This window comes from Carettochelys insculpta, chromosome 7 (assembly GCF_033958435.1).
Source record: "Carettochelys insculpta isolate YL-2023 chromosome 7, ASM3395843v1, whole genome shotgun sequence".
Classification (NCBI taxonomy): domain Eukaryota; kingdom Metazoa; phylum Chordata; order Testudines; family Carettochelyidae; genus Carettochelys; species Carettochelys insculpta.
This window is the reverse complement of record NC_134143.1, coordinates 2012326-2082185: the sequence shown is the minus strand read 5'-3', so window position 1 is coordinate 2082185 and position 69860 is coordinate 2012326. Positions and strand designations below refer to the sequence as shown.

At 53.1% G+C, this 69860-nt stretch overlaps 8 non-coding genes and 2 pseudogenes across 8 annotated transcripts; 5 read left to right on the top strand and 5 right to left on the bottom strand.

Annotated features, from left to right (window-relative positions):
* The first annotated feature begins 5225 nt into the window (after positions 1–5225).
* TRNAT-AGU (transfer RNA threonine (anticodon AGU)) lies at positions 5226–5299 on the top strand. The gene has a single exon. It is a non-coding gene; the product is annotated as a tRNA-Thr (tRNA).
* A 14376-nt stretch (positions 5300–19675) lies between these two features.
* LOC142016241 (small nucleolar RNA U3) lies at positions 19676–19875 on the top strand (annotated as a pseudogene).
* A 4109-nt stretch (positions 19876–23984) lies between these two features.
* Positions 23985–24066, top strand: TRNAS-AGA (transfer RNA serine (anticodon AGA)). Its single transcript has one exon. It is a non-coding gene; the product is annotated as a tRNA-Ser (tRNA).
* A 9703-nt stretch (positions 24067–33769) lies between these two features.
* TRNAS-UGA (transfer RNA serine (anticodon UGA)) lies at positions 33770–33851 on the top strand. Its single transcript has one exon. It is a non-coding gene; the product is annotated as a tRNA-Ser (tRNA).
* Positions 33852–35243: 1392 nt separating this feature from the next.
* On the bottom strand, positions 35244–35315 carry TRNAH-GUG (transfer RNA histidin (anticodon GUG)). The gene has a single exon. It is a non-coding gene; the product is annotated as a tRNA-His (tRNA).
* A 2077-nt stretch (positions 35316–37392) lies between these two features.
* TRNAH-GUG (transfer RNA histidin (anticodon GUG)) lies at positions 37393–37464 on the top strand. The gene has a single exon. It is a non-coding gene; the product is annotated as a tRNA-His (tRNA).
* A 1392-nt stretch (positions 37465–38856) lies between these two features.
* On the bottom strand, positions 38857–38938 carry TRNAS-UGA (transfer RNA serine (anticodon UGA)). Its single transcript has one exon. It is a non-coding gene; the product is annotated as a tRNA-Ser (tRNA).
* A 9731-nt stretch (positions 38939–48669) lies between these two features.
* Positions 48670–48751, bottom strand: TRNAS-AGA (transfer RNA serine (anticodon AGA)). Its single transcript has one exon. It is a non-coding gene; the product is annotated as a tRNA-Ser (tRNA).
* Positions 48752–52858: 4107 nt separating this feature from the next.
* On the bottom strand, positions 52859–53058 carry LOC142016232 (small nucleolar RNA U3; annotated as a pseudogene).
* A 14324-nt stretch (positions 53059–67382) lies between these two features.
* On the bottom strand, positions 67383–67456 carry TRNAT-AGU (transfer RNA threonine (anticodon AGU)). The gene has a single exon. It is a non-coding gene; the product is annotated as a tRNA-Thr (tRNA).
* Positions 67457–69860: the final 2404 nt, after the last annotated feature.

Here is a 69860-nt window from a genome sequence, read left to right as displayed (position 1 = left end):
GGTCTCTCTTGCAGACATCTTTGCAGTGCAACTGGGGGCATCCGGGAGGTCTTTTGCCAGAGGCTAGCTCACCATACAGGATGTCTTTTGGAATCCTTCCATCATTCATCCTGTGGACGTGGCCAAGCCAGCGGAGCCGACGCTGCCTGAGGAGGGTGTGCATGGCTGGGATTCCAGCTTGCTCGAGGACGGCTGTGTTGGTCACTCTGTCCTTCCGTGATATTCCAAGGATGTGCCTGAGACAGCGCAAGTGGAAGACGTTCAGCCTCTTTTCCTGGCGGGCATACAGGGTCCAAGTCTCGCTGCCATAAAGGAGGGTGCTGAGGATGCAGGCTCTGTAGACTTGCATTTTGGTGTGAGTGTACAGCTTGTTGTTATTCCACACTCTCTTGCTGAGTCTGGACAGAGTGGTGGCCGCTTTTCCGATCCTCCTATTTAGCTCAGTGTCCAACGACAGGGTGTCAGTGATGGTAGACCCGAGGTAAAAGAACTCGTGGACGACCGCTAAAGTATAGTTGTCAATGCTGATTGATGGGGATTCAGCAACATCCTGACCGAGTACGTTTGTCTTCTTTAGGCTAATGGTAAGCCCAAAGTCTTTCAAAAACTGCTGGATCAGTTCTTCCCAAGCTAAAGGGCTTATATTATCCACATACCATTGGGCATCTGACAACTCCCTTCTTTTTTGTCTAAAATTACAGAGGTGATTTTGCGGGAGGGATTGAAGCACACGGAATTGCGGGAAAAGCTGAGCAGGATAACAGATACCCTACCAGAAAGCTGGTAACGTGCAAAAAGCTTTTGTCCCACACACCCAATGATGCCCTATTAAAGCCGGGAATGGCTGGCTGCACCTATCTGACATATAGGCATCTATAAAAGACAAGTAGTATCCCTCAAAGGGCACTGGATAATCTTCCTTGTGGGGAGCGGCAACATTTACATGGCATTGAAAGATTGTCCTGTTTTTCTCAGGGAGGCTGTAAGGGGAGCAAGAAACTGATTTTCCTGTTTGATCCCAGGTTGAGAAAAAAATCATATCCCCATACCCGGTTCGCCATTCGCCAATCTTAATTGAATTGTGCCATACACCATGGGTCACAATCTATTGGAGACAGCTGCTTCCCCCTAAATTCAGCCCTGTCCCATTACAAACCCAGCCCCAGTGGCCCTTTCCCTCCACCACACTTAGCCATTGAGAAGCATTTGTTCTCACCATTCCCCAAGTGTCATTTCTTTTCCACGTCCTTTCAAGTGGATGAGGTCCTCCGGTTAGGTCTGAGGAATTAAGAGGAATTGCCATGAGGGGGATGCTAGCTCGTGAGTGAGCTGGGATGTGGCTGCAGACCCAACAATTAGAGACCTTGAGAGTCTGAGCTATCCACACTTGCTGCTGAATAAAAGAATTGTCATTGTCACTTCAGATTCCCCAGACACCTGTAGCCGAGGATTAGGCTCCACCACGGACACATTTTGGAGGCAAGACCCTTTCTGGTTGTGACAACCTCTCTCGAGGGAACCGCAGTCACGGTTTTATGTCCACCAGGCAGCTGGCGCTAGGCTCGCTACTGCTTCTTCTCAGGTCCTGCTAGCTGCTTACTGTCTGCTTCTGGCAACCCTTATGGGGGCGTAGGTTGTAAGGTATTGCAGGCTGTTCCTCTGCGTCTTCTTCTGGAGCCAAAATTGGCTCTGCGGGGTCTCGAGGTGGTGCTTGGTCCGCTGGTGACGGTGCTTTCTGACACTGTGAAGCGTGAATCCATGCTGCCATGCCGGATAGCTTTACAGCTGTCTGGGTAATGAGCAGTTCCTGGCCTGGACCCTTCCAGCGGGGTTCCAAGGTGTGCTTTCAAAAGTGGTGTCGCACGTACACCCAATCACCTGGCTCAAGGGTGTGACAGGTGTCAGAGGTGGGTTTCCTTGGCCAGGCTGCTCGTACCTGTGAATGGAGGTGACTCAGCTTGCATCAGCCCCTTGCAATACTGTAGGAGCGTGCTGTGAGTCAAGTTTAGGTCTGAGACTGGGGTAATGGTAGCCATTGTTCACATAGGGCGTCCCGTAACGATTTCAAAGGGACTTAATTTGTGCCTTTGAGATGGGGATGATCGAATTTCCAGAAGGGCCAGAGGAAAGGCTATCTCGACGATGTGGCTGTATTTTCTGATTCATGGGCAGAGCACCTAGAACATCTCCAAGCTGTTTTCCAATGCATAAAGGAGGCAGGGATAACAGTTAAGGCAAAAAAATGTCAAATTGGCTTGAACAGGGTGACCTACCTTGGGCACCAGGTGGGTCAAGGCACTATCAACCCTCTGCAGGCCAAGATAGAGGCTATAATAAACTGGCCTGTCCCAAAGTCAAAAAAACAGGTTCAGTCCTTCTTAGGGTTGGCCGGGTATTACAGGCAATTGGTACCACATCACAGTGAGGTCGCCGCACCTCTAAGAGATCTAACCAAGAAAAACCCACCCAATGGGGTCAAGTGGACTGACCAGTGCCAGGAAGCTTTTAACCAGCTCAAGACGGCTCTTATGACTGAGCCTATGCTGAGGACCCCAGACTACGACAAGCCTTTCCTCGTCACCACAGATGCTTCTGAGTGGGGCGTAGGAGCAGTTCTGATGCCGGAAGGACCAAATCAACAACTTCACCCTGTTGTATTTCTCAGCAAAAAAAATGTCTGAAAGAGAGAGCCACTGGTCTGTCTCAGAGAGAGAGTGCTATGCGATTGTATGTGCTCCGGAGAAGCTAAGACCATATGTGTGGGGGCGACGCTTCCACCTTCACACTGACCACTCTGCTCTTCGATGGCTTCATTCAGTCAAAAGAACCAACAAGAAACTGCTTCGGTGGAGTATGGCACTCCCAGACTTTGACTTAGATGTGCAGCACATTTCAGGAGCCTCTAACAAGGCAGCTGACACCCCCTCCAAAAAGGAATTTCTGGACTCAAGTTCACAGGACATTCCCTATATCTGTGTTGGTACTTGGAGCATTTTGTTATTTCTCATGGAGTTGCTAAGAACGTAATGTGTGCATGTATTTATTTTCTATGTCTTATCTCAGACCTCCAGGTAGAAATCACAGCCAGTGTGGCCAGAGGCTTTCCAGCAATGTCTGTGATTTGGGGGGCGCGTCATGATCATGAGGGTTCGCCAGCAGCCTGGGAGTAAAAGGGTTAACCTCCTCAGCCAGGTGGGGTTGGCCTGTAGGAATGGGGGGTAAGAGTTGAATTTTGGCTCCTCCCTCTTCTGTTCTCTGTCTTTTCTTGTTTCTTCTTCCCAGCCATGAGGGAGAGACACAGAATATCTCCCTCCAAGAACAGCCCCTCCCATCTTCTGTGAGTGGGGAAAGTTCAGACAGATCCGTTCAGCTTTATTGTTTGCTGGTGTGGGAAGTGGGATCTGATGTCTGGGCACTTGTTAGAAATGGTCTTTTCCTCTCCTTGTAACTCAGTTCCAGGCCCATGGTGGAGACTTCCCATGTGTTTTACTTTGTGACTCTTCCATCTAGTCATGAGGCTCGCAGCACGAATATTGTTGGAACAAAATAAAAGTTATCTCTTTTTCTTCTTGTTACCCTGGTATTGGTTATGCTGCTGCTGCCTTTAGGTAGCTTGGACCAAAGCTCCAGGCAAGTGGGCCTGCCCAGGGCTGGCAGGGAGTCAGGTGTGGGTCCTTGGTATCCTCCGCTCTGCAGAGGCAATGGGCAGCATCTCAGCGTGGGGATTTCTCCGGCGGGATAAAGGCACAACAGAAAGTTCCTCACTGGATGGGAACTCTGATCTAAAGCCCAAGTGAATTGCAGGCAGACAAAATCTGCCGGCCCTGCCCAACACAGCGCTGGAGGCTGGAGTGGCAGCAGTCGGATGGGGAACAAGGGGAATAAACCGAGGGACAGGGATTTTGTGCAAGTAGCAAACCCACGCAGCAGTCAAGCCCTGCTGGGTGTGCCCTGTACCTTGCTGCAGCGATAGGAGATGATTTGGACCATGTAACAGCCACAGACATTCTGGATGGAGCCAGCCATGCTGGACATGTTGACGACGGCCACCTTGCTGCAGCGCAGCCCTCTCTGGGGGCTTCCCTGGGCAGCCTGCTCCAGCAAGGGCAGGAAGGCCTGGGCAGAGGGGAGAGCAGAGCAGCCGTGGGGTCAGAAAAGGAACCAGAGTTCTGCTTGTGAGGCCGGCACCAGAATGGGGGGGGTCTCTGCTCTTCCCACTGATGCCCAGCCCCCGGCCAGGACAGAAGCAGGAGCCTCACCCAGGAAGGTGTTTGGAGCCATGGATCCTACTCATACCCTGGAGAGGCCAACAATGATCCCCAGTTCAGCTCCCTGCATTCACAGTCTTCATCCAAGGCAGATGGGGGGGGGGTCTGTAGCTCCCCACTGATGCCCACATGGGTCTTCCCATGGTGCACCTGCAGCTCTTCAGCAAGGAGGATTTGCCCAGGCAAGGGTACCCCCGACCGCGGCACTGGATGGTCAGGTACACACCCCACACGGCACAAACATCCGTGACATGGGGAGGGGCACCAGACACGAGCAGGAGCCCCACGACCCCAGCGGACCCTGACCTGCAACTGGCCAGTCACAGCCCCAGGCCCTGCTCAAAGGTTTCACACAGGGAAAGCTGTAAAGTCAGCCCCACCCCCAGGGCACAGGGATTTGCACTGGGCTGGTAATAGAGCAAAGGGGTTGTGTGGAGGGTCACAAGTGGGACTGAAGGGCAGAAGGAGACAGAAAGGCAAAATGTTCTTCTCGTTACGCTGCATCAAACACTCCCCCTGACGAGCTCCAGCTGGGGCAGCGCAGCCCATCCCCCCTCCGTGAGAGACAGGAGATAACTGTGCCCCACAGCTGGGCCCTCCTCGCCCCACCCCTGGGGTGTGAACAGGGAGAAAGGAGGGAGTGGGGAGCACAGAGTGAAAGTGAGGGGGGGACTCAGGCTTAGGGAGCAGAGGACGGGCAGGACTCCAGGCTCTGCTGGTGGGATCCTGCACTGGGGCAGGTGGGGAGAGAGGAGGCTTCCCTCAGGCACAATGTCTGTGCTGGGGAGTGGGAAGGGCTGGTTGTGGGCAGTTCATCACAGTGGTTCAGCCCCACAAAAGCTCAGCACTTGATAAATTGGGTTAATAACCTTTAAAGGGCTCCAGGGCTGCTTTCTGGTTGAAGACACACACTAACACAGGCACCTCTTTGTCAGGACCCACACCTCAAACAAGGGGGGCACCAGGGCTTAGGTGGCTAAAGCACCTGTCTAGTAAACAGGAGATCCTGGGTTCAACTCCCAGTGGTGCCTTGGGGAATGTCTTCAACAACATTTTCCTACCTGTGTCTGGGGAACAGAAGAGCCCTCCCTTGGCAATCCCAGCCATTGCTGGGGAAGGTAAAGGCTGATGAGAGAGGGGCATTAGGAAAGCATCCAGTCGCAGAGCAGAGCTCAGGCAAAGGGAGCTGGGACTGGTGTTGGGAAGGTGACTCCTCTGGCTGCAAGAGCAGAGTCTGATCCTCCCAGCCCTGGGCCTCTCTGGGGCTGTCTGTGCACACAAAAGGTGGCAGTGGGGCAGGGCAGGAGAGGGAGAGTTACTCTCCTCTCACATCCCTTTGTTTGTCACTGACAAAACCCAAACGAGTGAGGAGAAAAGTCCCAGAGAGGCTCTGTGGCTCCCCTGGCCATGAACCTCCCAGGTACATGGGGATGAGGAAAGCAGCACCCAGTGGTGTCTGACCAAATATTTCTGGCTCCCTCTCACCTGCTTTGCAGCACCCCTGGGCTGTGCTGGGAAGTTCAGAGCTGCAGGAGGCGGCTGCCGTCCTTCTGGAGGAAGAAGTAACAGACACTGACAGGTGGACGGCTGAGGTGGCTGCAGAGGGGCCTGGGGAGCATGGGAGGAACCCCAAAGCCCTCTGTCTGTTACTAAGGCAGGGAGGTGACACCCTTGATTCTTGTTATTCACCACCAGGTCTGTGCAGCCCAGTGCTCAGCACTAAGTCCTGGGCCACTGAGCACGAGGGAATCCCGGTCACAGTGTGTGCTGCCTCCTGGCCCTCTCCAGACAGGTCAGTGCTAACCAGCTCCTGCAGCACTTTTGTGACACAGACACAATTGCCTGAGACGGCAGGAGCTACGTTCTGCCCTGTCTGCGGGAGCAGATCCTGCCCCAGCCCTGCCACTGCAGAGACACCCCACGCTAGTGAGCGACAGGGAGAGTCTCACTCCCAGGTGCTCACACCCAGCTCTGCCCCCCCCAGTGGTAATTCCCCCTCCCCCAGCTCCCCCAGTGCTGAACTGATGCACCAGCACTGCCGGGGAGCAGCCTGGGACCCCTCCTGTGGCTTCCCTTTGCTTCCCCTCGAAATGTCCTTGTCCTGCTGGGAGCAAAACCCCTGCAGGGACATGAATGGTGCAGGTGGGAGCGGGGCAGGATCCCCCCAGGCAGGGGCTGCACCCACAGGCTGTCTCTGTTCTCACCCAGCCCCTGGGCAGGCCCCAAGGTTTCAGTGTGTGACGGTGCAGGGCAGAGGGAGGGGGAGGGCGGCTGCCAGTGGGGAGGGGTGGCAGGTGTGGGGGGAACCCAGCCAGGGGTTATGGCTGAGGGAGGAGGGGAAAAGGGCAGTGGGGGGGGGTCGGCAGAGTCTGAGGGGACAAGGGGATCAGGGCAGTGGGGAGGGGTGGGAGCGACAGGGTCTGAGGGACACACTGCAGGGCCCAGGACAGCTGGCGAGGGGCAGCCGGGGCTGAGGGGACCCCCCTAGCTGGGCTCAGAGCAGTGGGGGATGGGTGACAGAGGGAGAAAGGGGAGGCCAGGCTGGTGGGGGAGGGGAGAAAATCTCATTCAGGGGCCAGGGGCCCTGCAGCTGCCTGTTGCTCATTTCCAGAAGGCCCCTTGGGAGGCCCTTCTCTGCAGGCTGGAGAGCTCAGCTGGGCAGAGCCTGGTACTCAGAGCACCAAACTCGTGAGTCCCAGCCCCATGCCGGCCACTGAAGGGTGTTTCCTGTTGTCCTTCCCCTGACCCCTCTGGGCAGGAGAGCAACAGAGCTGAGGGAAACAGGCTGAGTGGCTGGCAGGGAGCAGGCCAGAGTCACCACCCCCGGCTAAGGGAGGGGCTGCAGCTGGGGTGTGGGCCAGGAGAGGATTCCCCAATTCTTCAACACGGCAACACCCACCTCACACAGGAAGAGACACCAGGAACCCAAGGCCAAGGGCACCAGCCGTCCCCACAGTGGCACAGGCTTTCTCTGCTCTGCATCACCTCCCCAGGCCTTCCAGCCTCACATCAGACTGTCAGGCAAAGCCTGAGAAAGGAAAGTGCTCCCTATAGCGCTCCTGTAGCTGCCTGCGATCACACAACGGTTAGTGCTCTGCATTGTGGCTATTACGATTTTGGTTCCAATCCAATCCAAAGCAGTAATAGCCCAGTGTTTGGGTCGTGCTGCTTTTACTTCACCAGGAGGATGGTGAAATACTGCAGTGCTTTACCTAGACGGGTGGTGCCATCTTCATCCCTAGAGGTTTTCAACTCCTGGCTTGAGCAAGCCCTGGCTGGGATGATTTAGTTGGGGTTGGTCCTGCTTTAGGCAGGGGTCTGGAGTGGATGACCTCCTGAGGTCCCTCCCAGCTCTAGGATTCAATGATTCAAATCTCGTCTCCACAGGAATGGGCCTGGACAGCTCAGTGTCTGACTGGAGGAAGTGCCATGGGCCACATGCTAAGGAAGCCCAGGGCGGACAGAGGGGTCCTGGGAGAAAGAGCAGCTCCAGGGAAGCAATGAGGGCAGAGTGCATGCTGCCAGCTGAGGGTGAGAGGTGCCCAGTGTGCAATACCAGCCTGTTCAGAAGTGGAAGGGTCATCTCAAGAGGGGTGAAGACCACCACTCAGGGCTCTGCTTCCTGCAGTCAGAGGCACCTGCTAAGGCTGCCTTGGGAAGCTCTCCAAGCTGCTTCCCTATTTCCTGCCATGTGAGGGCAGGGGGTGACATGCATACCATATGCAGGACTTTGGTTGAGCTGTGCAGGTGGGTTGAGGCAATCCATTTTGGCTGTGGAATTTGGCAGTGTGTCCACAGGTGCCCATGTAAGTTATGAGAGGAAGGCAGAAGAAGGGATTGTTTGGGACTTGAACCAAGGACTTCTCTCAGCCAAAGGAAGAATGATACCCCTAGGTCTACAAGCCACCCTGAAAAGGGCCTCCTCCAGAAACAGGTTTGAACAAACAGCCAGTGCTCAGCTAAGTGCTGCTTCCAAATTCACCTTTCCAAGGTCTCTTCACAGTCCTGAAGCAAGAAACCAACTTCACACTCTGGACAGTTCACAAACAAGACCGTGTGGGAGAAACACATGGGGACCTATCCAGGAATTATACAGGAAGATACCCCCAAGAGACCCTGCTCCAGAAGGTTACACAACGGAAGTTACAGCTGTTTGGGTGGATCTGCAGAATGAACGATGAACCAGCAATCACGCCCCTGGTATTTGCAGTATCAGACTGTTTCTGTAGGAGAGGCAGAGCCCACAGAGATTGGGTAGATGACACAGTAGATGGGTGCAGAGGTCGTTACGCAAACTGAGCCACTCCGCACTGGACAGAGAAAGATGGAAGGAAATCGTGAGGGAGGCATCGGGCAGCAACGGGCGCTGAGCTCATGGCTGTTGTTGATGATGACGGGCTCTATGAATTAGCTGGTTAAAGCAGGTGCCTTGTAAAGAGGAGACCCTACGTTCCACTCCCACGATTGCCTGGGTGTTGGGCTTTGCTGCACTTGGCTTTGGCCACTATAAGGCCACTTGCCTTTCTGATCCTTTTCTGTGACCCCTAAGGGCTATTCTGATGGTTTACATCAGGCAGGAGCAAACTTTCGACATCAGGACCCACTTTTTCTCCCTACAATCAGCTGAGACCCCCACCCTGGAAGGGATGAGCTGCGCTCCCTTGTTGAGCACAGGGGGGCTGGCGGGGGAGGCGGAGGACACCGGCTGTGTGTGATTGCCTGGGTCAGTGTTTCCCAATTTCACTTGGCCACAGAAACCTTTTAAACTTGAAAGATTTTCACAGAATCCCAAATAACCCTTTAACCCCTCTCAGCCCCAAATCTGCCCCCCCATCCCCAGGCTTAGTCCCTCTCAGACCAAATCTGCCCCCCCAGTCCCCAGGCTTAACCCCTCTCAGCCCCAAATCTGCCCCCCACATCCCCAGGCTTAACTCCTCTCAGACCAAATCTGCCCCCCCACCCCCAGGCTTAACCCCTCTCAGCCCCAAATCTGCCGCCCCATCCCCAGGCTTAACCTCTCTCAGCCCAAATCTGCCCCCTCATCCCCAGGTTTAACCCCTCTCAGCACAAATCTGCCCCCCTCATCCCCAGGCTAAATCCCTCTCAGCCCAAATCTGACACCCGCACCCCCAGGCTTAACCTCTCTAAGCCCCAAACCCTCCCAAATACCTCACCCAATCTGAGGCTTGAATGTACCTCTGCTCCTCCAACTCTAGTCCGGAGGGCCCGGCGTAGGACAACGCAGAACCTGCCTGACTCCCCTTCCAGCAGTGGCAGAGGAGTCAGCAGTGGCAGCACCCAGACCTGCAAATGATGCGTTAAGCCCCGTGCAGCTCTGGAGCCACAGGTTGCTGAACCCGACCGGGGAACCCTGACTGTCACTTTGGGGAACACCGATTGGGGAACACTGGCCGTGTGAGAGGTGACAAATAAAGACACGTCAGTGACAAGACTGGAGCTGAACTGAGATCTTTGGGAAGTGGGTGGAAGACGTCTCTGGTGAGCCCCAAAGTAGCCGTGCTGGGACTTGAAGCCTTTCATCGGAGCAGGTGTTTACTCCCTGGTGTGTGGGGGTTGCAACCTGGCACTTAGGGAACTGGCCTTGGGAGGGATAAAAGGGCTCAGTGTGCGGAAGTTGGTGTCACGCTGGAGAAGTGGTTCCATCTAAGGTTGGGCAGTTTGGACTCCCCAGAGACGGAGGAGAGGGAAACTGGGACAATGTAGAAAGGGAACTCCAGAGAGTGACCACATGGCCCTCTGGCAAACACCAGACACCAGTCTCTGGGGATAGGGGAGCTGCTCTCCTGTGTCAGGGCTTTTCCATGATAGGGGGCTGCTGCCTCATGATGAGGCCCCAGAGATGGATGTACCACAGCGAGATGAAGGGGAGCAGAGAATGGGGGATCCACAGCCCCCTAGTGGGCGTGTGTGCTGAGAATAGGGGCTGTGAAACATCCCAGGAGGGGGGCCAGAGAATGCAGCAGCCACCCCATGGCAGCGGTCCCTGGAAGTGGAGCTGTCATGTTGGGTAAAGGTGCAGCTGTCCCATGGAGGAGACTCCCCATAGCAGGAGCTTCCCCCTGAGTTGTGACATGCTGGTGAATGAGGCAGCTGCCCCATGGGGTGGGGTTTCCTGGCAGCAGAGTGACTGGCGGAAATAACAGCCTAAACAGGTGACAACTGTGGCAGCACCAGTGAGGGAGTGGACAGAGCTGAGGTCTCTGGAGAGTAGATCCCTGCTGTGTGGAGGACCTGCCCTTCCATCTTCCCCAGCCCTCCCAACAGGCCATGCATATTACAGTGACTCTGGTGGCATTTCAACCCACAGCCTTTGAATGACTGACCTTAACTCCACACAACCATGGCAGCTTAGCAGTCCAACTTGTTTTCCATTGCACCACAGAGCCCTGTGTGCTATACAGCACATCATGTCCTCTGGCACTCAGATGCCAGGGGCACCCAGCATATGGGGTCTCCTCCCTGACAGTCCTGGCTAAAGAGCCATCAACGCACCTCTCCTCCAGGGACTTAGCTCATTCTTTCATGCACCCAGCTGGGGTTGTGCCCTTCACAGCACAGTGACACACCTCTGAGACCCCAGCATTTAGGAAAACTATTCAAAAATGAGATTGATCCATGCAGGGCATAAGATTTTCAAGAGACAGACAGACAGACAGATTATTTTTTATGTTCCTTTATTGTTCCAGAGTCTTAGGGTGGATGACTTCTTTGTTTTGGTCTTCACTGACAAGTCTGAGGAAGGATTGCCTAACACAGTGAGTGCTAGAGGGAAAGGAGTAGGGTTAGAAGTTGAAATATAAAAAGAACAAATTAAAAATCGATTCAAAAAGGAGATGTCTGCAAGTCACCAGGGCCTGATGAAATGCATCCCAGAATACTCAAGGAGCTGATAGAGGAGGTATCTGACCTTTAGCTGTCATCTTTGGAAAATCATGGGAGACAGGAGAGATTCCAGAAGACTGGGAAAGGGAAAATATAGTGCCCATCTATAAAAAGGGGAATAAGAATAACCCAGGAAACTACAGGCCAGTCAGCTTACCTTCGGTACCAGTAAAGATAATGGAGCAGGAAATTAAAGAAATCATCTGCAAGCACTTGGAAGGTGGTAATGTGGTAGGAAACAGTCAGCGTGGATTTGTAGAGAACAAATCACGTCAAACCAATCTGATAGCTTTCTTTGATAGGATAATGAGCTTTGTGGGTAGGGGAGAAGGGGTAGATGTGGTATACCTAGACTTTAGTAAAGCATTTGATACGGTCTCACATGATATTCTTTTAAAAAAACTGGGCAAATACAACTTCGATGAGGCTTCTATAAGGTGGGTGCATAACTGGCTGGATAATCGTACTCAGAGAGTAGTTCTTAATGGTTCTCAATCCTGCTGGAAAAGTATAAAAAGTGGGGTTCCGCAGGGGTCTGTCCTAGGACCGGTTCTGTTCAATATCTTCATCAATGATTTAGATATTGGCATAGAAAGTACACGTGTTATGTTTTTAGATGATACCAAGCTGGGAGGGGTTGCAGCTGCTTTGGAGGATAGGGTCATAATTCAAAATGATCTGGATAAACTGGAGAAATGGTCTGAGGTAAACAGGATGAAGTTTAATAAGGACAAATGCAAAGTGCTCCACTTGTGAAGGAACAATCAGTGTCATACACACAGAATGGGGAGAGACTGTCTGGGAACGACTACAGCAGAAAGGGATCTAGGGGTTCTAGTGGGCCACAAGCTAAATATGAGTCAACAGTGTGATGCTGTTGCAAAAAAAAAACAAACCACACACATGATTCTGGGATGTGTGAACAGGTGTGTTGTGAACAAGGCACAAGAAGTCATTCTTTTCCTCTGCTCTGCGCTGGTTAGGCCTCAGCTGGAGTATTGCGTCCAGTTCTGGGCACCACAGCTCAAGAAAGGTGTGGAGAAATAGGAAAGGGTCAAGAAAAGAGCAACAAGAATGACCAAAGGTCTCGAGAACATGACCTATGAAGAAAGGCTGAAAGAATTGGGCTTGTTTGGTTTGGAAAAAAGAAGATTAAGGGGAGACATGATAGTGGTTTTCAGGTATCTAAAAGGATGTTATAAGGAGGAGGGACAAAACTTGTACTTGTTAACCTCTGAGGATAGAACAAGAGGCAAAGGGCTAAAACTGCAGCGAGGGAGGTCTTGGCTGGACATTAGGAAAAAGTTCCTAACTGTCAGGGTGGTCAAACACTGAAATAAATTGCCAAGGGAGGTTGCATAATCCCCATCTCTGGAGATATTTAAGAACAGGTTGGATAGATGTATATCAGGGATGGTCTAGACAGTACTTGGTCCTGCCACGAGGGCAGGGGGCTGGACTCAATGACCTCTCAAGGTCCCTTCCTGTCCTAGCACTCTATGATTCTGTGATCAGTAGATGCCAGTAAATATCCATTTCACTCCAGAAACTGAAATTCCAGTTTGGAATTACTGAAGGGCACAGACAGGGCCCAGAGGAATGAGGCGACGGGAGCCCTTGGCAGAGTTGGATGTCAGGCTGTGGAGTTCTGAGGGTTCCAGATGTGCTCTTGACAGTTTTGGTTTTAACGGTTACGAAGTTTGGAGTTTGGAATGGGTGTCTGCTGCCGTTCAGTAATTACTGTCTGAGCACCGTATTGTTTCAACTCCTCCAATGAAGAGCTTCCCACGGCTCTGCCCTTTGAAATGGATAAAACCTTCGCATCTGGGAGTGTGTCAGGAGATAAATGTAAAATACTATAAATATTAATTCTGTCAGAACTATGGATTAAATTCACTGAATTCTGCCTAGGGCTGAATATCACCCCTTAGACACACCCAGTTCTGGCAGCTTATCAGGAGTGGGGGATTCTGGTGTCCACATGCAGCCCCAGTGACCTGCCACAGCAGCACAAGTGGCAGATTGCAGGCTGGGCGCCCAAGTATGGTCGGCTTTTCCCCAAAGCCCCCAGGGCTGCAATGACACCAGCTGGCTCTGCCCACTTCAGCCAAGAGCCGAGTCAGTTCCGGGAAGGGGAATGCCCAGTATTTGCTGCAGGCCGGGCCTAGTCTGAACTGAGGAAGTTGAAACTAGCCCTGTTCCCCAGCCCAGAGGGAGCCAGGGATGCAGTGAGCCCTGTGAAAAGTCTCCAGGAGGAAGCGACGTGTCCCGTCTGTCTGGAGCATTTCAAGGACCCCGTGATTACAGAGTGTGGGTACAACTTCTGCCCAGCCTGCCTCAGCCAGTGCTGGGGGGGGGCCCGATCCAGCCCCCTCCTGCCCTCAGTGCAGAGAGACTGTGTGGCAGAGACACCTCCAGCCCAACAGGCAGCTGCAAACGTAGTGGAACTGCTCAGAGGGCTGAGTTTGCTGGCAGTGAAGGGAGCCGGAGGGGACGGGGTGTGTGGGGAGCACCAGGAGGCTCTGAAACTGTTCTGTGTAAAGGATCAAAGCCCCATCTGTGTGGTCTGTGATGGACCCTGGGCTCACCGCGCTCACACGGTGCTGCCCACAGAGGAGGCTGCCCAGGAGCACAAGGGCGGGAAATTCAGTCTTACATTTAAATTGAATCACTGGCTAATTTGATTGGCACTTTCCTGACACACTCGTCATTCAGCCCGTGAAGCCTTCCTGGCGCAGGAGAGGCTGTAAGGAAATAACGGATCTCTCAGTGCGGGAACAGAGGCAAACTCTCCAGTGTCAAAGGAGAGATGGTGTGGGGCACTTCCTGTGAGGTACTAAACCCTTCTGCAGGGCAGCCCCCGCTGGGGAGCTGGGGCCACTTGGGACCAAGGGGAAGGGGTTAAGGGACAGTGAGGCTAAATCCTAAGGGCGGTTTACGCCAGAGTGCTGCCTTTGGGCTGGAAGAGAGGGAATTGGGAACTGGAGTTGCTATCAGTGACTTATATCATAGAATTTCCTGATATTACCTGTGTTTCCATCTCAGTAGTTGTGAGAGACCCTGAGGAGACCTGGACTTTGTGCAACAGACTTATACACACTTATACACACCTACACTTATACACCCTTGACTCCATCTGCTGGGCAGCAGACTGTGAGGTAAATTGGGGTAGTGACTGCAACCTCTGGTACATGGTGAGAAGGCTTCCACCCTCCCCCAGTGTCATGGTTCACATCACATCCCCTTCTAGGCAGTTTCTTTCTTGCATTGATATTGATTTTCTCAGCCAATACAGCAGCTCTCTCCCAGCTTGCACTGATGTCTTGGCCTTTGGTAGCACACGGCTGTTCTTGTTCTCCGATTTGGTCGAAGCAAAGACAGTGCAAATGGATAATTTCATCCTCTTTGGAGTGTGGCAGAGGATTTTCTTCTCTTCATTTCTATCCTCACCTGCCCAAGGAGGAGAGAAGAAAACTTTTCCCCAGCTGACTGTCCCCCTTCAGTGCTCTGCAGCTTCAGGGCTTTCTGCATTCGCTCCAGCTGTGCACTGGGCATGTACATGAGCTATGATTACCCAGGGGACGGTGAGAAATGTGGAGCTCGGTGCTCATCCGACTCACTTACACAAGGACAAGAGATGGAGAGTTCAAAAGTGTGATGGGAAAAGTGTCATTGAGAAGGGGAAGGTGATGGTTTGTGTTAAATAAACCTGGGGCTGCCGGAGGGGAGGTGGCAGCCTGGCTGGGGTGTCTGTGGCTGTCTGCAGGGCAGGCATGACGGTGACCCCCTGAACAGTATGGAACATACGTGCTATTGGGAGAAAGCTTTTGCACATGCTGGGGACAGGAGCGGAGCAGTCACTGAAGCAGGCAGCTTGTGCGCCATTACCTGTGCAGGGGCTCAGAGCTGGGTAGAGCAGTAAAGGTGGAACAAGCCTGCACTGCTGTGAGGAAGGGACACTGAGGCAGTCCTACTGAGGAGTTTAACTCAGATTGCAAGAGGCAGAGTCCTGAGCTCTGTGCTTTACACCAGAGGACCGGCTGCTTGTGTATCACTGACTCTTCTCTCCCCCAGCTTACACGCTGCACTCTGCCTTTAGGGCTTGTTTGCATCTGCTCCCTCTCCTGGGCCTGGCAGGGCTGTGACTGTGATGCTGGACCTCCTGTGCACTGGGGATGGAGCCTGGGAACACCATGTCTGCCTCTCCTAAGTGCTGTGGGTGCAACCAATGGCAAGAAGAGAATCCATTGAGGGTCTTGCATTTTGCTTTCCTGGTTTGTTGAAGGGGTCCCTGGGTGGTGGCAGGAAACATTGAGCAGATATGAACATTGTTGGTTGGAGGGTTTGTCTCTGTTTCTCCTCCTTGTGAGAAAGGCGAATTGAAGAAGCTGTTGCACCACTGCTACTGATGAAGTTTTTAGAAGTTCTTCGTACCCTTTGCTTGCCCGTTCTTCGAAGGGAAACTTGCTGATGCACTGGCTCCGGAGAACACTTCATAAAAGCACCAAAACACCAGTGTGTATTTTCTGCAGTGTCGTGGTTAGCACATTGGTTGAACTTGTAACTAGTCGCTTGTTCTAAGCCAGGTAGAAACAGTCCTGCTACCTCTTCTGTGGGGCCAGCTCATTTCTGGAAGAATCCTTAAGAGCTCTGCCTTCTTCCTCATTGGTTATTTTTTTCCTTTCATGAAACTTTAATATCTAAGGATGGGGGAGAATATGAGCCAATAAGAGCTCCCATCACTTGGGTGCTTGGTTGCCACCTCCTAGCAAAGATGATGATAGAAGAATTCCAACCCTCAGGGTGGCAAACGGGCAGTTTCTCCTTCATCCATTTCTTTTCAGCTAAAGTCAAAGCACGTCCCAGCATTAGGTCAGGGTGACTGTGTATAAAAACCTGCTGTGCTGAAGAATGGCTGTTTGGTGTTGAAAGAGTTGTGCTACAGTTGTGTACGGAAACTGTCTACCTGACTCATAAAATATTAAAGAAAATTAGTGGCTCAAGAGCATTCTTTCCAGCAGTGTCGAGATGGCTGCGTGGTCTAAGGTGCCAGATGTAAAATACTGTCTTTCCTTTCCCTGGATGTTCTGGCCTCCAGAAGGAAAGGTGGGTTCAAATCCATTTCCTGAGGCGAGTGGCTTTCTCCACATGCTGAACTGGCCTTGATTCAATGCCTCTCCGAACAGCGCACCAGTGGTTGCTTTGGATTTCTGTTAGATCAGGGGCAAGAGTGAGGCAGAATTCAGATATGAACCTCTCGGGAGAGTGAAGGTGAACCTCCCACTCTGGCAGTGTGACCACACAGTCAAGGGGCCAACACCCACCATCTGCACCAGTCTTCTCTTCTCTGCTCTGAGAACTGCATGAATACCAGCTCTGTAATGCAGCACAGGAGCTGTGTCACCTGCCCCACCGGGTAGCTGAGCCTGGGGTTAGTTGGCTGGTCTCAGCCTGTGGCCAGAATGATGCCACGGGAAGGGGAGGGAGACACACACCTGTCTGTGGTGCCTGCAACGCCCTGGGGGTGTGGAAGGGAAGGGAGAAAAGAAAACAGGCTGAGTCCCTCTCTGCTCACACAGGGGATGGGAACTGCTGTGGAGATTTCAATAGCATCAAGGGGCTCAGAAAGAGCCAAAGGCATTAACTTGATCCCATCAAACTCCCTTTTACACTTCCCTGTTTCCTTCCCTCCCCTATTGCTCTGCCTGTGGCTTTTAAAGCTGCTCACCCAGCTCAGGCCTTCCCCCTCCTTAGCCACACAGGGGCAGGCTGAGCCTCAGGCTGATCAAAGGCAACCAAGGGAACAAGGGATCAAACCCTCCCAGACACACAATCCCACCTGACACCATCACAGAAATCAGCTGCAATCAGCATCAAACGGCAAACACCCAGCGAACTCACTTCACTGCCACCAAACAACAGTGCACTCACTGGCACCTCTCCAGCAGCGCCTTCTGCTGCTCCCCCTCTTACGCTCCCCTGTCTCAGGCCCCTGGCCAAGACTCCATGTTAAGTCACCAAAATTGTTCTGTCCCAAATCAGGCCTAATTGGCAGACAAACGACTGGGGGGGTCCCAGCCACCTTTCCCTTTTTGCTGCCTTACAAAAAGAGACATGGGGAGAAAAATCACCTACTTGAGCAAGTTCCATCTTTGTGCTGCAGTCGCCGTCGGTGTTCCCTGTAACCGGTGGGCTCGTGCGAGTGCTCAGCAGAGTTTCCAATGCTCCCCAGCCCGTTAGCAGAGCATCCCCAGCTCGGTTTCTTGTTTCTACTGATGGTGCACATTTGCTCAGTCACGAGTGTGTATAAAATGCATTCCACACCTGCATGGAAAAGGTCAGAGGGAACATTGACCCCCAGCTCCTGGGACCCGACACCATTTTCATCCCAGCCCTGAAAAATGTCCTCATCAGATTGGGTTGGGCCAGAAAGAGCTGGATCATCGCTTAGTAAATAATATTTGCAGCCCAAGGCAAAGGGCACAGACCAGGCTTTCACCATTTGGGGCCGGAAGACCATGAGCATCAGGATGCCTGAGCTGGGTCCAGAAGAGCCTAAAAGATGAGTTGCCTTGATTTTAGCCAAATACGACCACCACCACCAGCTTCGGCTGAATTGGAAACACCACCTGGGAAGTGAGACAAAGACCTTGTCTATATTACACCATTAGGTTAACATCAGCTGCCCTGCACTGACCTAGCTGTGGAAGTGACAACGATTCCTCAGCTCTCATCCCCTATTAGCCCTCCTCTACTTAAGATACCTTGATGACATTATTATGATTTGGATTCATGGTATAGAGATTCTAGAAGAATTCCACAGAGACTTTTACAATCTCCACCCCACCATCAACTTATGCCTCGATTACTCCACGCAAGAGATATATTTCCTGGACACTGCAGTACTAATCAAGGATGGTCTGATCAGTACCACACTGTACCGGAAACCCACTGATCGCTATACTTACCTACACGCTTCTAGCTTCCATCCTGCACACATAACGAGATCCATTGTTTCCAGTCAAGCCCTTAGATATAATCGCATTTGCTCTGATCCAACTGACAGAGACCAAAAACTACAAGATCTCTACAAAATATTCATAAACTTGAATTTCCCACCAGGAGAAATAAAAAAAACAACTTGACAGGACCAGACGAATACCCAGAGACCAGCAACTCCAAGACAGGCCCAAAAAAGCCAAGAACAGAACACCACTGGTCATCACCTACAGCCCCCAACTCAAACCACTGCAATGCATTGTCAAAGACTTACAACCTCTCCTTAATCGGGATGCCACACTCCAGAAGGCCCTTGGTGACAGGCCTGTTCTCTTCTCCAGACAACTTCCCAACCTTACGAGGATTCTGACCAATATCTACAGTCTATCCCGCAGGAACACCAGTTCTGGGACTTTTCCTTGCAACAAAGCCCACTACCAGCTTTACCCACATATCTATTCTGGAGATACCATCACTGGACCTAACCAGAGTATTCACAGAATCACAGGCACATTCTCATGTTCCTCTGCTAACATCATTTATGCCATCATGTGCCAACAATGCCCGGGTGCTTTGTATATTGGACAGACTTCAAACTCTCTGCGACAAAGAGTTAATGGGAACAAAACAGACATCAAAACACTCCTGATCCACAAAACAGTTAGTCTACATTTTAATGGAGTGGGCCATTCTGTTAATGACGGAAGAGTTTGCATCTTATTGAAAAAGAATTTTCAGTCTGCTTTGGAAAGAGAAACTGCTGAACTCTCTTTCATATTCTAATTCCACACAGTAACACTTGGTTTCAACCAGGATGCGAATTTTCTGGGACATTATAGGGGCTCTTTTGCATACTTGGTTTAATCTAATTCTTGACCCTCACCCCGCCCTGCCACTCTGCTCTCTTATTTGCTCACATTGATAGTTTTTTTCTGATTTGTCAACCTTGATTACTGTTTTTGGTTCTCTGTGTCTAAAATATTGAGTCTGTTCTGGGCTGGCTCTGGTCTGAAGAAGTGGGTCTGTCCCACCAAAGCTCACCTCATAAATTCTTTTGTTAGTCTTTAAAATGCTACTTGACTGGTTTTTTGTTTTCATTTCAATTGGTGCCTGTTGATTTCAGTGCCTCTCTACTTTCCTTTTACATCACCTGCACAGCTGGCAAGAAGGAACTAACCTGTCAGAGTCCTCTGTGACTGATACCTGTCACATGACAGCCTGTAAGAAAAGTGGCAGATTGGGGAAGTAAAAGGGAGAGGGTTTGATTGACTCCAAAAGGCGCTGTATGCTAATCAGGAGGGGTGTGTCTGCAAACAGCCACATGCGACCACCTCTGATACACTGCGTCCCAAAGCGGGTGAATTGGGCTTCAGCGAAAGGGGTGGTTGATTTTAGACTTTTGTCCCTTAGTTGGAGGAGGGTGGAAGCAGCTGTTTGAAAACGTTCCCCATGGGCAGGAATCTTGTGCCTGTTCTGCTGGGTGTGCAGCTGAGGAGTATGTGTTTAAGACTGTACTTTTAGGGATCATTTCTGTAGTGTGTAGTTAGAGGAGTGGATGTGGGTGTTCTTGGTCTTACCAACCATGGTGATGAATTGACGTGTTCTCTTTGGAGCATGAGGTAAACAAGCAGTGCTGCTGTTTGTTCTTGATGATTGTTCTTGTTTTCTTTTGGAAGCAAGAAGAAGAGAACCTAGTCTGAGTGGTTGGTTTTTATTGTAAAGTTTAAAAGAAGTTTTTAGTGTGGGGAGAATTGCGTTAGCTGCTTTTGCATGAAATGTTCAGGAGCAGAGAGAGTGAAAATGGTGTTTAAAAGTTTCTGTTTCTTAGTTGTTAAAAGAATTTTATCCTTTTTTGATATACACGCACATTTCCTTTGTTACACTATGCTGCAATTTTCATGTGGGGACCTGGTTCTGCTTTTCTACCCTTTTCTCTGTGGCTGGCTGAATCTGAACCACAGAGTGATGTCAAAAGGCAAACTTTCCAAAGCCACCTTCTGACAGATCAGCTTTTGAAAGCGAGCGTCCGCACGCCCCAAGCGAAAGGAGATTGTGAGCCGCTCTTTGAAAAGACCAGGCCCTTGGTTTGCAAGGAAGCAGCCACATGTCACCGGGTGCTCTTTTGGGAGAAAAGGGGCAGAAAATGCCGTGGCTGCGCTAGCAAGGCAGATAAGCCCTTCTGGGGGCTGCAGCCTGGTGCTCCTTTAAAGGGCTCCTCCAAAACACACTCATTCTGCACATGCCAAGGGCTGGCTTGTACCCAGAGCACCAAGAACTCAACCACATGGAGAAGCCACTTGGTGGCACACAATGGCCCCCAGAGACTCCCTGATGCCCGACCCATCCAGGCCATGGTCAGCCTGTAGGCACTGCTCCGAGCTGCCACTCTCCAGCAGCGAGTGATGGGACAGGCTGGTTCTGGGGGATTGGAATGACACCCGCTGGCCCCACAACTTCAGTATGACAAAGAGGCTATTTCTGGAGTTAAGTCATTGGCCCTCCCCGGCCCCCCAGCACCATGACACACAGGTGCAGCGCACACTCCCCTTGCACAAGGGGGTAGCCATTGCTATGTGGAGGCTCACTACCCTGGACAGCCACCAGTCATTTGGCCATCAATTGGGGGTGGGCAGGGCCACCATTGCGGCTGTTCTGCTGGAGGTAGGGCATGCTTGGGGCACCTCCCCACCATGGGGAGGAGGGCTACCAGGCAAGGGGGACCCTCAGAGACAGGGGAGAGGGACAGCGTGGGGTGGCTGGGGCCAGGTGGGGGGAGGGGAAGTGGATGCATGGAGCACTCCACCACGCACACATGGACATGTTCTCCCCACACACCATTCAGGTCTTCTGGGCAATCAAAAACAACCTACTTTACTGGGTTGTCCGTGTCTGGGATCTGCAAGTCACCCTAATGGGGGCTCAGAAGCTGGACTTCCCCAAGTGCTTCAGAGCTCTGGATGGGACCCACATTGCTATCCAGGCCCCAGAATGCAGCACAGGCATCTTCATCAATTGCAAGGGGTACCATTTTGGGGTGCTCCAGACCTGCGCGGACAGCAAGGGACGATTTATGGCATTCTGTGTGGGTTTGTCTGGGTGAGCCCACAAGGCCCGTATCTTCCAACTCATGGCTCTGCTGCAGCATGCAGGAGAAGACATCCATCCCAACCTGGGAGCTACCAAATGGGGACACCACTAGCCCCCCGATATAATGCCCAATGCCATTTACCCCTTGCATGAGTGGCTGAGTTGGCCCTACAGGGGACACACTGAGCCCAGCCAGGACATTTTTATTTAGTTCCTAAACTGGGCTTGCAATATTAGGTGGCTGAAGGGCACTTTCAGGGCCCCCTCAGGATACTGGAGGTCATCCTGTGCAATGTACCAGATGTGGTGGGTACATGCTGCTCCCTCCACAACACCGTGGAGGTAAAGCAAGAGCCGTTCATGCAGGGGTGGGTTTTGGGTCTGGCCACGGCTCCAAGCAGCTGGCTGCTTTGCCATGCTGTCAGGCACAGAGGGTCAGGGTGCAGGTCAGGAAGTTCCTCTGGGAGGCCTTTGTGCGGGGGCCCATGTGACCCCCCAACTTCCAGCCACCACCACAACTCCCTTCCCACGCACCCAACTCTCGCTATCAACCCCACCCCCCAACACTCCCATACCCTCCCGGCCTCCCAATAGACACCAGGGACAGGGAGTGTTGCTAAGGAAAGTATTCATGAAACTCTGGCAATGGATTCCAAACTGCATAAACAGAAGTGTAAACAATTAACAAGAGGGATGGGGGACTATAGACAATTGGGGTCCTGGGGTGGGCAGTGGGGGCAATGGAACTTAGAGGAGGTCATGGAGAGGGGGTGGGGTAACAGAACTCAGAAAGGGCTCTGAGGAGCGGGTGGGAGGCCACAGTCCATATTCTCACAAGGGCTGGGATGGAGCTTGGACCATCAGGAGGTAGGGACAAGGAAGGGGTCCAGTGGGCTCAGGCTTGGGCTCTCTGGGGGCTACAGGAAGGGAGGGAGGGGATGGGGGAAGGTTGGGTGGGAGCAGGGCACCAATGTCAGGGTCTGTGGGTGGATGGGTGGGGGGAACTGTGGGACACTGTGAGTGACATGTGCAGGGAGGAGCTGCAGGGTCTGTGGGAGGGACTGGTGATGGGGTGGGAGGCTGAGCCAAGCACGTGGTCACAGCCTGTGTGAGGGTGTCCAGGCTGCCTGCCACCCAATCCCAGGCCTCCTGCTCCATCACCAGCCTCTCCTGCATGACAGCAGTCACGTCCTACAGGGTGGTGGTGTGAGCAGTGACAGCAGCAGCTTCCTCCTCCCCACAGTGGCACCAGCACATGCCCCAGCACTGGCCCCAAGTGGGCTCTCTTCGGGGTGCAGTTCCAGCCCCCTCGCCCTCTGGTGTGGGCCTTTCTGGCTTGTGTACAGGCCTTGTCTGGCCCCTGGATGGTGCAGCTCTGGAGACAGAAGGGGACCCAGGGAAAGGCCATCAGTACCATGACCTGGCCCTGGGGGCTGTGTGCCCCCTTCCACCTTGTCCCCCCATCTGGCCCGGGGTCCCTGAGGGATCTGTGTGGCTGGGGGGTCCCTGCGAGGGTGGGACATATGCAGTGTAGCTCAGCCTCCCTCCCTGGGCATGCAGCCTGTGGTGCTGTCCTCAGGGGCAGGTGCTGAGTGTTGCATGAGGCCCCCATTGAGGCTCAGGGAGCACAGCCATGTGGGGTGCATCCAGACTGGAGCTGGTGGCTGTGTGAGTGGGCCACTGCTGGCCTCCCCTCCCCTTGTGCCAGACATCCAACATGCACGAAACCTACCTTGGTGTCCCTAGAGGAACTGAAGGGAGGCCCAGGTGGAGGGGGCCCAGATGGAGACCTCTGAGGACACAGAGATGATGAGGGCCCCATTGCTGGAACCCCTGTCATGGCTCTGGGCTTCTGTTCCTGTGCCTGTTGGGTGGGAGCTGCTGCCTGCTACTGGTCCTGACACCTCCTGCAGCCCCCTGGCAAGCGCCATCTGACCTGGTGGTTTGTAGGACGTGGGTGGTCAGTGCTGCCTCCTTGGGTCCCAGGCGGCCGTTGAGCTCCTGGAAGTGGGGCAGGTAGCGGCCACTGCCCCTCGAGTGGCTGGCCTCATCCTGGGCCTGGCAGTTGGCCTGCCACAGTTCCTTCACTTTTCTCCCCAGTAGTTCAGCTGTTCAGGTGGGGTGACCCTCGGAGCTCAGGCCAGAGAACAGGTGGCTGAAGGCTGCAGCATCCTGGCACCAGCCAGTCATGTGGAGCAGCAGCTCCTCATTCCCCAGTGTCAGAAGTCCTTAAACTCAGTCTCACTCCAGGAGGGGCCCTCGTCTGCGTCCCCTGGCTGGGCTCCTGACACAGCTCAGATGGGTTGAAGGGGGGTCTGGGGGATACAGGGCTGTGGTCAATGGCCATGGATTGCCCCATGGAACTTTCACTGGGGCAGAATGATCCCCCTCCCCCACCATCTGCTGCCCGAGGGCCACAGGTCCCTCGAATGTTCCCTAGGGACATAGAATACATTTTGCTGTGTGCACCAAGGCCTGGGCAGATGTGCACCTCCAAGAGAAACACCGGCTGCTACCTGTGGGGCTCTCCTAATGAGCCGGGCAGCACCTGCATCTCTCCTGAGCAGCCGCCCAAGCACACAGCTTCCAGGGACACTGCCGGGGCCGGGGCTGAAGAAAGGGGAGGGCAGCAAACCCCACCAGCTGTCTGGCAGTGTTCCTGACCAGCCTCGGCCCACCGAGCATTCACCAGGGCCTCTGGCCCGGGGGGGCAGAGACAGTCTCACAGCTGTGATGGCCGAGTGGTTAAGGCGTTGGACTAGAAATCCAATAGGGTTTCCCTGCGCAGGTTCAATTCCTGCTCACAGTGAGGGCTGTGTTTTAGCCACATCCTGGAACCAGGACAATACAGCAGTACACACCCTGAGACACTGCCCAGGGGCTGTCTGTGACCAGTGTGTGGAAGAGGCCAGGGGAGTCTGTGCCTGGGGGAAATGCTGACGCTGGGGCATGGTCACTGCTCTGGCTGCTGCTGGGCCCAGCCTGTCTCCTACATCAGTGTGACACTCACCTGTTTAATGCCCTGGCAAGGACTGGGCAGCCCTGGTTCATCTGCAGCCAGAGATAGGGCAGCTGCCTCTGAGGGAAGGGCCTGTTCCCAAGGCTGGCTCAGGGGCTCTGGTCTCTCCCAGCTCCTAAGCTGTGCAGTACACAGCTGGGAAAGGGACAGACACTTGCCCAAGGGGAATGAAAGTCACAATCTCCTCTCTGCCCCAACAGCAATAGGCTGATCTACAGAACCAGACACAGGCCAGCATCCCTTCCTATGGTTCTCCCACAGGTTGTGGGGACGAGCTTAGTGCAGGGCCAAAAAGGGGGCACAGCATAAAAACTGTCATCACCCCTTTTCTGGGGCAGCCACCATAGCTGGGAGACCCCGGCTCCTCGGCTCTGTGGGGCAGACTCAGTGATGCTCCTTTACTCCTGGAGCCCCTGGTTCTGGGGCTGAAATTTGGCTGGAAGCACCTCTGGGTAATGGACTGCACAAAGGGGAGGCTTTGCGAGTTGTCTGTGGGGGCATTGTGATGTGAGAAGAACTTGCTTTCCCCCAGCTCCAGCTCCTTCAGTGGGTTTGGTGTGTAATTTCTTGCTTTTTTTTTTTTTTTTCTTCTCTCTCTCTCTCTCGTCTGTTTGAAAAAATGTCTCTGCAAAGAGGCGTGTGAGAATTTTTACCTGGTTTGTGTTTCATGTGTGTTAACAATTTGAGTTTTATGTATATGCTCTTGAATGTTTCATGCCGTTTTTTCCAAATGTATTTGATGTGCTGTGTGGATGAATCTGTGATTTTATTGAATTTTTTGTGTGCTGCATAATTTTTGCCCTTTTAAGGTGTGGGTCGCTGTCCTCTGGAGCAGCAGGGTGGATAGGTTGTAGGCTGAGGGCTCTATAGCCGTGTCTACACATGCATGCTACTTCGAAGTAGCGGCACTAAATTCGAAATAGCGCCTGTCACAGCTACACGCGTCGGGCGCTATTTCGAAGTTATCTTGGATGTTAGGCGGCGAGACGTCGAAGTCGCTAACCTCATGAGGGGATCGGAATAGCGCCCTACTTCGACGTTCAACGTCGAAGTAGGGACCGTGTAGTCATTGCGCGTCCCGCAACTTCAAAATAGCGGGGTCCGCCGTGGCGGCCATCAGCTGAGGGGTTGAGAGACGCTCTCTCCAGCCCCTGCGGGGCTCTATGGTCACCGTGTGCAGCAGCCCTTAGACCAGGGCTTCTGGCTGCTGCTGCTGCAGCTGGGGATCCATGCTGCAGGCACAGGGTCTGCAACCAGTTGTCGGCTCTGTGGATCTTGTGTTGTTTAGTGCAACAGTGTCTGGGAGGGGCCCTTTAAGGGAGCAGCTTGCTGTTGAGTCAGCCCTGTGACCCTGTCTGCAGCTGTGCCTGGCACCCTTATTTCAATGTGTGGTACTTTGGCGTGTAGATGTTCCCTCGCAACGCGTGTTTCAATGTGGTGCTGCGCAACGTCGAAGTTGAACATGGACGTTGCCAGCCCTGGAGGACGTGTAGACGTTAGTTGCTACATCGAAATAAGCTATTTCGATGTAGGCTTCACGTGTAGACGTAGCCATCTATCTGTGTCAAAAGAGACACATTGTAAAAGAAGCCAGAGGGTTCTCTCTTTTCAGGAGAATGAGGCACTTTCTTGCACAGAGAACAGCTGTTATGTAAAAGTACAACAAAAGACAGAACCATCTGCTTCCCACCTGAGGCAACTCCCCCAGCCTTTTGCAATGTGGTCTTCTTGAACATTTTATATTCCTCTAATGCTGCCCTGACTGCACTTGTATCGAGGGCCAAAAGGAAAAGCCCATTTTACCAGCAGAAGTTGGATGACCATCAGGCTCTTAATCTGGCAGTGCCGGGCTCAAGCCCTTCTCTGGGCAGCTGGCTGTTAATTTGCTTTGTGCCCTGGAGCCCAAAGAGTCCTGCCTACAGCTGGAGCAGTGGTCCAGGCTCCAGACTGGGGGGTGATGCCCTAGAAAGGAAAACTCACTGGCAATCTTCCATGGTCGTACAGTGGTTAGTACTCTGCACTGTAGCTGCAGAAACCTTGGTTCAAATCCAAGTCATGACAGTAAGAGCACAGGGCTGGTACCGCTTTTATTTTCCCCAAAAGGGCGGTGAAGCACTGCAATGCGTTACCTGAAGAGGTGGTGAAATCTCCATCCCTGGAGGTTTTTAAGCCCTGGCTTGACAAAGCCCTGGCTGGGATGATTTAGTTGGGGTTGCTCCTGCTTTGGGGAGGAGGCTGAACTCAATGATCTCCTCAGGTCCCTTCCAGCCCCGGGTTTCTGTGGTTCTAAGCCCATAGCCACAGGAATGGGCCTGGAAAACACAGGGTCTGTCTGGTGGAAGCTTTGTGGGGCCAGGTGCTGAGAAAGCCCCGGGCAGAGAGAGGGAGACCTGGGAGACACAGGATCTGCAGAGAAGCAATAAGGACACAGTCCATGCTGCCAGCTGAGGGTGAGTGGTGTCCAGAGGGCAATGCCAGCCAGCCCCAAAGGGTAAGGGGCCAGTGGGGAGGTCTGGAGCCATTGTTCAGGGCTCTGCTTCCTGCAGTCTGAGTTCAATGTCAGAAGCACCTCCTGGGGCTGCCTTACTGAGGCACAGCCCTAAAGCTCTCTGAGCTGCTTCCCTCTCCTGTCCTGCACGAGAGCGAGTGGGGTGACTGGCGCCTGGTGGAGCCAGGTCTTTCGCCCAGCCAGATGGAAGGGTTCAGGCGATCGGTTGGTGCGCTGGAACTTGGCAGTGTGCCCAGAGCTCCCTGGAGTCCTGATGCTGGTGTGATCTTGTGAGCCTGGGGCAGCCCTCCCTGGAAATGCCGTATCTCTCCTGCTGAAGGCTCTGGTGCAGTGAGAAGTGATTTAAACTCCCCACTCGCATGTCCACAGCGCTCTTCTGACCCCAATAGGCCCCCTGCCGCCCATCCCTGCAGTGTGGGAAACAAAAGTTTGTGACCAAGAGAAAACAAAGGAACAGGACGGGAGGTGTTACAAGGCAGGTCACAGGCATACAAAGCTTTCAGAAGCCTTCTTCCATGCCGTGCTGGGGAGTTTGCAGGCCTGAAAGTCCCTCTGCAACACACCCCCATCTGGGGTGGGTCATTCAGTGCTTTTCTCAGAGCTCTGATTGTACAAAGGTGACCCCAGAGGGAAGAAGCAGAAACCTGGGATAGATGCAGCCTCCCTCTGACCTTCCTGGTGCCACGTGGCTTGTGTTTCCTCTGTCCCAGCCACAAGCTGTCCAGCGTGTAGCCTGGAAGCCTCAGGGTTATGTGCATGGACATGGCCAAACCGACCTGCTGAGCCTTCAGCTGTACCCTTGTTTTCCCAATGGGCCAACAAGATAGCAGGCGGTACAGGATGAGCCATCAAGCAGGGTAGGCAGCCTTCCAGGCCAAGCCACCCGAGCCATTGGCTGCCCAAGCCCCACCCTGCTGGGGCCAGCCACCCACCCTCTAACCTGAGCTGCCCGAGCCCCACACTGCCAGTAAATTTCCCACCCTGTCAGAATGGTCCTTCTTTTGCTCCTATATGTATGACCTTCAATTGGGCTGTACAGAAACACATATTTCATTGCACTTTGTTCATCAAGGTGTCCAGATTGGTTTGGGTTAGTGACCTGTCTGTACCCTTCATTGTTTACTGCTCCCGCAGTCTTTGCCTGCGTCTACACTACAAAAATAACCATGAAGTTAAGTATGGACACACACCAGACTTCGAAGCTGGGCACTTCTCCATCCCCAGGAATGGAGTAAAGACTTCGACGTTAGCTCCCAAAGGGCAAATGTGTGTAGACTCTCTGCTGCCTACTTCGAAGTCGCGCCTAACTTGGAAGTTAACTCTGAAGTTAGTTTCTAGTGCAGATTCACCCTTTGTGTCCTCTCTCAACTTGGTCCATAATAACTTGATGTTGCCTTCCAGGTCACTCCTAAAAATGTTACATAGCGGTGAGTCAAGAGTCCCTGTAACGCCTCATGAGAAACACCCTCAGCTTGAGTAGGACTCCCTGTTTACACTTACATTTTGAAACCAATTGGTGAGACAGTTCTTTTAATCCATGTCGTGTGTGTTATGTTTATATTGGATCATTCTCGGTTCTTAATCAAAATGTTGTGTGGTACCAAGGCAAGTGCTTTACACCGGAATAAGTCAATTGTATCAACTCTATGATGTTATTCGACCAGCTTTGTAATCTGGTGAAAATCTCAGGTTAGCTTCACAGGAGCTGTTCTCCATAAACCCATGTGATTAGCATTATCTTCCTTTCATTTTTTTATCAAGTCCCATACCAGAAGCTCCATTATTTTTCCTGAAATCAGGTTCTGGCAAACAGGCCTATAACTACCCAGTTCAGTCTGTTTTCCCTGTTTAAACATTGGCACATTCACTTTCTTCCAGTTCCTCACAATCAACATTCATAGTTCAGCAGACTCCTTGGCTAGCTCTTTTAAAACTCTTGGATCCTTTCAGATTTGCTGCATTTAAAATGTCTAAACTTAGTAGCAACAAGGTGGGCAAAGTAAGAGCTTTTATTGAATGAATGGATGCTCCTGTCATGAGTGCAGGGGACTGGACTAGATGTCCTCTAGAGGTTCCCTTCAGTTCTGTGATTCTGTGTTGGTGAAAGAGACAAGCTTACGCACAAAACTTCATGTTTTTCTCCATTTCAATCTAGTAATAGACCAATACTGATTCTTTTTTATCCTAAAATGCTTAAATAACTCCATCTTATTGTCCTTAAATTTGCTGCCCATAGAGTTTTCTCCTGTGTCCTTTTGCTTCTATTATCAATTTTCTATCATTCTGCCATCTGATTTCTATTTATTGTTATCAGTTCTTCTCCAGGCGGTTGCTCGTGTCCATTCAGTGGAGATGTGTGTGCGATTGCTGCATGCGCAGGTGCAGCTGGTGCACCGAAGGTAGCTGGCCCGTGCAGGAGGTGCCCCTCCACAGAAATGTCAAAGCGTTACAGGTGGTTCACAGAGCGTGTGAGATCTTCCGCCCTCACCTTGTAGGTAAAGTGGTTTGGGTCTCCATGGACAATACAGCCATGATGTTTTATGTCAAGCACCAAGGGGGAGCTCAATCCAGAGGGCTCCGTCAGGAGGCCGTCCGTCTCTGAGCCTGCTGCGCCCAGCACGGCGGTCACTGGGAAGCCGGCCATCTCCGGGTGCGAGGAGTTCCTTGGCTGACCCGCTGGCAGACAGTTCTCCTCTCCTGGGCTCTGAGATGGCCCTATTGTTCTGGACTGTCTGAGGTCTCCGCCTCCCCACCACCTTTAACCAATCAATTAAGGTTCTTCAACAGGCCCTTGTGATGTCACTGCCACACCCACCCCTGCCCTGCAGGGCTCATGTCCTGCCCCTGGCAGCCCCTTGTGTAAACACCCCCTAAGGATCTGGAGCAAAAAAGGCACATAAGAAACCCAACAACTGCTCCAATCCTCAGTGCCCTCTGGGCTGCAACTCCCACTGCCCTTATGTCTGTGCTGGGGAGCTGGAAGGTGTTGCTCTGGGCAGTCCATGTTGGTCAGCCCCACCAAAGCTCATCACTTCATCAATTATTTCACTAGTCTTTAAAGTGCCATAGGGCTGATTTTTTGGTTTAAGATACAGACTAACACAGCGACTTCCAGTCACCAAAGAGCACTCCTGAGAGAGGGGCACCCTGGCTTAGCTGATTACCATAGCTACCGCATAAGTAGGAGATCTGGGGTTTAATTCCTAGTGGTGTCTTGTTCTATGTGTAACCCTTCTATTAATGCCAGATGCCTGCCAGAAGGGCCCAGTTCAACTCTTGTGGGGTTTTCCTGTCAAGGATACAACCAACTGGCTCGAGCCCCCACCCAGTGGCCTGGGACAATTTCACGCCCCCCCGCCCACCGCTGGGTGCCTGTAAGGCTGTTTCTTCCCCGCCCCCCCGCCCCGTCACAAGCACAGAGTCTGAGATAGAAATGGCTTGTTTAATGACCATAACCTACCCCAAGGTTACAGTGACAGACGCAGTGTATCTAAGCAAAGAAGAGACAAACCCCCTTCACCCAGATCCCATCCCCATATGCAGTAGAACCCAGTCTCTTGCTGGGGCTCTTGGCCCTTTACCCCACACACAGTTACAGGGTGAACCTTCTGCGGTGCAGTCCCAAACCCAGAGCCCGCAGATACATCACCAGGGCAGTACTAGCTGTCCACTTGTCTGCAGCCTCCCCTTCCTGCCACCAGCCACAGCCCACACTCGTCCAATGCCGCTTCTCCTACCAGCTGCCCACCAGTTGCCCTTGTCCCCTGCTGCTCCTACCAGCTGCCCACCCACTGCTCTCATTCCTGCCTGCCAATCACCATCATCACTCTCAACCCCACTGCTTGGGATCACCCTAAGACAGAACCCCGTGATTTCAGCTCTGCAGGGCCTCAGCTGCCAGTCTGTAATTCCAGCTCTTCATAGTTCTCATATGAGGTTTCATAAACCCCCTAGTATCCAACTCTACCTTTGAACAGATAGAAAGAATTAGTCAAAACAAGCTTATAGCTATATGGCCAAAACATAAGCAAGACCATGGCCTTGAACAAGCTAACTCTATTATTACCCTTCCTCTTCTTTTTCACAATGCTTTAAACCAGGGAGCCCTGTGTAATCAATGTCTGACACAGCTATGGCGACTGCCCTGTCCCCCACAACAACCCAGAGCATTGGTGAGAGCTCACAGCTCCCACACTGAGTGTCAGCTTCAATTGTGATTTTACAACTACATGTTTACAATAGACCAAATCTCATGGCTGACTTGCTACCCATTAGGCTTTGCCTGAAAAGGTATCACACATGCACACCTTTGCATTCTCATGCAAATGATCTCTGGGAGACACATTCCTCCCAGCCTTCAGCAGCCTTGTGTTCCTGCTGCCACATTCCTGACATATGTATTCCCTAAAGTTCTCCTATGCTTGGCAGGGGAACAGAGGAGACCCCCCTTGCAAGCCCAGCCCATGATGGGGCAGGAAAAGGCTGATGAGAGAGGAGCAGTGGAAAGAATCCAGTTGCAGCCTGGAGCTTGGGAAAAGGCGTCTGTGACAGCTGCTTGGAAGATGGCAACCTCTGCAGGTGGGGCAGGGCAGGACAAGAAGGGTCACTCTCCTCCCGTGTCCCTTTGTCACTGACAAAACCCAAATGAGTTGGGAGAAAAGTCCCAGCAAGGCACTGTGGCTCCCCTGGCCGTGCACCTGCCAGGCAAATGGAGGGGAGGGAACCAGCACTCACTGGTGCCTGGCCAAATATTTCTGGCAGCCTCTCAGCTGTTTTGCAGAACCACTGGGCTGTGCTGGAGAGTTCAGAGCAGGGGAGCTGTTCCAGTGGTTCCCAGGGGTGGGGCACCCAGGGCCAGGGCTGTCCCTGAAACCCCTTCACCCGTTGCCTCTGCAGAGCGGAAAGGGAAACCCTGAGACACGGCCCTGGGGCAAGGCCTGGAGCAAAGCTCCCTCCTCCCCTCCCTCTGCTTCGATCGTAACCCTGGAAGAGAGAGATACGAGCGGCACATCTCGCCCAGCACTGCTCAGAATGAAGGGAACTGCCTCTTCTCTCACCCACCCCAGGCAAAACCCTCCCTGCCAGCCTCTTGCTCTTGGCCACAGCCTTCTATCTGGTCCGGCCAAGTGCCACCTCCCCCACCCCCACCCATTCAGGAGGTGACTGTGCTGGGCCTTCTCCTGGGCTGCTGCTCACACAGCAGGGAGCCATGGAAGGAAACAGTGAGGGAGGCATCGGACACCAACGGGCGCTGAGCCCATGGTTGATTATGATGGTGATGATGATGCCAAGAGCCTCCCTCGTGTGTTCCCTCAGCAGCCGCACACCCACCTTTCTGGGCAGGAAAAGAGCACCAGGAATTGGTGATACCCCAACAATGAACATCTACCCCACATAATTGGCTACCCCTGGCCTCTTCCAGGCTGGTACTTACCTGGATGGAGCTGGAGTTCCCCATGGCTTTCTGCACCCAGCCAGGAGGGACAACACCACTCAGGATCCCGTCTCCACTTTACCCCAAGGCCTGGCACTTGGTGAGCATGTTCAGAGCAGCCTGCAGACGAGAGGCCATGAGCAGAGACAGCAGAGTGTGGGGGCGGGAATGAGCCCTGTCGAAATGACCTGCCCTTCCCAGGGGAGGGATGGGACAGACAGACACCGAGGCATGTGCGGATCAGCACCGCCAATGAACACACACACTGCCAGCTGGGCGCGCTCTGCTAATCAGCTGGGCGGCATTTGAATTGCTCCTGGGTGGTGACCCAAGCGCTCAGCCTGTAGGAAACACTCGTGTGAAGAAAACGCTCGTGTGAGCTGCATTCTGTGATGCGCTGTGCGAGGACAGCAAGCCACAGAGATGCGGGTGTAGCCGCACTTTGATGAGCCGCTGACGTTGAGGCCTTGAGTGATCAGAGACCGGTAAGCGCACCTGAGAGCATTGCTGGTGCTGCTCTCAGTTCTGCAGGAGCTGGGTGTGGAGGGGAAAGTGGAAATGTGACATCGATGCTCCTTTGGGGTCCTCCAGAGCTGCACCAGGTGCAGCAAGGATCTGGCCCCTTGCATTGAGTGGGGGATGGTCTCTAAATGGGGAAAGTCCACCTGTCGGAGGAGGCAGAGTTCATAGTTCTGCAGTGGTGTTTCCCTGAGCTGAGACTGGCTACAGACAAAATTTCAGTCTCTTGCTTATCTAATTCTATGACTTTTCTCCGAGGCATTTTCAGAGCTGGAGCTCAGGAGGGTGTTTGTGCCCTGCCTTGCATAGAGAACCAGCCCTGACGGGAGAGCGGCTGCACATGAGGTCGCTGTGGTGTCTCTGGCACATGTACATTGTCGCTGCACAGCCCAGGCTGACCATTTAATCCGTGTTTTGTTTGGCTCCATGTGTGGGATCTCTAGAAATGCTGCCGTTCAAATTCAAAGGAGGCCATTGGGAGAAGTTCCACCTGGGGAGAGATGTGAGGGAAGAATAACAAAGGAAGTGATTCCACTGTGAGAAGTGTGTCTAGGTGCCGGCTTTTGGAAAGCTGCTGAGCGTAAATGAAAATGTTCTTCTATTTGCACCTTGTGGCAACAATATTTTCTGAATTAGAAAGCTGTGATTTTTCCGATTTTACATTAAACTTTAGCCAGGGCAGCATGATCCCGCTCCCCCACCATCTGCTGCCCCAGGGCTACAGTTCCCTCGAATGCTCCCTGGGGATGTAGAATACATTTTCCTCTGTGCACCAAGGCCTGGGCAGATGTGCACCTCCAAGAGAAACACCGGCTGCTGCCTGTGGGGCTCTGCTAATTAGCCAAGCAGCACCTGCATCTCTCCTGAGCAGCCGCCCAAGCACACAGCTTCCAGGGACACTGCCGGGGCCGGGGCTGAGGAAAGGGGAGGGCAGCAAACCCCCCCAGCTGTCTGGCAGTGTTCCTGACCAGCCTCAGCCCACTGAGCATTCACCAGGGTCTCTGGCCTGGGGGGCAGAGAAAAGTTGCACAGCTGTGATGGCTGAGTGGTTAAGGTGTTGGACTTGAAATCCAATGGGGTTTCCCTGCGCAGGTTCAAATGCTGCTCACAGCGAGGGCTGTGTTTTAGCCACATCCTGTAACCAGGACAACACAGCAGCACACACCCTGAGACACTGCCTAGGGGCTGTCTGTGACCAGTGTGTGGAAGAGGGCAGGGGAGTCTGTGGTGGGGTCACTGCTCTGTCTGCTGCTGGGCCCAGCTGAAGGCTCAGCAGGTCTCTTTGGCCATGCCCATGCGCATAACCCTGAGGCTTCCAGGCTACATGCTGGGCAGCTTGTGGCTGGGACAGAGGAAACACAAGCCACATATCACCAGGAAGGTCAGAGGGAGGCTGCACCTTTCCCAGGTTCCTGCTCCTCCCCTCTGGGGTCACCTTTTGACAAGCAGAGCTCTGAGAAAAGCAGTGAATGACCTGCCCCAGCTGGGGGTGTGCTGCAGAGGGAATATCAGGCCTGCACACTCCCCCGCACGGCGTGGAAGAAGGCTTCTGAAGGCTTTGTATGTCTATGACCTGCCTTGTTACACCTCCCGTCCTGTTCCTTTGTTTTCTCTTGGTCACAAACTTTTGTTTCCCACACTGCAGGGGTGGGCGGCAGGTGGCCTATTGGGGTCAGAAGAGCGCTGTGGACATGCGAGTGGGGAGTTTAAATCACTTCTCACTGCACCAGAGCCTTCAGCAGGAGAGACACGGCATTTCCAGGGAGGGCTGCCCCAGGCTCACAAGATCACACCAGCATCAGGACTCCAGGGATCTCTGGGCACACTGCCAAGTTCCAGCGCACCAACCGATCGCCTGAACCCTTCCATCTGGCTGGGCCAAAGACCTGGCTCCACCAGGCGCCAGTCACCCCACTCACTCTCGTGCAGGACAGGAGAGGGAAGCAGCTCAGAGAGCTTTAGGGCTGTGCCTCAGTAAGGCAGCCCCAGGAGGTGCCTCTGACATTGAACTCAGACTGCAGGAAGCAAAGCCCTGAACAATGGCTCCAGACCTCCCCACCTGCCCCTCACCCTTTGGGGCTGGCTGGCATTGCCCTCTGGACACCTCTCACCCTCACCTGTCAGCGTGGACTGTGTCCTCATTGCTTCTCTGCAGATCCTGTGTCTCCCAGGACTCCCTCTCTCTGCCCGGGGCTTTCTCAGCACCTGGCCCCACAAAGCTTCCACCAGACAGCTAATCTGCTTTCCAGGCCCATTCCTGTGGCTATGGGCTTAGAACCACAGAATCCTGGGGCTGGAAGGGACCTCAGGAGATCATTGAGTCCAGCCTCCTCCCCAAAGCAGGAGCAACCCCAACTAAATCATCCCAGCCAGGGCTTTGTCAAGCCAGGGCTTAAAAACCTCCAGGGATGGAGATTTCACCACCTCTTCAGGTAACACATTGCAGTGCTTCACCGCCCTTTAGGGGAAAATAAAAGCAGTAGCAGCCCTGTGCGGGGCTATCACTGCCATGACTTGGATTTGAACCAAGGTTTCTGCAGCCACAGTGCAGAGTACTAACCACTGTACGATCATGGCCAGCTGGGGAAGCCTTCCTGTGAGCTTTCCATTCGAGGGCATCACCCCACAGTCTGGGACCTGGGCCACTGCTCCAGCTGCAGGCAGGACTCTTTGGGCTCCAGGGGCACAAGGCAAATTAACAGCCAGCTGCCCACAGACGGGCTTGAGCCCGGCACTGCCAGATAAAGAGCCTGATGGTCATCCCACTTGTGCTGGTAAAAGCGGCTTTTCCTTTTGGCCCTCGATACAAGTGCAGTCAGGGCAGCATTAGAGGAATGTACAATGTTAAAGACGCCCACATTGGAAAGGGCTGGGGGAGTTGCCTCAGGTGGGAAGCAGATGGTTCTGTCTTTTGCTGCACTTCTACATAACACGCGTTCTCTGTGCTAGAAAGTGCCTCATTCTTCTGGAAAGAGAGAACCCTCTGGCTTTTTACAATGTGTCTCCTTTGACGCAAATAGAGCCCTCAGCCTACTACCTACCCACTCTCGTCCTCCAGAACACAGTGACCCACAGCTTAAAAGAGCAAAAATTATACAACACACGAAAAGTTTAATAAAATCACAGAATCATCCACACAGCACAGCAAGTACATTTGAAAAAAATGGTGTTAAACAGCAAGAAACATTCAAGGAAATACACATAAAAATCAAGCTATTAACACACGTCAACCACAAACTGGATAAAAATTCTCACATGCCTCTTTGCACAGACAGCTTTATAAACAAACAGACAAAAATTATACAAGCAAGAAAGAAAGGAGCTGGAGGAAAGCAAATTCTTCTCACATCACAGTGATGACACAGACAACCCACAAAGCCTCCCCTTTGTGCAGCCCATTACCCAGAGGTGCTTCCAGCCAAATTTCAGCCCCAGAACCAGGGGCTCCAGGAGTAAAGGAGCATCACTGAGTCTGCCCCACAGAGCCGAGGAGCCGGGGTCTCCCAGCTATGGTGGCTGCCCCAGAAAAGGGGTGATGACAGTTTTTATGCTGTGCCCCCTTTTTGGCCCTGCACTAAGCTGGTCCCCACAACCTGTGGGAGAACCATAGGAAGGGATGCTGGCCTGTGTCTGGTTCTGTAGATCAGCCTATTGCTGTTGGGGCAGAGAGGAGATTGTGACTTTCATTCCCCTTGGGCAAGTGTCTGTCCCTTTCCCAGCTGTGTACTGCACAGCTTAGGAGCTGGGAGAGACCAGAGCCCCTGAGCCAGCCTTGGGAACAGGTTCTTCCCTTAGAGGCAGCTGCCCTATCTCTGGCTGCAGATGAACCAGGGCTGCCCAGTCCTTGCCAGGGCATTAAACAGGTGAGTGTCACACTGTCAGGCTGACGTAGGAGACAGGCTGGGACCAGCAGCAGCCAGAGCAGTGACCATGCCCCAGGGTCAGCATTTCCCCCAGGCACAGACTCCCCTGGCCTCTTCCACACACTGGTCACAGACAGCCCCTGGGCAGTGTCTCAGGGTGTGTGCTGCTGTAGTGTCCTGCTTACAGGATGTGGCTAAAACACAGCCCTCGCTGTGAGCAGGATTGGAACCTATTGGATTTCTAGTCCAACACCTTAACCACTTGACCATCACAGCTGTGAGGTCACCTCTGCCCCCCCAGGCCAGAGACCCTGGTGAATGCTCGGTGGGCCGAGGCTGGTAAGGAACACTGCCGGACAGCTGGTGGGGTTTACTGCCCTCCCCTTTCTTCAGCCCCGGCCACCACAGAGACTTTGATAATCTGCACCCCACCATCAACTTATGCCTCGATTACAACATGCAAGAGATACATTTCCTGCACACTACAGTACGAATCAAGGATGGCCTGATCAGTACCACACTGTACCGAAAACCTACTGATCGCTATACTTATCTACACCCTTCTAGCTTCCATCCTGCACACGTGGCTAGATCCATTGTTTACAGTCAAGCTCTTAGGTACAATCGCATTTGCTCTGGTCCAACTGACAGAGACCAAAAACTACAAAAACTTTACCAAATGTTCATAAACCTGAATTACCTACCAGGAGAAGTAAAAAAACAAGTCGACAGGGCCAGACAAAAGCTACATGCCCTAGAAAGGAAAGCTCACTAAAAAGCTTCTCCAGCTGGCCATGATCGTACAGTGGTTAGTACTCTGCACTGTGGCTGCAGAAACCTTGGTTTGAATCCAAGTCATGGCAGTGATAGCCCAGCTCAGGGCTGTTACTGCTTTTATTTTCCCCAAAAGGGCAGTGAAGCACTGCAATGCGTCACCTGAAGAGGTGGTGAAATCTACATCCCTGGAGGTTTTTAAGCCCGGGCTTGACGAAGCCCTGGCTGGGATGATTTAGTTGGGGTTGCTCCTGCTTTGGGGAGGAGGCTGAACTCAATGATCTCCTCAGGTCCCTTCCAGCCCCGGGTTTCTGTGGTTCTAAGCCCATAGCCACAGGAATGGGCCTGGAAAACACAGAGTCTGTCTGGTGCAAGCTTTGTGGGGCCAGGTGCTGAGAAAGCCCCGGGCAGAGAGAGGGAGTCCTGGGAGACACAGGATCTGCAGAGAAGCAATAAGGACACAGTCCATGCTGCCAGCTGAGGGTGAGAGGTGTCCAGGGGGCAATTTCAGCCAGCCCCAAAGGGTAAGGGGCAGGTGGGGAGGTCTGGAGCCATTGTTCAGGGCTTTGCTTCCTGCAGTCTGAGTTCAATGTCAGCGGCACCTCCTGGGGCTGCCTTACTGAGGCACAGCCCTAAAGCACTCTGAGCTGCTTCCCTCTCCTGTCCTGCACGAGAGTGAGTGGGGTGACTGGCGCCTGGTGGAGCCAGGTCTTTGGCCCAGCCAGATGGAAGGGTTCAGGCGATTGGTTGGTGCGCTGGAACTTGGCTGTGTGCCCAGAGATCCCTGGAGTCCTGATGCTGGTGTGATCTTGTGAGCCTGGGGCAGCCCTCCCTGGAAATGCCATGTCTCTCCTGCTGAAGGCTCTGGTGCAGTGAGAAGTGATTTAAACTCCCCACTCGCGTGTCCACAGCGCTCTTCTGACCCCATTAGGCCCCCTGCCGCCCACCCCTGCAGTGTGGGAAACAAAAGTTTGTGACCAAGAGAAAACAAAGGAACAGGACAGGAGGTGTTACAAGGCAGGGCACAGACATACAAAGCCTTCAGAAGCCTTCATCCATGCCGTGCTGGGGAGTTTGCAGGCCTGATATTCCCTCTACAACACACCCCCAGCTGGGGCAGGTCATTCAGTGCTTTTCTCAGAGCTCTGATTGTAGAAAGGTGACCCCAGAGGGGAGGAGCAGGAACCTGGGAAAGGTGCAGCCTCCCTCTGACCTTCCTGGTGCCATGTGGCTTGTGTTTCCTCTGTCCCAGCCACAAGCTGCCCAGCATGTAGCCTGGAAGCCTCAGGGTTATGCGCATGGGCATGGCCAAAGAGACCTGCTGAGCCTTCAGGTGGGCCCAGCAGCAGCCACAGCAGTGACCCCACCACAGACTCCCCTGCCCTATTACACACACTGGTCACAGACAGCCCCTGGGCAGTGTCTCAGGGTGTGTGCTGCTGTGTTGTCCTGGTTACAGGATGTGGCTAAAACACAGCCCTCACTGTGAGCAGCATTTGAACCTGCACACGGAAACCCCATTGGATTTCAAGTCCAACACCTTAACCACTTGGCCATCACAGCTGTGCAACTTTTCTCTGCCCCCCAGGCCAGAGACCCTGGTGAATGCTCAGTGGGCTGAGGCTGGTCAGGAACACTGCCAGACAGCTGGGGGGGTTTGCTGCCCTCCCCTTTCCTCAGCCCCGGCCCCGGCAGTGTCCCTGGAAGCTGTGTGCTTGGGCGGCTGCTCAGGAGAGATGCAGGTGCTGCCTGGCTAATTAGCAGAGCCCCACAGGCAGCAGCCGGTGTTTCTCTTGGAGGTGCACATCTGCCCAGGCCTTGGTGCACAGAGGAAAATGTATTCTACATCCCCAGGGAGCATTCGAGGGAACTGTGGCCCTGGGGCAGCAGATGGTGGGGGAGCGGGATCATGCTGCCCCGGCTAAAGTTCAATGTAAAATCGGAAAAATCACAGCTTTCTAATTCAGAAAATATTGTTGCCACAAGGTGCAAATAGAAGAACATTTTCATTTACGCTCAGCAGGTTTCCAAAAGCCGGCACCTAGACACACTTCTCACAGTGGAATCACTTCCTTTGTTATCCTTCCCTCACATCTCTCCCCAGGTGGAACTTCTCCCAATGGCCTCCTTTGAATTTGAACGGCAGCATTTCTAGAGATCCCACACATGGAGCCAAACAAAACAAGGATTAAATGGTCAGCCTGGGCTGTGCAGCGACAATGTACATGTGCCAGAGACACCACAGCGACCTCATGTGCAGCCGCTCTCCCGTCAGGGCTGGTTCTCTATGCAAGGCAGGGCACAAACACCCTCCTGAGCTCCAGCTCTGAAAATGCCTCGGAGAAAAGTCATAGAATTAAATAAGCAAGAGACTGAAATTCTGTCTGTAGCCAGTCTCAGCTCAGGGAAACACCACTGCAGAACTATGAACTCTGCCTCCTCCGACAGGTGGACTTTCCCCATTTAGAGACCATCCCCCACTCAATGCAAGGGGCCAGATCCTTGCTGCACCTGGTGCAGCTCTGGAGGACCCCAAAGGAGCATCGATGTCACATTTCCACTTTCCCCTCCACACCCAGCTCCTGCAGAACTGAGAGCAGCACCAGCAATGCTCTCAGGTGCGCTTACCGGTCTCTGATCACTCAAGGCCTCAACGTCAGCGGCTCATCAAAGTGCGGCTACACCCGCATCTCTGTGGCTTGCTGTCCTCGCACAGCGCATCAGAGAATGCAGCTCACACGAGCGTTTTCTTCACACAAGTGTTTCCTACAGGCTGAGTGCTTGGGTCACCACCCAGGAGCAATTCAAATGCCGCCCAGCTGATTAGCAGAGCGCGCCCAGCTGGCAGTGTGTGTGTTCATTGGCGGTGCTGATCCGCACATGCCTCGGTGTCTGTCTGTCCCATTCCTCCCCTGGGAAGGGCAGGTCGTTTCGACAGGGCTCATTCCCGCCCCCACACTCTGCTGTCTCTGCTCATGGCCTCTCGTCTGCAGGCTGCTCTGAACATGCTCACCAAGTGCCAGGCCTTGGGGTAAAGTGGAGACGGGATCCTGAGTGGTGTTGTCCCTCCTGGCTGGGTGCAGACAGCCATGGGGAACTCCAGCTCCATCCAGGTAAGTACCAGCCTGGAAGAGGCCAGGGGTAGCCAATTATGTGGGGTAGATGTTCATTGTTGGGGTATCACCAATTCCTGGTGCTCTTTTCCTGCCCAGAAAGGTGGGTGTGCGGCTGCTGAGGGAACACACGAGGGAGGCTCTTGGCATCATCATCACCATCATAATCAACCATGGGCTCAGCGCCCGTTGGTGTCCGATGCCTCCCTCACTGTTTCCTTCCATGGCTCCCTGCTGTGTGAGCAGCAGCCCAGGAGAAGGCCCAGCACAGTCACCTCCTGAATGGGTGGGGGTGGGGGAGGTGGCACTTGGCCGGACCAGATAGAAGGCTGTGGCCAAGAGCAAGAGGCTGGCAGGGAGGGTTTTGCCTGGGGTGGGTGAGAGAAGAGGCAGTTCCCTTCATTCTGAGCAGTGCTGGGCGAGATGTGCCGCTCGTATCTCTCTCTTCCAGGGTTACGATCGAAGCAGAGGGAGGGGAGGAGGGAGCTTTGCTCCAGGCCTTGCCCCAGGGCCGTGTCTCAGGGTTTCCCTTTCCGCTCTGCAGAGGCAAGGGGTGAAGGGGTTTCAGGGACAGCCCTGGCCCTGGGTGCCCCACCCCTGGGAACCACTGGAACAGCTCCCCCCTCTCTGAACTCGCCAGCACAGCCCAGTGGTTCTGCAAAACAGCTGAGAGGCTGCCAGAAATATTTGGCCAGGCACCAGTGAGTGCTGGTTCCCTCCCCTCCATTTGCCTGGCAGGTGCACGGCCAGGGGAGCCACAGTGCCTTGCTGGGACTTTTCTCCCAACTCATTTGGGTTTTGTCAGTGACAAAGGGACACGGGAGGAGAGTGACCCTTCTTGTCCTGCCCTGCCCCACCTGCAGAGGTTGCCATCTTCCAAGCAGCTGTCACAGACGCCTTTTCCCAAGCTCCAGGCTGCAACTGGATTCTCTCCACCCCTCCTCTCTCATCCGCCTTTTCCTGCCCCATCATGGGCTGGGCTTGCAAGGGGGGTCTCCTCTGCTCCCCTGCCAAGCATAGGAGAACTTTAGGGAATACATATGTCAGGAATGTGGCAGCAGGAACACAAGGCTGCTGAAGGCTGGGAGGAATGTGTCTCCCAGAGATCATTTGCATGAGAATGCAAAGGTGTGCACGTGTGATACCTTTTCAGGCAAAGCCTAATGGGTAGCAAGTCAGCCATGAGATTTGGTCTATTGTAAACACGTAGTTGTAAAATCACAATTGAAGCTGACACTCAGTGTGGGAGCTGTGAGCTCTCACCAATGCTCTGGGTTGTTGTGGGGGACAGGGCAGTCGCCATAGCTGTGTCAGACATTGATTACACAGGGCTCCCTGGTTTAAAGCATTGTAAAAAAGAAGAGGAAGGGTAATGATAGAGTTAGCTTGTTCAAGGCCATGGTCTTGCTTATGTTTTGGCCATATAGCTGTAAGCTTGTTTTGACTAATTCTTTCTATTTGTTCAAAGGTAGAGTTGGATACTAGGGTGTTTATGAAACCTCATATGAGAACTATGAAGAGCTGGAATCACAGACTGGCAGCTGAGGCCCTGCAGAGCTGAAATCACAGGGTTCTGTCTTAGGGTGATCCCAAGCAGTGGGGTTGAGAGTGATGATGGTGATTGGCAGGCAGGAATGAGAGCAGTGGGTGGGCAGCTGGTAGGAGCAGCAGGGGACAAGGGCAACTGGTGGGCAGCTGGTAGGAGAAGCGGCATTGGACGAGTGTGGGCTGTGGCTGGTGGCAGGAAGGGGAGGCTGCAGACAAGTGGACAGCTAGTACTGCCCTGGTGATGTATCTGCGGGCTCTGGGTTTGGGACTGCACCGCAGAAGGTTCACCCTGTAACTGTGTGTGGGGTAAAGGGCCAAGAGCCCCAGCAAGAGACTGGGTTCTACTGCATATGGGGATGGGATCTGGGTGAAGGGGGTTTGTCTCTTCTTTGCTTAGATACACTGCGTCTGTCACTGTAACCTTGGGGTAGGTTATGGTCATTAAACAAGCCATTTCCATCTCAGACTCTGTGCTTGCGGCGGGGCGGGGTGGGGGGAAGAAACGGCCTTACAGGCACCCAGCAGTGGGCGGGGGGGGCGTGAAATTGTCCCAGGCCACTGGGCGGGGGCTCGAGCCAGTTGGTTGTATCCTTGACAGGAAAACCCCACAAGAGCTGAACGGGGCCCTTCTGGCAGGCATCTGGCATTAATAGAAGGGTTACACATAGAACAAGACACTACTAGGGATTAAACCCCAGATCTCCTTCTTATGCGGTAGATATGGTAATCAGCTTAGCCAGGGTGCCCCTCTCTCAGGAGTGCTCTTTGGTGACTGGAAGTCGCTGTGTTAGTCTGTATCTTAAACCAAAAAACAGCCCTATGGCACTTTAAAGACGAGTGAAATAATTGATGAAGTGATGAGCTTTGGTGGGGCTGACCAACATGGACTGCCCAGAGCAACACCTTCCAGCTCCCCAGCATAGACATAAGGGCAGTGGGAGTTGCAGCCCAGAGGGCACTGAGGATTGGAGCAGCTGTTGGGTTTCTTATGTGCCTTTTTTGCTCCAGATCCTTAGGGGGTGTTTACACAAGGGGCTGCCAGGGGCAGGACATGAGCCCTGCAGGGCAGGGGTGGGTGTGGCAGTGACATCACAAGGGCCTGTTGAAGAACCTTAATTGATTGGTTAAAGGCGGTGGGGAGGCGGTGACCTCAGACAGTCCAGAACAATAGGGCCATCTCAGAGCCCAGGAGAGGAGAACTGTCTGCCAGCGGGTCAGCCAAGGAACTCCTCGCACCCGGAGATGGCCGGCTTCCCAGTGACCGCCGTGCTGGGTGCAGCAGGCTCAGAGACGGACGGCCTCCTGACGGAGCCCTCTGGACTGAGCTCCCCCTTGGTGCTTGACATAAAACATCATGGCTGTATTGTCCATGAAGACCCAAACCACTTTACCTGCAAGGTGAGGGCGGAAGATCTCGCACGCCCTGTGAACCACCTGTAACGCTTTGACATTTCTGTGGAGGGGCACCTCCTGCACGGGCCAGCTACCTTCGGTGCACCAGCTGCACCTGCGCATGCAGCAAGGGCACACACCTCCACTGAATGGACACGAGCAACCGCCTGGAGAAGAACTGATAGCAATAAATAGAAATCAGATGGCAGAATGATAGAAAATTGATAATAGAAGCAAAAGGACACAGGAGAAAACTCTATGGGCAGGAAATTTAAGGACAATAAGAGGGAGTTATTTAAGCACTTTAGGCTAAAAAAGAATCAGTATTGGTCTATTGCTAGATTGAAATGGAGAAAAACATGAAGTTTTGTGCGTAAGCTTGTCTCTTTCACCAACACAGAAACACAGAACTGAAGGGAACCTCGAGAGGACATCTAGTCCAGTCCCCTGCACTCATGACAGGAGCATCCATTCATTCAATAAAAGCTCTTACTTTGCCCACCTTGTTGCTACTAAGTTTAGACATTTTAAATGCAGCAAATCTGAAAGGATCCAAGAGTTTTAAAAGAGCTAGCCAAGGAGTCTGCTGAACTATGAATGTTGATTGTGAGGAACTGGAAGAAAGTGAATGTGCCAATGTTTAAACAGGGAAAACAGACTGAACTGGGTAGTTATAGGCCTGTTTGCCAGAACCTGATTTCAGGAAAAATAATGGAGCTTCTGGTATGGGACTTGATAAAAAATGAAAGGAAGATAATGCTAATCACATGGGTTTATGGAGAACAGCTCCTGTGAAGCTAACCTGAGATTTTCACCAGATTACAAAGCTGGTCGAATAACAGCATAGAGTTGATACAATTGACTTAGTCTGGTGTAAAGCACTTGCCTTGGTACCACACAACATTTTGATTAAGAACCGAGAATGATCCAATATAAACATAACACACACGACATGGATTAAAAGAACTGTCTCACCAATTGGTTTCAAAATGTAAGTGTAAACAGGGAGTCCTACTCAAGCTGAGGGTGTTTCTCATGAGGCGTTACAGGGACTCTTGACTCACCGCTATGTAACATTTTTAGGAGTGACCTGGAAGGCAACATCAAGTTATTATGGACCAAGTTGAGAGAGGACACAAAGGGTGAATCTGCACTAGAAACTAACTTCAGAGTTAACTTCCAAGTTAGGCGCGACTTCGAAGTAGGCAGCAGAGAGTCTACACACATTTGCCCTTTGGGAGCTAACGTCGAAGTCTTTACTCTATTCCTGGGGATGGAGAGGTGCCCAGCTTCGCTGTCTGGTGTGTGTCCATACTTAACTTCATGGTTATTTTTGTAGTGTAGACGCAGGCAAAGACTGCGGGAGCAGTAAACAATGAAGGGTACAGACAGGTCACTAACCCAAACCAATCTGGACACCTTGATGAACAAAGTGCAATCAAATATGTGTTTCTGTACAGCCCAATTGAAGGTCATACATATAGGAGCAAAGGAAGGACCATTCTGACAGGGTGGGAAACTTACTGGCAGTGTGGGGCTCGGGCAGCTCAGGCTAGAGGGTGGGTGGCTGGCCCGAGCAGGGTGGGGCTTGGGCAGCCAATGGCTCGGGTGGCTTGGCCTGGAAGGCTGCCTACCCTGCTTGATGGCTCATCCTGTACCGCCTGCTGTCTTGTTGGCCCATTGGGAAAACAAGGGTACAGCTGAAGGCTCAGCAGATCGGTTTGGCCATGTCCATGCACATAACCCTGAGGCTTCCAGGCTACACGCTGGGCAGCTTGTGGCTGGGACAGAGGAAACACAAGCCACGTGGCACCAGGAAGGTCAGAGGGAGGCTGCATCTATCCCAGGTTTCTGCTTCTTCCCTCTGGGGTCACCTTTGTACAATCAGAGCTCTGAGAAAAGCACTGAATGACCCACCCCAGATGGGGGTGTGTTGCAGAGGGACTTTCAGGCCTGCAAACTCCCCAGCACGGCATGGAAGAAGGCTTCTGAAAGCTTTGTATGCCTGTGACCTGCCTTGTAACACCTCCCGTCCTGTTCCTTTGTTTTCTCTTGGTCACAAACTTTTGTTTCCCACACTGCAGGGATGGGCGGCAGGGGGCCTATTGGGGTCAGAAGAGCGCTGTGGACATGCGAGTGGGGAGTTTAAATCACTTCTCACTGCACCAGAGCCTTCAGCAGGAGAGATACGGCATTTCCAGGGAGGGCTGCCCCAGGCTCACAAGATCACACCAGCATCAGGACTCCAGGGAGCTCTGGGCACACTGCCAAGTTCCAGCGCACCAACCGATCGCCTGAACCCTTCCATCTGGCTGGGCGAAAGACCTGGCTCCACCAGGCGCCAGTCACCCCACTCACTCTCGTGCAGGACAGGAGAGGGAAGCAGCTCAGAGAGCTTTAGGGCTGTGCCTCAGTAAGGCAGCCCCAGGAGGTGCTTCTGACATTGAACTCAGACTGCAGGAAGCAGAGCCCTGAACAATGGCTCCAGCCCTCCCCACCTGCCCCTTACCCTTTGGGGCTGGCTGGCATTGCCCTCTGGGCACCTCTCACCCTCAGCTGGCAGCATGGACTGTGTCCTTATTGCTTCTCTGCAGATCCTGTGTCTCCCAGGTCTCCCTCTCTCTGCCCGGGGCTTTCTCAGCACCTGGCCCCACAAAGCTTCCACTAGACAGACCCTGTGTTTTCCAGGCCCATTCCTGTGGCTATGGGCTTAGAACCACAGAAACCCGGGGCTGGAAGGGACCTGAGGAGATCATTGACTTCAGCCTCCTCCCCAAAGCAGGAGCAACCCCAACTAAATCATCCCAGCCAGGGCTTTGTCAAGCCAGGGCTTAAAAACCTCCAGGGATGGAGTTTTCACCACCTCTTCAGGTAACGCGTTGCAGTGCTTCACCGCCCTTTAGGGGAAAATAAAAGCGGTACCAGCCCTGTGCTCTTACTGTCATGACTTGGATTTGAACCAAGGTTTCTGCAGCTACGGTGCAGAGTACTAAGCACGGTACGACCATGGAAGATTTCCAGTGAGTTTTCCTTTCTAGGGCATCACCCCCCAGTCTGGAGCCTGGACCACTGCTCCAGCTGTAGGCAGGACTCTTTGGGCTCCAGGGGCACAAAGCAAATTAACAGCCAGCTGCCCAGAGAAGGACTTGAGCCCGGCACTGCCAGATTAAGAGCCTGATGCTCATCCAACTTCTGCTGGTAAAATGGTCTTTTCCTTTTGGCCCTCGATACAAGTGCAGTCAGGGCAGCATTAGAGGAATGTAAAATGTTCAAGAAGACCACATTGGAAAAGGCTGGGGGAGTTGCCTCAGGTGGGAAGCAGATGGTTCTGTCTTTTGTTGTACTTTTACATAACAGCTGTTCTCTGTGCAAGAAAGTGCCTCATTCTCCTGAAAAGAAAGAACCCTCTGGCTTCTTTTACAATGTGTCTCTTTTGACACAGATAGGCTACGTCTACACGTGAAGCCTACATCGAAGTAGCTTATTTCGATGTAACAACATCGAAATAGGCTATTTCGATGAATAACGTCTACACGTCCTCCAGGGCTGGCAACGTCCATGTTCAACTTCGATGTTGCGCAGCACCACATTGAAATACGCGTTGTGAGGGAACATCTATACACCAAAGTACCACACATTGAAATAAGGGTGCCAGGCACAGCTGCAGACAGGGTCACAGGGCTGACTCAACAGCAAGCTGCTCCCTTAAAGGGCGCCTCCCAGACACTGTTGCACTAAACAACACATGATCCACAGAGCCGACAACTGGTTGCAGACCCTGTGCCTGCAGCATGGATCCCCAGCTGCAGCAGCAGCAGCCAGAAGCCCTGGTCTAAGGGCTGCTGCACACGGTGACCATAGAGCCCCGCAGGGGCTGGAGAGAGCGTCTCTCAACCCCCCAGCTGATGGCCGCCACGGCGGACCCCGCTATTTTGAAGTTGCGGGACGCGCAATGACTACACGGTCCCTACTTCAACGTTGAACGTCGAAGTAGGGCGCTATTCCGATCCCCTCATGAGGTTAGCGACTTCGACGTCTCGCCGCCTAACATCCAAGATAACTTCGAAATAGCGCCCGACGCGTGTAGCTGTGACAGGCGCTATTTCGAATTTAGTGCCGCTACTTCGAAGTAGCATGCATGTGTAGACACGGCTATAGAGCCCTCAGCCTACAACCTATCCACCCTGCTGCTCCAGAGGACAGCGACCCACACCTTAAAAGGGCAAAAATTATGCAGCACACAAAAAATTCAATAAAATCACAGATTCATCCACACAGCACATCAAATACATTTGGAAAAAACGGCATGAAACATTCAAGAGCATACACATAAAACGCAAATTGTTAATACACATGAAAAACAAACCAGGTAAAAATTCTCACACCTCTCTTTGCAGAGACATTTTTTCAAACAGACAAGAGAGAGAGAAGAAAAAAAAAAAAAAAAAACAAGGAAGAAATTATACACCAAACCCACTGAAGGAGCTGGAGCTGGGGGAAAGCAAGTTCTTCTCACATCACAGTGCCCCCACAGACAACTCGCAAAGCCTCCCCTTTGTGCAGTCCATTACCCAGAGGTGCTTCCAGCCAAATTTCAGCCCCAGAACCAGGGGCTCCAGGAGTAAAGGAGCATCACTGAGTCTGCCCCACAGAGCCGAGGAGCCGGGGTCTCCCAGCTATGGTGGCTGCCCCAGAAAAGGGGTGATGACAGTTTTTATGCTGTGCCCCCTTTTTGGCCCTGCACTAAGCTGGTCCCCACAACCTGTGGGAGAACCATAGGAAGGGATGCTGGCCTGTGTCTGTTTCTGTAGATCAGTCTATTGCTGTTGGGGCAGAGAGGAGATTGTGACTTTCATTCCCCTTGGGCAAGTGTCTGTCCCTTTCCCAGCTGTGTACTGCACAGCTTAGGAGCTGGGAGAGACCAGAGCCCCTGAGCCAGCCTTGGGAACAGGCCCTTCCCTTAGAGGCAGCTGCCCTATCTCTGGCTGCAGATGAACCAGGGCTGCCCAGTCCTTGCCAGGGCATTAAACAGGTGAGTGTCACACTGTCAGGCTGACATTGGAGACAGGCTGGGCCCAGCAGCAGCCAGAGCAGTGACCATGCCCCAGGGTCAGCATTTCCCCCAGGCACAGACTCCCCTGACCTCTTCCACACACTGGTCACAGACAGCCCCTGGGCAGTGTCTCAGGGCCTGTGCTGCTGTATTGTCCTGGTTCCAGGATGTGGCTAAAACACAGCCCTCGCTGTGAGCAGGATTTGAACCTGCGCAGTGAAACCCTATTGTATTTCTAGTCCAACGCCTTAACCACTCGGCCATCACAGCTGTAAGACTGTCTCTGCCCCCCACGCCAGAGGCCCTGGTGAATGCTCGGTGGGCCGAGGCTGGTCAGGAACACTGCCAGACAGCTGGTGGGGTTTGCTGCCCTCCCCTTTCCTCAGCCCCGGCCCCGGCAGTGTCCCTGGAAGCTGTGTGCTTGGGCGGCTGCTCAGGAGAGATGCAGGTGCTGCCCGGCTAATTAGGAGAGCCCCACAGGTAGCAGCCGGTGTTTCTCTTGGAGGTGCACATCTGCCCAGGCCTTGGTGCACACAGCAAAATGTATTCTATGTCCCTAGGGAACATTCGAGGGACCTGTGGCCCTCGGGCAGCAGATGGTGGAGGAGGGGGATCATTCTGCCCCAGTGAAAGTTCCATGGGGCAATCCATGGCCATTGACCACAGCCCTGTATCCCCCAGAGCCCCCTTCAACCCATCTGAGGTGTGTCAGGAGCCCAGCCAGGGGACGCAGACGAGGGCCCCTCCTGGAGTGAGACTGAGTTTAAGGACTTCTGACACTGGGGAATGAGGAGCTGCTGCTCCACATGACTGGCTGGTGCCAGGATGCTGCAGCCTTCAGCCACCTGTTCTCTGGCCTGAGCTCCGAGGGTCACCCCACCTGAACAGCTGAACTACTGGGGAGAAAAGTGAAGGAACTGTGGCAGGCCAACTGCCAGGCCCAGGATGACGTCAGCCACTCGAGGGGCAGTGGCCGCTACCTGCCCCACTTCCAGGAGCTCAACGGCCGCCTGGGACCCAAGGAGGCAGCACTGACCACCCACGTCCTACAAACCACCAGCTCAGATGGCGCTTGCCAGGGGGCTGCAGGAGGTGTCAGGACCAGTATCAGGCAGCAGCTCCCACCCAACAGGCACAGGAACAGAAGCCCAGAGCCATGACAGGGGTTCCAGCAATGGGGTCCTCATCATCTCTGTGTCCTGAGAGGTCTCCATCTGGGCCCCCTCCACCTGGGCCTCCCTTCAGTTCCTCTAGGGACACCAAGGTCGGTTTCGTGCATGTTGGATGCCTGGCACAAGGGGAGGGGAGGCCAGCAGTGGCCCACTCACACAGCCACCAGCTCCAGTCTGGATGCACCCCACATGGCTGTGCTCCCTGAGCCTCGATGGGGGCCTCATGCAACACTCAGCACCTGGCCCTGTGGACAGCACCACAGGCTGCATGCCCAGGGATGGAGGCTGAGCTACACTGCATATGTCCCACCCTCGCAGGGACCCCCCAGCCACACAGATCCCTCAGGGACCACGGGCCAGATGGGGGGACAAGGTGGAGGGGGGCACACAGCCCCCAGGGCCAGGTCATGGTACTGATGGCCTTTCCCTGGGTCTCCTTCTGTCTCCAGAGCTGCACCATCCAGGGGCCAGACAAGGCCTGTACACAAGCCAGAAAGGCCCACACCAGAGGGCGAGGGGGCTGGAACTGCACCCCGAAGAGCGCCCACATGGGGCCAGTGCTGGGGCATGTGCTGGTGCCACTGTGGGGAGGAGGAAGCTGCTGCTGTCACTGCTCACACCACCACCCTGCAGGATGTGACTGCTGTCATGCAGGAGAGGCTGGTGATGGAGCAGGAGGCCTGGGATTGGGTGGCAGGCAGCCTGGACACCCTCACACAGGCTGTGACCACGTGCTTGGCTCAGCCTCCCACCCCATCACCAGTCCCTCCCACAGACCCTGCAGCTCCTCCCTCCACATGTCCCTCACAGTGTCCCACAGTTCCCCCCACCCATCCACCCACAGTCACTGACATTGGTGCCCTGCTCCCACCCAACCTTCCCCCATGCCCTCCCTCCCTTCCTGTAGCCCACAGTGAGCCCAAGCCTGAGCCCACTGGACCCCTTCCTTGTCCCCACCTCCTGATGGTCCCAGCTCCATCCCAGCCCTTGTGAGAATATGGACTGTGGCCTCCCACCCGCTCCCCAGAGCCCTTTCTGAGTTCTGTTCCCCCACCCCCTCTCCAAGACCTCCTCTAAGTTCCATTGCCCCCACTGCCCACCCCAGGACCCCAATTGTCTATAGTTCCCCATCCCTCTTGTTAATCGTTTACACTTCTGTTTATGCAGTTTGGAATCCATTGCCAGAGTTTCATGAAATACTTTCCTTAGCAACACTCCCTGTCCCTGGTGTCTATTGGGAGGCCGGGAGGGTATGGGAGTGTTGGGGGGTGGGGTTGATAGCGAGAGTTGGGTGCGTGGGAAGGGAGTTGTGGTGGTGGCTGGATGTTGGGGGGTCACATGGGCCCCCGCACAAAGGCCTCCCAGAGGAACTTCCTGACCTGCACCCTGACCCTCTGTGCCTGACAGCATGGCAAAGCAGCCAGCTGCTTGGAGCCGTGGCCAGACCCAAAACCCACCCCTGCATGAACGGCTCTTGCTTTACCTCCACGGTGTTGTGGAGGGAGCAGCATGTACCCACCACATCTGGTACATTGCGTGGGATGACCTCCAGTATCCTGAGGGGGCCCTGAAAGTGCCCTTCAGCCACCTAATATTGCAAGCCCAGTTTAGGAACTAAATAAAAATGTTCTGGCTGGGCTCAGTGTGTCCCCTGTAGGGCCAACTCAGCCACTCATGCAAGGGGTAAATGGCATTGGGCATTATATAGTGGGGCTAGTGGTGTCCCCATTTGGTAGCTCCCAGGTTGGGATGGATGTCTTCTCCTGCATGCTGCAGCAGAGCCATGAGTTGGAAGATACGGGCCTTGTGGGCTCACCCAGACAAACCCACCCACAATGCCATAAATTGCCCCTTGCTGTCCACGCAGGTCTGGAGCACCCCAAAATGGTACCCCTTGCAATTGATGAAGATGCCTGTGCTGCATTCTGGGGCTTGGATAGTAATGTGGGTCCCATCCAGAGCTCTGAAGCACTTGGGGAAGTCCAGCTTCTGAGCCCCCATTAGGGTGACTTGCAGATCCCAGACACGGACAACCCAGTAAAGTAGGTTGTTTTTGATTGCCCAGAAGACCTGAATGGTGTGTGGGGAGAACATGTCCATGTGTGCATGGTGGAGTGCTCCATGCATCCCCTTCCCCTCCCCCCACCAGGTCCCAGCCACCCCACCCTGTCCCTCTCCCCTGTCTCTGAGGGTCCCCCTAGCCTGGTAGCCCTCCTCCCCATGGTGGGGAGGTGCCCCAAACATGCTCTACCTCCAGCAGAACAGCCACAAGGGTGGCCCTGCCCACCCCCAATTGATGGCCAAATGACTGGTGGCTGTCCAGGGTAGTGAGCCTCCACATAGCAATGGCTACCCCCTTGTGCAAGGGGAGTGTGGGCTGCACCTGTCTGTTATGGTGCTGGGGGGCAGGGGACGGCCAATGACTTAACTCCAGAAATAGCCTCTTTGTCATACTGAAGTTGTGGGGCCAGCGGGTGTCATTCCAATCCCCCAGAACCAGCCTGTCCCATCACTCGCTGCTGGAGGGTGGCAGCTCGGAGCAGTGCCTACAGGCTGACCATGGTCTGGATGGGTCGGGCATCAGGGAGTCTCTGGGGGCCATTGTGTGCCACCAAGTGGCTTCTCCATGTGGTTGAGTTCTTGGTGCTCTGGGTACAAGCCAGCCCTTGGCATATGCAGAATGAGTGTGTTTTGGAGGAGCCCTTTAAAGGAGCACCAGGCTGCAGCCCCCAGAAGGGCTTATCTGCCTTGCTAGCGCAGCCACGGCATTTTCTGCCCCTTTTCTCCCAAAAGAGCACCCGGTGACATGTGGCTGCTTCCTTGCAAACCAAGAGCCTGGTCTTTTCAAAGAGCGGCTCACAATCTCCTTTCGCTTGGGGCGTGCGGACGCTCGCTTTCAAAAGCTGATCTGTCAGAAGGTGGCTTTGGAAAGTTTGCCTTTTGACATCACTCTGTGGTTCAGATTCAGCCAGCCACAGAGAAAAGGGTAGAAAAGCAGAACCAGGTCCCCACGTGAAAATTGCAGCATAGTGTAACAAAGGAAATGTGTGTGTATATCAAAAAAGGATAAAATTCTTTTAACAACTAAGAAACAAACTTTTAAACACCATTTTCACTCTTTCTGCTCCTGAACATTTCATGCAAAAGCTGCTAACGCAATTCTCCCCACACTAAAAACTTCTTTTAAACTTTACAATAAAAACCAACCACTCAGACTAGGTTCTCTTCTTCTTGCTTCCAAAAGAAAACAAGAACAATCATCAAGAACAAACAGCAGCACTGCTTGTTTACCTCATGCTCCAAAGAGAACACGTCAATTCATCACCATGGTTGGTAAGACCAAGAACACCCACATGCACTTCTCTAGCTACACACTACAGAAATGATCCCTAAAAGTACAGTCTTAAACACATACTCCTCAGCTGCACACCCAGCAGAACAGGCACAAGCTTCCTGCCCATGGGGAACGTTTTCAAACAGCTGCTTCCACCCTCCTCCAACTAAGGGACAAAAGTCTAAAATCAACCACCCCTTTCGCTGAAGCCCAATTCACCCGCTTTGGGACGCAGTGTATCAGAGGTGGTCGCATGTGGCTGTTTGCAGACACACCCCTCCTGATTAGCATACAGCGCCCTTTGGAGTCAATCAAACCCTCTCCCTTTTACTTCCCCAATCTGCCACTTTTCTTACAGGCTCTCATGTGACAGGTATCAGGCACAGAGGACTCTGACAGGTTAGTTCCTTCTTGCCAGCTGTGCAGGTGATGTAAAAGGAAAGTAGAGAGGCACTGAAATCAACAGGCACCAATTGAAATGAAAACAAAAAACCAGTCAAGTAGCATTTTAAAGACTAACAAAAGAATTTATGAGGTGAGCTTTGGTGGGACAGACCCACTTCTTCAGACCAGAGCCAGCCCAGAACAGACTCAATATTTTAGACACAGAGAACCAAAAACAGTAATCAAGGTTGACAAATCAGAAAAAAACTATCAATGTGAGCAAATAAGAGAGCAGAGTGGCAGGGCGGGGTGAGGGTCAAGAATTAGATTAAACCAAGTATGCAAAAGAGCCCCTATAATGTCCCAGAAAATTCGCATCCTGGTTGAAACCAGGTGTTACTGTGTGGAATTAGAATATGAAAGAGAGTTCAGCAGTTTCTCTTTCCAAAGCAGACTGAAAATTCTTTTTCAATAAGACGCAAACTCTTCCGTCATTAACAGAATGGCCCACTCCATTAAAATGTAGACTAACTGTTTTGTGGATCAGGAGTGTTTTGATGTCTGTTTTGTTCCCATTAACTCTTTGTCGCAGAGAGTTTGAAGTCTGTCCAATATACAAAGCACCCGGGCATTGTTGGCACATGATGGCATAAATGATGTTAGCAGAGGAACATGAGAATGTGCCTGTGATTCTGTGAATACTCTGGTTAGGTCCAGTGATGGTATCTCCAGAATAGATATGTGGGTAAAGCTGGTAGTGGGCTTTGTTGCAAGGAAAAGTCCCAGAACTGGTGTTCCTGCGGGATAGACTGTAGATATTGGTCAGAATCCTCGTAAGGTTGGGAAGTTGTCTGGAGAAAAGAACAGGCCTGTCACCAAGGGCCTTCTGGAGTGTGGCATCCCGATTAAGGAGAGGTTGTAAGTCTTTGACAATGCATTGCAGTGATTTGAGTTGGGGGCTGTAGGTGATGACCAGTGGTGTTCTGTTCTTGGCTTTTTTGGGCCTGTCTTGGAGTTGCTGGTCTCTGGGTATTCGTCTGGTCCTGTCAAGTTGTTTTTTTTATTTCTCCTGGTGGGAAATTCAAGTTTATGAATATTTTGTAGAGATCTTGTAGTTTTTGGTCTCTGTCAGTTGGATCAGAGCAAATGCGATTATATCTAAGGGCTTGACTGGAAACAATGGATCTCGTTATGTGTGCAGGATGGAAGCTAGAAGCGTGTAGGTAAGTATAGCGATCAGTGGGTTTCCGGTACAGTGTGGTACTGATCAGACCATCCTTGATTAGTACTGCAGTGTCCAGGAAATATATCTCTTGCGTGGAGTAATCGAGGCATAAGTTGATGGTGGGGTGGAGATTGTAAAAGTCTCTGTGGAATTCTTCTAGAATCTCTATACCATGAATCCAAATCATAATAATGTCATCAAGGTATCTTAAGTAGAGGAGGGCTAATAGGGGATGAGAGCTGAGGAATCGTTGTCACTTCCACAGCTAGGTCAGTGCAGGGCAGCTGATGTTAACCTAATGGTGTAATATAGACAAGGTCTTTGTCTCACTTCCCAGGTGGTGTTTCCAATTCAGCCGAAGCTGGTGGTGGTGGTCGTATTTGGCTAAAATCAAGGCAACTCATCTTTTAGGCTCTTCTGGACCCAGCTCAGGCATCCTGATGCTCATGGTCTTCCGGCCCCAAATGGTGAAAGCCTGGTCTGTGCCCTTTGCCTTGGGCTGCAAATATTATTTACTAAGCGATGATCCAGCTCTTTCTGGCCCAACCCAATCTGATGAGGACATTTTTCAGGGCTGGGATGAAAATGGTGTCGGGTCCCAGGAGCTGGGGGTCAATGTTCCCTCTGACCTTTTCCATGCAGGTGTGGAATGCATTTTATGCACACTCGTGACTGAGCAAATGTGCACCATCAGTAGAAACAAGAAACCGAGCTGGGGATGCTCTGCTAACGGGCTGGGGAGCATTGGAAACTCTGCTGAGCACTCGCACGAGCCCACCGGTTACAGGGAACACCGACGGCGACTGCAGCACAAAGATGGAACTTGCTCAAGTAGGTGATTTTTCTCCCCATGTCTCTTTTTGTAAGGCAGCAAAAAGGGAAAGGTGGCTGGGACCCCCCAGTCGTTTGTCTGCCAACTAGGCCTGATTTGGGACAGAACAATTTTGGTGACTTAACATGGAGTCTTGGCCAGGGGCCTGAGACAGGGGAGCGTAAGAGGGGGAGCAGCAGAAGGCGCTGCTGGAGAGGTGCCAGTGAGTGCACTGTTGTTTGGTGGCAGTGAAGTGAGTTCGCTGGGTGTTTGCCGTTTGATGCTGATTGCAGCTGATTTCTGTGATGGTGTCAGGTGGGATTGTGTGTCTGGGAGGGTTTGATCCCTTGTTCCCTTGGTTGCCTTTGATCAGCCTGAGGCTCAGCCTGCCCCTGTGTGGCTAAGGAGGGGGAAGGCCTGAGCTGGGTGAGCAGCTTTAAAAGCCACAGGCAGAGCAATAGGGGAGGGAAGGAAACAGGGAAGTGTAAAAGGGAGTTTGATGGGATCAAGTTAATGCCTTTGGCTCTTTCTGAGCCCCTTGATGCTATTGAAATCTCCACAGCAGTTCCCATCCCCTGTGTGAGCAGAGAGGGACTCAGCCTGTTTTCTTTTCTCCCTTCCCTTCCACACCCCCAGGGCGTTGCAGGCACCACAGACAGGTGTGTGTCTCCCTCCCCTTCCCGTGGCATCATTCTGGCCACAGGCTGAGACCAGCCAACTAACCCAAGGCTCAGCTACCCGGTGGGGCAGGTGACACAGCTCCTGTGCTGCATTACAGAGCTGGTATTCATGCAGTTCTCAGAGCAGAGAAGAGAAGACTGGTGCAGATGGTGGGTGTTGGCCCCTTGACTGTGTGGTCACACTGCCAGAGTGGGAGGTTCACCTTCACTCTCCTGAGAGGTTCATATCTGAATTCTGCCTCAGTCTTGCCCCTGCTCTAACAGAAATCCAAAGCAACCACTGGTGCGCTGTTCGGAGAGGCATTGAATCAAGGCCAGTTCAGCATGTGGAGAAAGCCACTCGCCTCAGGAAATGGATTTGAACCCACCTTTCCTTCTGGAGGCCAGAACATCCAGGGAAAGGAAAGACAGTATTTTACATCTGGCACCTTAGACCACGCAGCCATCTCGACACTGCTGGAAAGAATGCTCTTGAGCCACTAATTTTCTTTAATATTTTATGAGTCAGGCAGACAGTTTCCGTACACAACTGTAGCACAACTCTTTCAACACCAAACAGCCATTCTTCAGCACAGCAGGTTTTTATACACAGTCACCCTGACCTAATGCTGGGACGTGCTTTGACTTTAGCTGAAAAGAAATGGATGAAGGAGAAACTGCCCGTTTGCCACCCTGAGGGTTGGAATTCTTCTATCATCATCTTTGCTAGGAGGTGGCAACCAAGCACCCAAGTGATGGGAGCTCTTATTGGCTCATATTCTCCCCCATCCTTAGATATTAAAGTTTCATGAAAGGAAAAAAATAACCAATGAGGAAGAAGGCAGAGCTCTTAAGGATTCTTCCAGAAATGAGCTGGCCCCACAGAAGAGGTAGCAGGACTGTTTCTACCTGGCTTAGAACAAGCGACTAGTTACAAGTTCAACCAATGTGCTAACCACGACACTGCAGAAAATACACACTGGTGTTTTGGTGCTTTTATGAAGTGTTCTCCGGAGCCAGTGCATCAGCAAGTTTCCCTTCGAAGAACAGGCAAACAAAGGGCACGAAGAACTTCTAAAAACTTCATCAGTAGCAGTGGTGCAACAGCTTCTCCAATTCGCCTTTCTCACAAGGAGGAGAAACAGAGACAAACCCTCCAACCAACAATGTTCATATCTGCTCAATGTTTCCTGCCACCACCCAGGGACCCCTTCAACAAACCAGGAAAGCAAAATGCAAGACCCTCAATGGATTCTCTTCTTGCCATTGGTTGCACCCACAGCACTTAGGAGAGGCAGACATGGCGTTCCCAGGCTCCATCCCCAGTGCACAGGAGGTCCAGCATCACAGTCACAGCCCTGCCAGGCCCAGGAGAGGGAGCAGATGCAAACAAGCCCTAAAGGCAGAGTGCAGCTTGTAAGCTGGGGGAGAGAAGAGTCAGTGATACACAAGCAGCCGGTCCTCTGGTGTAAAGCACAGGGCTCAGGACTCTGCCTCTTGCAATCTGACTTAAACTCCTCAGTAGGACTGCCTCAGTGTCCCTTTCCTCACAGCAGTGCAGGCTTGTTACACCTTTACTGCTCTACCCAGCTCTGAGCCCCTGCACAGGTAATGGCGCACAAGCTGCCTGCTTCAGTGACTGCTCCGCTCCTGTCCCCAGCATGTGCAAAAGCTTTCTCCCAATAGCACGTATGTTCCATACTGTTCAGGGGGTCACCGTCATGCCTGCCCTGCAGACAGCCACAGACACCCCAGCCAGGCTGCCACCTCCCCTCCGGCAGCCCCAGGTTTATTTAACACAAACCATCACCTTCCCCTTCTCAATGACACTTTTCCCATCACACTTTTGAACTCTCCATCTCTTGTCCTTGTGTAAGTGAGTCGGATGAGCACCGAGCTCCACATTTCTCACCGTCCCCTGGATAATCATAGCTCATGTACATGCCCAGTGCACAGCTGGAGCGAATGCAGAAAGCCCTGAAGCTGCAGAGCACTGAAGGGGGACAGTCAGCTGGGGAAAAATTTTCTTCTCTCCTCCTTGGGCAGGTGAGGATAGAAATGAAGAGAAGAAAATCCTCTGCCACACTCCAAAGAGGATGAAATTATCCATTTGCACTGTCTTTGCTTCGACCAAATCGGAGAACAAGAACAGCCGTGTGCTACCAAAGGCCAAGACATCAGTGCAAGCTGGGAGAGACCTGCTGTATTGGCTGAGAAAATCAATATCAATGCAAGAAAGAAACTGCCTAGAAGGGGATGTGATGTGAACCCATGACATTGGGGGAGGGTGGAAGCCTTCTCACCATGTACCAGAGGTTGCAGTCACTACCCCAATTTACCTCACAGTCTGCTGCCCAGCAGATGGAGTCAAGGGTGTATAAGTGTAGGTGTGTATAAGTGTGTATAAGTCTGTTGCACAAAGTCCAGGTCTCCTCAGGGTCTCTCACAACTACTGAGATGGAAACACAGGTAATATCAGGAAATTCTATGATATAAGTCACTGATAGCAACTCCAGTTCCCAATTCCCTCTCCTCCAGCCCAAAGGCAGCTCTCTGGTGTAAACCGCCCTTAGGATTTAGCCTCACTGTCCCTTAACCCCTTCCCCTCGGTCCCAAGTGGCCGCAGCTCCCCAGCGGGGGCTGCCCTGCAGAAGGGTTTAGTACCTCACAGGAAGTGCCCCACACCAGCTCTCCTTTGACACTGGAGAGTTTGCCTCTGTTCCCGCACTGAGAGATCCGTTATTTCCTTACAGCCTCTCCTGTGCCAGGAAGGCTTCACGGGCTGAATGACGAGTGTGTCAGGAAAGTGCCAATCAAACCAGCCAGTGATTCAATTTAAATGTAAGACTGAATTTCCCGCCCTTGTGCTCCTGGGCAGCCTCCTCTGTGGGCAGCACCGTGTGAGCGCGGTGAGCCCAAGGTCCATCACAGACCACACAGATGGGGCTTTGATCCTTTACACAGAACAGTTTCAGAGCCTCCTGGTGCTCCCCACACACCCCGTCCCCTCTGGCTCCCTTCACTGCCAGCAAACTCAGCCCTCTGAGCAGTTCCACTACGTTTGCAGCTGCCTGTTGGGCTGGAGGTGTCTCTGCCACACAGTCTCTCTGCACTGAGGGCAGGAGGGGGCTGGATCGGGCCCCCCCCCAGCACTGGCTGAGGCAGGCTGGGCAGAAGTTGTACCCACACTCTGTAATCACGGGGTCCTTGAAATGCTCCAGACAGACGGGACACGTCGCTTCCTCCTGGAGACTTTTCACAGGGCTCACTGCATCCCTGGCTCCCTCTGGGCTGGGGAACAGGGCTAGTTTCAACTTCCTCAGTTCAGACTAGGCCCGGCCTGCAGCAAATACTGGGCATTCCCCTTCCCGGAACTGACTCGGCTCTTGGCTGAAGTGGGCAGAGCCAGCTGGTGTCATTGCAGCCCTGGGGGCTTTGGGGAAAAGCCGACCATACTTGGGCGCCCAGCCTGCAATCTGCCACTTGTGCTGCTGTGGCAGGTCACTGGGGCTGCATGTGGACACCAGAATCTCCCACTCCTGATAAGCTGCCAGAACTGGGTGTGTCTAAGGGGTGATATTCAGCCCTAGGCAGAATTCAGTGAATTTAATCGATAGTTCTGACAGAATTAATATTTATAGTATTTTACATTTATCTCCTGACACACTCCCAGCTGCGAAGGTTTTATCCATTTCAATGGGCAGAGCCGTGGGAAGCTCTGCATGGTAGGAGTTGAAACAATACGGTGCTCAGACAGTAATTACTGAACGGCAGCAGACACCCACTCCAAACTCCAAACTGTGTAACCGTAAAAACCAAAACTGTCAAGAGCACATCTGGAACCCTCAGAACTCCACAGCCTGACATCCAACTCTGCCAAGGGCTCCCGTCGCCTCATTCCTCTGGGCCCTGTCTGTGCCCTTCAGTAATTCCAAACTGGAATTTCAGTTTCTGGAGTGAAATGGATATTTACTGGCATCTACTGATCACAGAATCATAGAGTGCTAGGACAGGAAGGGACCTTGAGAGGTCATTGAGTCCAGCCCCCTGCCCTCGTGGCAGGACCAAGTACTGTCTAGACCATCCCTGATATACATCTATCCAACCTGTTCTTAAATATCTCCAGAGATGGGGATTATGCAACCTCCCTTGGCAATTTATTTCAGTGTTTGACCACCCTGACAGTTAGGAACTTTTTCCTAATGTCCAGCCAAGACCTCCCTCGCTGCAGTTTTAGCCCTTTGCCTCTTGTTCTATCCTCAGAGGTTAACAAGTACAAGTTTTGTCCCTCCTCCTTATAACATCCTTTTAGATACCTGAAAACCACTATCATGTCTCCCCTTAATCTTCTTTTTTCCAAACCAAACAAGCCCAATTCTTTCAGCCTTTCTTCATAGGTCATGTTCTCGAGACCTTTGGTCATTCTTGTTGCTCTTTTCTTGACCCTTTCCTATTTCTCCACACCTTTCTTGAGCTGTGGTGCCCAGAACTGGACGCAATACTCCAGCTGAGGCCTAACCAGCGCAGAGCAGAGGAAAAGAATGACTTCTTGTGCCTTGTTCACAACACACCTGTTCACACATCCCAGAATCATGTGTGTGGTTTGTTTTTTTTTTTGCAACAGCATCACACTGTTGACTCATATTTAGCTTGTGGCCCACTAGAACCCCTAGATCCCTTTCTGCTGTAGTCGTTCCCAGACAGTCTCTCCCCATTCTGTGTGTATGACACTGATTGTTCCTTCACAAGTGGAGCACTTTGCATTTGTCCTTATTAAACTTCATCCTGTTTACCTCAGACCATTTCTCCAGTTTATCCAGATCATTTTGAATTATGACCCTATCCTCCAAAGCAGCTGCAACCCCTCCCAGCTTGGTATCATCTAAAAACATAACACGTGTACTTTCTATGCCAATATCTAAATCATTGATGAAGATATTGAACAGAACCGGTCCTAGGACAGACCCCTGCGGAACCCCACTTTTTATACTTTTCCAGCAGGATTGAGAACCATTAAGAACTACTCTCTGAGTACGATTATCCAGCCAGTTATGCACCCACCTTATAGAAGCCTCATCGAAGTTGTATTTGCCCAGTTTTTTTAAAAGAATATCATGTGAGACCGTATCAAATGCTTTACTAAAGTCTAGGTATACCACATCTACCCCTTCTCCCCTACCCACAAAGCTCATTATCCTATCAAAGAAAGCTATCAGATTGGTTTGACGTGATTTGTTCTCTACAAATCCACGCTGACTGTTTCCTACCACATTACCACCTTCCAAGTGCTTGCAGATGATTTCTTTAATTTCCTGCTCCATTATCTTTACTGGTACCGAAGGTAAGCTGACTGGCCTGTAGTTTCCTGGGTTATTCTTATTCCCCTTTTTATAGATGGGCACTATATTTTCCCTTTCCCAGTCTTCTGGAATCTCTCCTGTCTCCCATGATTTTCCAAAGATGACAGCTAAAGGTCAGATACCTCCTCTATCAGCTCCTTGAGTATTCTGGGATGCATTTCATCAGGCCCTGGTGACTTGCAGACATCTCCTTTTTGAATCGATTTTTAATTTGTTCTTTTTATATTTCAACTTCTAACCCTACTCCTTTCCCTCTAGCACTCACTGTGTTAGGCAATCCTTCCTCAGACTTGTCAGTGAAGACCAAAACAAAGAAGTCATCCACCCTAAGACTCTGGAACAATAAAGGAACATAAAAAATAATCTGTCTGTCTGTCTGTCTCTTGAAAATCTTATGCCCTGCATGGATCAATCTCATTTTTGAATAGTTTTCCTAAATGCTGGGGTCTCAGAGGTGTGTCACTGTGCTGTGAAGGGCACAACCCCAGCTGGGTGCATGAAAGAATGAGCTAAGTCCCTGGAGGAGAGGTGCGTTGATGGCTCTTTAGCCAGGACTGTCAGGGAGGAGACCCCATATGCTGGGTGCCCCTGGCATCTGAGTGCCAGAGGACATGATGTGCTGTATAGCACACAGGGCTCTGTGGTGCAATGGAAAACAAGTTGGACTGCTAAGCTGCCATGGTTGTGTGGAGTTAAGGTCAGTCATTCAAAGGCTGTGGGTTGAAATGCCACCAGAGTCACTGTAATATGCATGGCCTGTTGGGAGGGCTGGGGAAGATGGAAGGGCAGGTCCTCCACACAGCAGGGATCTACTCTCCAGAGACCTCAGCTCTGTCCACTCCCTCACTGGTGCTGCCACAGTTGTCACCTGTTTAGGCTGTTATTTCCGCCAGTCACTCTGCTGCCAGGAAACCCCACCCCATGGGGCAGCTGCCTCATTCACCAGCATGTCACAACTCAGGGGGCAGCTCCTGCTATGGGGAGTCTCCTGCATGGGACAGCTGCACCTTTACCCAACATGACAGCTCCACTTCCAGGGACCCCTGCCATGGGGTGGCTGCTGCATTCTCTGGCCCCCCTCCAGGGATGTTTCACAGCCCCTATTCTCAGCACACACGCCCACTAGGGGGCTGTGGATCCCCCATTCTCTGCTCCCCTTCATCTCGCTGTGGTACATCCATCTCTGGGGCCTCATCATGAGGCAGCAGCCCCCTATCATGGAAAAGCCCTGACACAGGAGAGCAGCTCCCCTATCCCCAGAGACTGGTGTCTGGTGTTTGCCAGAGGGCCATGTGGTCACTCTCTGGAGTTCCCTTTCTACATTGTCCCAGTTTCCCTCTCCTCCGTCTCTGGGGAGTCCAAACTGCCCAACCTTAGATGGAACCACTTCTCCAGCGTGACACCAACTTCCGCACACTGAGCCCTTTTATCCCTCCCAAGGCCAGTTCCCTAAGTGCCAGGTTGCAACCCCCACACACCAGGGAGTAAACACCTGCTCCGATGAAAGGCTTCAAGTCCCAGCACGGCTACTTTGGGGCTCACCAGAGACGTCTTCCACCCACTTCCCAAAGATCTCAGTTCAGCTCCAGTCTTGTCACTGACGTGTCTTTATTTGTCACCTCTCACACGGCCAGTGTTCCCCAATCGGTGTTCCCCAAAGTGACAGTCAGGGTTCCCCGGTCGGGTTCAGCAACCTGTGGCTCCAGAGCTGCACGGGGCTTAACGCATCATTTGCAGGTCTGGGTGCTGCCACTGCTGACTCCTCTGCCACTGCTGGAAGGGGAGTCAGGCAGGTTCTGCGTTGTCCTACGCCGGGCCCTCCGGACTAGAGTTGGAGGAGCAGAGGTACATTCAAGCCTCAGATTGGGTGAGGTATTTGGGAGGGTTTGGGGCTTAGAGAGGTTAAGCCTGGGGGTGCGGGTGTCAGATTTGGGCTGAGAGGGATTTAGCCTGGGGATGAGGGGGGCAGATTTGTGCTGAGAGGGGTTAAACCTGGGGATGAGGGGGCAGATTTGGGCTGAGAGAGGTTAAGCCTGGGGATGGGGCGGCAGATTTGGGGCTGAGAGGGGTTAAGCCTGGGGGTGGGGGGGCAGATTTGGTCTGAGAGGAGTTAAGCCTGGGGATGCGGGGGGCAGATTTGGTCTGAGAGGGACTAAGCCTGGGGATGGGGGGGCAGATTTGGGGCTGAGAGGGGTTAAAGGGTTATTTGGGATTCTGTGAAAATCCTTCAAGTTTAAAAGGTTTCTGTGGCCTAGTGAAATTGGGAAACACTGACTCAGGCAATCACACACAGCCGGTGTCCTCCGCCTCCCCCGCCAGCCCCCCGGTGCTCAACAAGGGAGCGCAGCTCATCCCTTCCAGGGTGGGGGTCTCAGCTGATTGTAGGGAGAAAAAGTTTGTCGAAAGTTTGCTCCTGCCTGATGTAAACCATCAGAACAGCCCTTAGGGGTCACAGAAAAGGATCAGAAAGGCAAGTGGCCTTATAGTGGCCAAAGCCAAGTGCAGCAAAGCCCAACACCCAGGCAGCACTGGGAGTGGAACGTAGGGTCTCCTCTTTACAAGGCACCTGCTTTAACCAGCTAATTCATAGAGCCCGTCATCATCAACAACAGCCATGAGCTCAGCGCCCGTTGCTGCCCGACGCCTCCCTCACGATTTCCTTCCATCTTTCCCTGTCCAGTGCGGAGTGGCTCAGTTTGCGTAACGACCTCTGCACCCATCTACTGTGTCATCTACCCAATCTCTGTGGGCTCTGCCTCTCCTACAGAAACAGTCTGATACTGCAAATACCAGGGGCGTGATTGCTGGTTCATCGTTCATTCTGCAGATCCACCCAAACAGCTGTAACTTCCGTTGTGTAACCTTCTGGAGCAGGGTCTCTTGGGGGTATCTTCCTGTATAATTCCTGGATAGGTCCCCATGTGTTTCTCCCACACGGTCTTGTTTGTGAACTGTCCAGAGTGTGAAGTTGGTTTCTTGCTTCAGGACTGTGAAGAGACCTTGGAAAGGTGAATTCGGAAGCAGCACTTAGCTGAGCACTGGCTGTTTCTTCAAACCTGTTTCTGGAGGAGGCCTTTTCCAGGGTGGCTTGTAGACCTAGGGGTATCATTCTTCCTTTGGCTGAGAGAGGTCCTAGGTTCAAGTCCCAAACAATCCCTTCTTCTGCCTTCCTCTCATAACTTACATGGGCACCTGTGGACACACTGCCAAATTCCACAGCCAAAATGGATTGCCCCAACCCACCTGCACAGCTCAACCAAAGTCCTGCATATGGCATGCATGTCACCCCCTGCCCTCACATGGCAGGAAATAGGGAAGCAGCTTGGAGAGCTTCCCAAGGCAGCCTTAGCAGGTGCCTCTGACTGCAGGAAGCAGAGCCCTGAGTGGTGGTCTTCACCCCTCTTGAGATGACCCTTCCACTTCTGAACAGGCTGGTATTGCACACTGGGCACCTCTCACCCTCAGCTGGCAGCATGCACTCTGCCCTCATTGCTTCCCTGGAGCTGCTCTTTCTCCCAGGACCCCTCTGTCCGCCCTGGGCTTCCTTAGCATGTGGCCCATGGCACTTCCTCCAGTCAGACACTGAGCTGTCCAGGCCCATTCCTGTGGAGACGAGATTTGAATCATTGAATCCTAGAGCTGGGAGGGACCTCAGGAGGTCATCCACTCCAGACCCCTGCCTAAAGCAGGACCAACCCCAACTAAATCATCCCAGCCAGGGCTTGCTCAAGCCAGGACTTGAAAACCTCTAGGGATGAAGATGGCACCACCCGTCTAGGTAAAGCACTGCAGTATTTCACCATCCTCCTGGTGAAGTAAAAGCAGCACGACCCAAACACTGGGCTATTACTGCTTTGGATTGGATTGGAACCAAAATCGTAATAGCCACAATGCAGAGCACTAACCGTTGTGTGATCGCAGGTGGCTACAGGAGGGCTATAGGGAGCACTTTCCTTTCTCAGGCTTTGCCTGACAGTCTGATGTGAGGCTGGAAGGCCTGGGGAGGTGATGCAGAGCAGAGAAAGCCTGTGCCACTGTGGGGACGGCTGGTGCGCTTGGCCTTGGGTTCCTGGTGTCTCTTCCTGTGTGAGGTGGGTGTTGCCGTGTTGAAGAACTGGGGAATCCTCTCCTGGCCCACACCCCAGCTGCAGCCCCTCCCTTAGCTGGGGGTGGTGACTCTGGCCTGCTCCCTGCCAGCCACTCAGCCTGTTTCCCTCAGCTCTGTTGCTCTCCTGCCCAGAGGGGTCAGGGGAAGGACAACAGGAAACACCCTTCAGTGGCCGGCATGGGGCTGGGACTCATGAGTTTGGTGCTCTGAGTACCAGGCTCTGGCCAGCTGAGCTCTCCAGCCTGCAGAGAAGGGCCTCCCAAGGGGCCTTCTGGAAATGAGCAACAGGCAGCTGCAGGGCCCCTGGCCCCTGAATGAGATTTTCTCCCCTCCCCCACGAGCCTGGCCTCCCCTTTCTCCCTCTGTCACCCATCCCCCACTTCTCTGAGCCCAGCTAGGGGGGTCCCCTCAGCCCCGGCTGCCCCTTGCCAGCTGTCCTGGGCCCCCGCAGTGTGTCCCTCAGACCCTGTCTCTCCCACCCCTCCCCACTGCCCTGAGCCCCTTGTCCCCTCAGACTCTGCCGACTCCCCACTGCCCTTTTCCCCTCCTCCCTCAGCCACAAGCCCAGCCGGGTTCCCCCCACACCTGCCACCCCTCCCCACTGGCAGCCGCCCTCCCCCTCCCTCTGCCCTGCACCGTCACACACTGAAACCTTGGCCCTGCCCAGGGGCTGGGTGAGAACAGAGACAGCCTGTGGGTGCAGCCCCTGCCTGGGGGCATCCTGCCCCGCTCCCACCTGCACCATTCATGTCCCTGCAGGGGTTTTGCTCCCAGCAGGACAAGGACATTTCGAGGGGAAACAAAGGGAAGCCACAGGAGGGGTCCCAGGCTGCTCCCCGGCAGTGCGGGTGCATCAGTTCAGCACTGGGGGCAGCTGGGGGAGGGGGAATTACCACTGGGGGGGCAGAGCTGGGTGTGTGCACCTGGGAGTGAGACTCTCCCTGTCGCTCACTAGCGTGGGGTGTCTCTGCAGTGGCAGGGCTGGGGCAGGAGCTGCTCCCGCAGACAGAGCAGAACGTAGCTCCTGCCGTCTCAGGCAATTGTGTCTGTGTTACAAATGTGCTGCAGGAGCTGGTTAGCACTGACCTGTCTGGAGAGGGCCAGGAGGCAGCACACACTGTGACCGGGATTCCCTCGTGCTCAGTGGCCCAGGACTTAGTGCTGAGCACTGGGCTGCACAGACCTGTTGGTGAATAACAAGAATCAAGGGCATCACCTCCCTGCCTTAGTACTAGACAAAGGGCTTTGGGGTTCCTCCCATGCTCCCCAGGCCCCCTCTGCAACCACCTCAGCCCTCCACCTGTCAGTGTCTGTTACTTCTTCCTCCAGAAGGACGGCAGCCGCCTCCTGCAGCTCTGAACTCTCCAGCACAGCCCAGGGGTGCTGCAAAGCAGGTGAGAGGCAGCCAGAAATATTTGGCCAGGCACCACTGGGTGCTGCTTTCCTCATCCCCATGTACCTGGGAGGTTCATGGCCAGGGGAGCCACAGAGCCTCTCTGGGACTTTTCTCCTCACTCGTTTGGGTTTTGTCAGTGACAAACAAAGGGATGTGAGAGGAGAGTAACTCTCCCTCTCCTGCCCTGCCCCACTGCCACCTTCTGTGTGCACAGACAGCCCCAGAGAGCCCCAGCGCTGGGAGGATCAGACTCTGCTCTTGCAGCCAGAGGAGTCACCTTCCCAACACCAGTCCCAGCTCCCTTTGCCTGAGCTCTGCTCTGCGACTGGATGCTTTCCTAATGCCCCTCTCTCATCAGCCTTTACCTTCCCCACCAATGGCTGGGATTGCCAAGGGAGGGCTCTTCTGTTCCCCAGACACAGGTAGGAAAATGTTGTTGAAGACATTCCCCAAGGCACCACTGGGAGTTGAACCCAGGATCTCCTGTTTACTAAACAGGTGCTTTAGCCACCTAAGCCAGGGTGCCCCCCTTGTTTGAGCTGTGGGTCCTGACAAAGAGGTGTCTGTGTTAGTCTGTGTCTTCAACCAGAAAGCAGCCCTGGAGCCCTTTAAAGGTTATTAACCCAATTTATCAAGTGCTGAGCTTTTGTGGGGCTGAACCACTGTGATGAACTGCCCACAACCAGCCCTTCCCATTCCCCAGCACAGACATTGTGCCTGAGGGAAGCCTCCTCTCTCCCCACCTGCCCCAGTGCCAGGATCCCACCAGCAGAGCCTGGAGTCCTGCCCGTCCTTTGCTCCCCCAGCCTGAGTCCCCCCCTCACTTTCACTCTGTGCTCCCCACTCCCTCCTTTCTCCCTCTTCACACCCCAGGGGTGGGGCGAGGAGGGCCCAGCTCTGGGGCACAGTTATCTCCTGTCTCTCACGGAGGGGGGATGGGCTGCGCTGCCCCAGCTGGAGCTCGTCAGGGGGAGTGTTTGATGCAGCGTAACGAGAAGAACATTTTGCCTTTCTGTCTCCTTCTGCCCTTCAGTCCCACTTGTGACCCTCCACACAACCCCTTTGCTCTATTACCAGCCCAGTGCAAATCCCTGTGCCCTGGGGGTGGGGCTGACTTTACAGCTTTCCCTGTGTGAAACCTTTGAGCAGGGCCTGGGGCTGTGACTGGCCAGTTGCAGGTCAGGGTCCGCTGGGGTCGTGGGGCTCCTGCTCGTGTCTGGTGCCCCTCCCCATGTCACGGATGTGTGTGCCGTGTGGGGTGTTTTCCTGACCATCCAGTGCCGCAGTCGGGGGTACCCTTGCCTGGGCAAATCCTCCTTGCTGAAGAGCTGCAGGTGGACCATGGCAAGACCCATGTGGGCATCAGTGGGGAGCCACAGACCCCCCCCACCATCTGCCTTGGATGAAGACTGTGAATGCAGGGAGCTGAACTGGGGATCATTGTTGGCCTCTACAGGGTATGAGTAGTATCCATGGCTCCGCACACCTTCCTGGGTGAGGCTCCTGCTTCTGGCCTGGCCGGGGGCTGGGCATCAGTGGGAAGAGCAGAGACCCCCCATTCTGGTGCCGGCCTCACAAGCAGAACTCTGGTTCCTTTTCTGACCCCACGGCTGCTCTGCTCTCCCCCCTGCCCAGGCCTTCCTGCCCTTGCTGAAGCAGGCTGCCCAGGGAAGCCCCCAGAGAGGGCTGCGCTGCAGCAAGGTGGCCGTCGTCAACATGTCCAGCATGGCTGGCTCCATCCAGAATGTCTGTGGCTGTTACATGGTCCAAATCATCTCCTATCGCTGCAGCAAGGTACAGGGCACACCCAGCAGGGCCTCACTGCTGCCTGGGTTTGCTACTTGCACAAAATCCCTGTCCCTCGGTGTGTTCCCCTTGTTCCCCATCCGACTGCCGCCACTCCAGCCTCCAGCGCCGGGTTGGGCAGGGCCGGCAGATTTTGTCTGCCTGCAATTCACTTGGGCTTTAGATCAGAGTTCCCGTCCGGTGAGGAACTTTCTGTTGTGCCTTCATCCCGCCGGAGAAATCTCCACGCTGAGATGCTGCCCATTGCCTCTGCAGAGCGGAGGATACCAAGGACCCACACCTGACTCCCTGCCAGCCCTGGGCAGGCCCACTTGCCTGGAGCTTTGGTCCAAGCTACCTAAAGGCAGCAGCAGCATAACCAATACCATGGTAACAAAAAGAAAAAGAGAGAACTTTTATTTTGTTCCAACAATATTCGTGTTGCGAGCCTCATGACTAGATGGAAGAGTCACAAAGGAAAACACATAGGAAGTCTCCACCATGGGCCTGGAACTGAGTTACAAGGAGAGGAAAAGAACTTTTCTAACAAGTGCCCAGACATCAGATCCCACTTCCCACACCAGCAAACAATAAAGCTGAATGGATCTGTCTGAACTTTCCCCACTCACAGAAGATGGGAGGGGCTGTTCTTGGAGGGACCTTTCTGTGTCTCTCCCTCATGGCTGGGAAGAAGAAACAAGAAAAGACAGAGAACAGAAGAGGGAGGAGCCAAAATTCAATTCTTACCCCCCATTCCTACAGGCCAACCCCACCTGGCTGAGGAGGTTAACCCTTTTACTCCCAGGCTGCTGGCGAACCCTCATCATCATGACGCGCCCCCCAAATCACAGACAGTGCTGGACAGCCTCTGGCCACACTGGCTGTGATTTCTACCTGGAGGTCTGAGATAAGACATAGAAAATAAATACATGCACACATTACGTTCTTAGCAACTCCATGAGAAATAACAAAATGCTCCGAGTACCAACGCAGATATAGGGAATGTCCTATGAACTTGAGTCCAGAAATTCCTTTTTGGAGGGGGCGTCAGCTGCCTTGTTAGAGGCTCCTGAAATGTGCTGCATATCCAAGTCAAAGTCTGGGAGTGCCAAACTCCACCGAAGCAGTTTCTTGTTGGTTCTTTT